Below are 71,811 nucleotides of genomic sequence, written 5' to 3' on the forward strand. Positions count from 1 at the left end.
CTCATTCTTCCCTGTTAAATTTCTACTGCTTTGAAGGATTGTAAATTTAGAAACCAGTCAGACACACACATGGGATGTACTATGCTTTGTATTCACATATCTCATTCACACACAAGGCCAGTAGCCTACTTAATGTCACAGACACACATGTACGATCTATGTTAGAAGCTGCTTCTGTTGTAGCGTGCTCTTGTAGTTGTTGATGTTGTTTAGCTTTCATTTGGATGCTACCTTCTGGGGATGGTAAGCTGAATCAAATATTCATGATGGCAAAGAAACGAAACATCAAACTCCATGCGCCCACTTCCAGCATTGGACTACGTAGGCACACATACATCCATACAATACGCTTACTTGTGGAGAGGTAGCCATTAAAGTCATTATCTTTACACTGAAGTTTTGAAAGGAATCAGATGTATTATTCCATAAGTAAAAACTAATAACAATAAGAATGTTGCTGATCATTGAGCCAACTGGTTCTCCAGATGTTTATTTGACATTCTTTTACATGCAGCAAGGATATTGCACCGTTGGACACAGACTGGTATAACAGACTTTTACAACCTCAGGCGGACAGCAGATGTAGTAAAAATGTAAAATAGATTTTAAGGGACAAATGGAATTTTTAGTAAATGTTGATGTTATGCCTTATTATAGAATGTTGGAATGCCATCTGAAATTATATAATACCAAGCATCCATTTTTTATAACGCTCATCCTCTTCAGGAGGAGAGTTTGAGTTTGAGTCACAGGACTCAAATAGAGACAGACAACCATTCCCATGCATTTAACTTTTACACAAAACTGCAGGCTGTGTGTAACGAAATGATTTTAAAGGCTGCAGAACTCCATCAAGACTCCCAACCCGACCTCGAAGAACTTGAACGGAAAAAGAGGCTTTTAAATGTGGTAGTCGTCTGCTTGAAAGTATTTTTTAAATATATATATTAATGCTACTGGTGAAGAAGGCTGTTATCTGGCATGGAAGGCAGAAAGAGGTAAAAATTAAACACTTTGGAGGTTCACCGTTATTCACAAAATCAAACACAGCAAATGTCAAGTCACATTTTATTTTTTGTGTTTTTATTAAGGCGGCGTGGTGGGCGACTAGTGAGAGCATCTGCCTCACAGTTCTGAGGACCGGGGTTCAATCCGCCTGTGTGGAGTTTTCATGTTCTCCCCGTGCCTGCGTGGGTTTTCTCCAGGCACTCCGGTTTCCTCCCACATCCCAAAAACATGCGTGGTAGGTTAATTGACATCTCTAAATTGCCCGTAGTTGTGAATGTGAGTGCAAATGGTTGTTTGTTTGTATGTGCCCTGCGATTGGCTGGCAACGAGTTTACAATCCCCAATAGATAATCAAGCCATCAATATTATTAATCAGAAAAGAAAATTGGAAATTATTATCCTATTTGTGCATGGAGGATGTAAATGTACAGTTCCTAATAGATTACAATGATGTATCGCTAGCCTGTTGCACGATATGCTAATGAATCATATTAAAATGTTGAATGTTAATGCTGAAGTTTAAAAATAATAAAACTATTATCTTGATTTGCTCACAGCACTTTGTCCTCTATTATTTTTGCAGATTAAATGAACATGATATCTGATGGTACTCATGTAACTCACCATTCACTTTGTTGCTTATTGTTAAAGTCTGCAAATCAAAGCAGATTTAGACAAAGTCAATCCTTTAAAAGCTGAGCTTTCAGGTTTGAGGTTAAACAAAATCATCACGATTGTATTGTTTTCTATAAAAGCAAAATGATTAATTCCTATTTATCTTAATAGTAAATTGTTGCAGTCACCTTCTGTATTAGCAATCACTGAATCATAGTTACAGTATTTCAACATACACACAGAGTTTGGGTTGGTACCTTTGAATCTTAATTATTAATCTTTTGGACAAATTTACTTCCAATTTTGTAGAAAAGGTTTGGGGGAATGTTTTTTTCTGTTGGCACCGCAGCTGGTTTCAGCCTCTACCTCTGTATCCAATGCTTTCTGCTAAGTCCTTCTCAAAACACGCCGGTTCGAAGTGATCAGCACACAGTTTGGAATACTTGCTAGGCACCCATTGCTGACCATGTTTCTTCCCCTGTCGATTGACGCTCCCTATACACTGGTCACGTATTACTTTTTCACTTGGAAAGCCAAAAAAAAACTCTTGCCGCTGCCTGAACCATTTGTACAACCAAATTCCACACAACAAACAATCATGACATCGCTAAATCAACAGCATGGAACAAGAGCACACAACGCCGAATGAACAGGCTGTTTGGCTCTTCCCACGTCACAGTGCCGGAAAGAGACGAAGACCGGAAGGCGCCAGATGTAAAAACCAGAAGGGGCATTCTGAATCATCCATCCATCCATCCATTTTCTGAGCCGCTTCTCCTCACTAGGGTCGCGGGCGTGCTGGAGCCTATCCCAGCTGTCATCGAGCAGGAGGCGGGGTACACCCTGAACTGGTTGCCAGCCAATCGCAGGGCACATATAGACAAACAACCATTCGCACACACAGGCAATTTAGAGTTGTCAATTAACCTACCATGCATGTTTTTGGGATGTGGGAGGAGACCGGAGTGCCTGGGGAAAACCCTAGCAGGCACGGGGAGAACATGCAAACTCCACACAGGCGGGGCCGGGGATTGAACCCCGGTCCTCAGAACTGTGAGGCAGACACTCTAACCAGTCGCCCACCGTGTCCCCCATTCTGAATCATATTTAGCGATTGAACTGCTGTATGTCTGCTATATGATCACTGAAATGGCAGATGTGGTTTGTAAAGGGGTTCTAGAGTTATCCAGAAAATTTTTAACATCTTTGTCCTCTGACCTTTAAAAGGTGCTGCAATCCAACGTCCTACCTCGGCAATATCTTTTGTATTTTACAAGGACTGACTGTGCATGTGAAACATTTAACAAGTCAATGGAAAAACGTAGCTGTGCCCTAAAACAGAAGTTGCGTCATAAAATTAGAGATAAATTAATCAATTTTACTCATCATTAACTGGATAATATTTATCCTACACCTCGTCTAAAAATATATTTATACATATAATCCATCCATCCATTTTCTGAGCCGCTTCTCCTCACTAGGGTCGCGGGTGTGCTGGAGCCTATCCCAGCTGTCATCGGGCAGGAGGCGGGGTATACCTAGGACTGGTTGCCAGCCAATCGCAGGGCACATACAAACAAACAACCATTCGCACTCACATGCACACCTACGGGCAATTTAGAGTCACCAATTAATGCATATTTTTGGGATGTGGGAGGAAACCGGAGTGCCCGGAGAAAACCCACGCAGGCACGGGGAGAACATGCAAACTCCACACAGGCGGGGCAGGGGGTTGAACCCAGGTCCACAGAACTGTGAGGCTGACGCTCTAACCAGTCGGCCACCGTGCGCCTATATACATATAATTTGTAATATTTTCATTATAATATTTTCTTATAATTTTCATTGTTTTCTCCGGGCACTCCGGTTTCCTCCCACATCCCAAAAACATGCATTAATTGTAGACTCTAAATTGCCCATAGGTGTGAATGTGAGTGTGAATGGTTGTTTGTTTGTATGTGCCCTGCGATTGGCTGGCAACCAGTTCAGGGTGTACCCCGCCTCCTGCCCGATGATAGCTGGGATAGGCTCCAGCACGCCTGTGGCCCTAGTGAGGATAAGCGGTACGATGGATGGATGGATGGATGGATGGATGAGGCTCCTTCAGTTCCAGTTCCTTCGATGAGACCTTTGCAGATTACCATGACCTGGATGACAAATCGGAGAACAAGCGTTTTGGAAATAGACTGTTTTTGAGTTTCCACTGTAGTGATTTATCTGTGTTGGTATCACATCAGTCACATGGGGGCATGGCTTCACCCATGGATCCATGGTGCTGGGATAGGCTCCAGCACGCCTGCGACCCTAGTGAGGAGAAGCGGCTCAGAAAATGGATGGATGGATGACTTTTGTCCAGGTGACCCAGCAGCGGTGGGGCACCACCCTAGTGCCCTCTATTGACCACCGACCACTGAATACTATGATGAGGTGATGAAACCTTTATATGGTTTCACAGACAGAAACAGGTCCCTCAGGGAAACCTGACTAACAATGTGGCCCACAACCACTTGGGAAACGGTCGGGTTGACAATAAATGTTAAACCTATTCATTATTTATGATTGCTAATCTTTATGTGCGTAATCAACGACTTCAGCCGAGCCATGAGACACGAGCCACAAACGATAGCCAATTCAGAAGTGACCAGAAGCTTGCACTGTTGCCAGACATAAGCAGAGGATTCATTCACCACAATCAAAAGAGTTTGGAAATGCAACTGAAAAAGCTAACAATTAGCCTAGCTTTGTGTATTTCTTCATTTATGTTCTTCTTTGTATTTCCCAGCAGTCTGTGTCCCCTGTGGCAACATGCTGCCTTTCACAGTCCAATCTTGGTAATAAAACCAACATCTGATTTGGGTGAGGAGACTTGTAATTGGCGGCGGCGATACAGTTGCTACCTTGCTTGCCAGTGGCGCAACTTTTGAGTTTTTTTTTTTTAAAGTTACAAGCTGCCGCTTGATCTATTTTCTTGCTTTGTGTCGTGAATCAAAATTTGCGTTATGAGCTAACCTCAGGTATGCCGCTGGTTGAGTGAAGTGAAAAAAATGAGAGCAACAGTAGCTGATCCACGAATGCACGGATACAAAAGGGAAAACATTCGCAGGAGCATGGAAGAGACACCAACGCAAATGACAACAGTCATTCACCCCTTAAAGGCACAGACATGAATGTACAGTGCGTGTGAGTGTCGGAGGGGGTTCTGTGTGTCTCCGTGTTGTCATCTTGAGGACACCACATAAGAGCAGTAAACACGCACATGCCCATTTTTCCTCGTTTTGTGTTGGGTTTTTCACATTTTAACAATCATTTAAGATGTTAAAAATCTGTGTAGGTGTACCTCGCTTAAAACACAAACACACGTCTCCTCTTCTGTTTTACACTCTACGACCATCAATTGTACGTAGACTCCTGTTTGATTAGACATTGAGAGCAATGATGTAATTGTATTTACTGTGGCATTCAAGTGTGCCTCTGTTCAATTCGCATGCTGGAAAAGTTGGATATGAAAAGAAGAAACAGGATAAAAATGAATATGGAAGCAGAGGGGGCCTGTTTATTTCAGTGAATGTGAAATGTGGCAAAAGTAGTCGCATCAAATTGAACGAGGGCGAGAGAGATAGATGCAACTTAAAAACACAAGCCATGAAAGATTGATGTGTTGCTAATTCGGCTCCCAGAAGCTCCTCTGGTCATCTCTCGAGAAGCATGTCTCCCGTTCTCTCTCGATCACACACACACACCAAGAGTTTAGCCAATACGTTTTAAATTTTTAAAGTGACAACTTAATAAAGTGGAATAAGACTATGTTAGAAACAATCAACCTTAAAAGCTCATATGTCACATCTAGATTTCATAAAGATCTCATCTTTGCCTTCCACCCATCCAAACTTGTGCTTCCCAGTCAACATCTGACGAAAAGTATACAGGCACACTGTGGACCCTCAGCTCATTTTAGTCATGTTCATTGCAGACACAGTGTGACAAGTGAAGACACGTGTATTTTACTGGCTAATAAATGTAACCACTTGATGTTTCCCCGAGGAATGTGTGATGATTGCAAAGTTCACATAAATAGTCATCATATTGTTACACAGGTTTTTCACAGTTGGGCCTCTTTTTACCCAGTACATCTAGTGATAGTGATTAAGCTAACTAACTTTAGCTCAGTTGGTTATTTGGAACTGGAATGTACCCAGAAAGTTAACGTAGTTAAGCACTGGTAATATCAAGGTGTAAACAATAACAGCACTCTCTAGAGTCACGGGCGTGCTGGAGTCTACCCCAGCTATCTTCGGGCGAGAGGGCGGGGTACACCCTGAACTGGTCGCCAGCCAATCGCACGGCACACATAAACAAACAAACATTCGTGCTCAAATTCACACCTACGGGCAATTTAGAGTCTTCAATTAAACTACTATGCATGTTTTTGGGATGTGGGGGGAAACCGTAGTATCCGGAGAAAACTGTTATAAGAAAACTGAACTGTTCAGAACTGTTATAAATTAAACACATGACTAGGGACATCATGCAAAATATATATATATTTTATTTTTTTTACTGTAGACCTTTACGAGGATTACTGTGACAGACTGTACTGATGTTCACATATGCTCCCAAGGGGATTAAGCTCAGTGACTTTGGTGATCCCTGAACCTTCCAAAACTTCTGGACACTTAATACTCCATGACCTTTAAAACATATGGTTAGCAAAAGTGAGTCGAGATGTGGCTATGAATAAATAATTTGCATAACTCAAACAGGAGGTGAGTCATGCGTAAAAGGGTTTAAGCCTGTCTTCTCAAGAGGATGTTTAGCTATGCGTGTGTGTGCGTCCGTTTGTTTCAAGGTGCTTTTCATACACAGCCAGTCATGACAATGACAATGTTATTTATAAAATGGTAACGTTCAAGATATTTTTCGTTGGTTTAATTTCAAGGGGGAATTGAAATTGAGGTTGGGCTGCATAGTTGATTATGCTTTCTGTTGATCAATAGGCAATTATGATGAGAGTATGCTGTGAAATGTTATATACACACAAAAAACGCATATTATTTCATTATTGTCAAGAGTATGGTACCCTGTTAAGCACCGCCATCTAGTGGTAAATGAAAGAGATGCAGGTGACATAACATTGCACTGTGATGCTGTTTGCTAGTTTTGGGAGTTGACGCCAATATTGTATCATAAAATATTACGTGTATAGTACTGTGCGTTGTGCAAAAGTATAAGATCACCACAAACTTTTTAAAATGTTAAATTTAAATTAATATGTAAAATATGTATTATTATTTTTTTTTTTAATTCTTGCAACTGTACTTTGCATTTTGATGATGATTTTGTTTTCCTTTAATTGTCATACATTGTCTTAGGAATAGTTCTGCGATTTATTTCACAGCATGCTATACAAGTACATCTATGTATGTTAGAATGACTGGTGCAGTGCAGCGTTTCCATACTCTTTTTTTTTTTTTTTAGTTAAGGCACATAGAGAATTTTACATTCAAAATCACAGCACACCACAAAACAGACATGTCATAGAAAGTATACATCTAGAAATAATTTTCTCACACATTTGTCAAATCTGGGCCTAGTTGGTTGAAGGGTAACAGTTGGATACACATACCTTCTGCCATCCTATAGAAGCACATTTCATTGTTCTGCCTGTCCTCCCACTACATGTCGCTGGCATTTATAGATGAAGAGCGATACATTAATTGTAGCAAAAATATCAAGTCTTCCTAAAAATTATGGGAATTTTGACATTTCAGTCAACCTAAATAAATACTTCCGTTTTTTTTCCCCGTGTTTTCATGATGAGAAAACTGAGGAATTATGCGTTTGTCCCTGTATGTTTATAACAAATGAAATAATGATGGCTTAAAAACGGTTTTTACAGTGCTGTATATTATAAACTTCAGTAGTGCAGAATAAGGTCTTGTCTCAAGTTAGCATACTGTGTGTGTCTGTGTATATATATATATATATATATATATATATAGAGAGAGAGAGAGAGAGAGAGAGAACCACCTTTAAAAAATTGTTACTACCTTTAAAAAATACTTTTTTTTTTTCTAAACATTACATTTGTTTCACAGTATTATGTCCAACTCAACCCTGAAATCAAACACTACTCCATATAAACTAAAAGGTAAAATAATGTGTTGCGTGTCTGCCCGTGCAGCCTTTCCCAAACAAGTCTGGTAGTGACAAGTAAATGGAGCCTCAGGAGAAACATATGGTGACAAAACAAAGAGCAGAGGGGACAATTCTTGTGTGATGCAGAGCTAACAGCAGGCAGCTTCACCTCAAACAGTATTAATGTGTTCATGGCCCATTTTGAAGTCACTGCTTCCTTCCAACACATGCACATTTGACAGCATCGCAGGTCATTTAATAACAATATAGATTTATGGAAAGTCAATGGACCCAAAGTTAGGGAAAATATGCAACCTATACGCATGCCATCAGTAAGACTTCTCAGTGATCACCTAAGTATCAACAACTCCAAGACTACAACTGTTTTGCTTTTTCTTTGGCTTTTTTTTGGGGGGGGGGGGGGTTTGGTGATGCCACCACAGAAGTGTATCATTGTCAGCAAAGAGGAAAAAGTGAGACGAACAGAACTTGGGAAAGCTTTTGGCTTCTCTGTATGATATGAGCAATACAATGCATTAAACACTAACAATTATACACTAATTAATAAAAAGACTTCTACGTACACTTATTAAGGCGACCAATATGTATAAATGCTCTGCAAACACCTCTCTCTTTCGTCTGTATTACGTCCGTCTTCAATGGTCAAGTCAATTTACTCTATTTTAGTCTTATTTCACAATGTTTAACTTATCTTTATTAGGACTACATTAGGAATTTCAAATGGTAAACTTAAGACATGGAATGCAGCATTAAGGGCGCCTGGAACAAATTATTTTACCTAACATTATTTCCCGTGGGAGAAAAAAAATGTTTTGATCTGATCATCATTTTGTTTGTATGGGGAAATATTGATGTGTGTTAAGTTGAATGTTCTGTGGTCTCAAAGAATGTTGATTGTTCTTAGTGATCAATAAAATTGTTGAAATTCACTGTCACTGTATGAATTCCACCCTGTTAAGAGTCCTTTTACACCCTATTGAACTCCTTTGCAACCTGTCAGTCATAATATTCTTTCATAACTTAAGAAGAATGTACAATAAAATGTTATGCATGTTTTTATATCAATTTGCAGTCTTGGAAAGGGCAGAAAGCATGTGGGGAGTTTTTTCTCCAGCAAATTTCTTTTCTCTGCATAACAGAATTGTTTTAGCTATCACTGTATCTTCGTTGCATGTTATCATTTGTTATACCTCTTTTCCACTCTCTCCTTTGTTATTAAACAGCCATCAATCCATTTTCTATACTGCTTCTCCTTGGCATTGCAGATTTGCTAGAGCCTATTCTAGCTGACTTCAGAATCAGAATCATCTTTATTTGCCAAGTATGTCCCAAAAAAACACACAAGGAATTTGTCTCCGGTAGTTGGAGCCACTCTAGTACGACAACAGACACTTTTGTGACATAAAGACATTGACAAATATTATTATTATTTTTTTTTTTTAAAGTCACTGAGCAATAAAGGGTTGCTAGTTGTCTGGTAATGCCATTAAATATTTTTTTTTTTGACAATTGTGCAAAAGATGCAGACTCCTCTAGCACTTAGAGCAGTTCGACTGACTAATATTGCAATAGTCCGGTGCAATGACCATTGTGCAAAGGGCGCCGAGACTTCAAGGAGTGTATTCAGTTTAAAGTGACGAGTAGTGCGAGAGAGGCAGGGTACATCTTCACTGGTCGCCAGCCAATTGCAGCGTGACTAAACAATGACGTCAAAATTGCCAAAACTCTCCGACCTAAGATGACCACTAGAATATTTGTTGTTGCTAAATGTAGACATCCCTCATTTTGGTCGATCAATGGATTTGTAAAAGTTTTTGAGTACTGTAATTCTACGAGTTTAAGGGTGCAGAGTTCCATGCAGAGGCGCACAAGATTAAGATGACAAGTTTAAACCTCTTAAAGCGCACATTCATGGGCAGTCTAATATTCCATGGACATCATCCATTTTACAGGAGGGAAGGGACTAAAGAGGGAGGCTGCCATTCTGCCAGCGCTTCACTTTAAAACTTTAAAGAGCACATTTGTTCCCTAATCACTCTTGCTGCTCCACCTCTGCTTTTTCTATCTGGCTACTCTGCACTATTTTTCAGCTCCCATCTTCTTCAGCCATAAGCCCTGTCAGCTCTGATAAGACTACAGTGTTTGTGTGTCAGTGTGGTTGACTGTTTTAAGTGGTCTTAGGGGGCCGATCATTCTGCTCTGCTATTACACTGGGCCCCGCTCGTCCAGGGGAGACACACTACTGCTGACGCTAAGGTCAGACAGACATCCACTGTGGGTCTGATTGTCCACTTTACTATCTTTCATACACAGCATAATAATAGCTTCATCTGCACAAGCACAGAGAATGTCCTAATAAACGGGAAGCCTAATTGGTCAGCTAACAATGCATTTAGCAGGCTACTTCCTGGTTTATGAAGGATGACAGAACAGAGGGGTGCCAAAATAATTCAGGGGGTTTGATGGTTCCAAAGGTAAAATATTGACACACTCACATGGTAAAAGTAAAAAAAAAATCTAATAAAATAAAAACACAAACAAAAACAAACCTGCTATGTCCATTAATTGTCTATTATCAGCATACGTATTGTTACATGTTGGCAAAGTAGTACTAGTTGTGCATTTTATTGTTTTTTTACACTTAAATTGGTAATGAACTGTACAGTGGAATTTGCTCCCTGCATTTCAGAAATCCCTGAGGACAAGAGGGCAGCTACTGTGGCAGGCCCAGGGACCAAATACAGATCTTATTGTCAGTAGGTTGTTCAAGGGAACAAAGTGTAAACTGACCATACAAAAATTAGGGGAAGGGTACTTGGGGGGGTGGCAGATCACCCAGAGAAAACCCACAGCAGGCATGGGAAGAACATGCTAACTACACTAAAATGCCTCAAAGTCAAGTGTTAAGAACGGTCGAATCGGTATCGAACTTAAAGCAATCATTGACTGAGTGTTGTTAATTTTAGTATTTGCCGGTGGTTTATTTTGACACTTTTATGATGACATTTAATAATGTTAAAATGTTGCTTAAAACAATCCTTATGCAGATGATAAAAGTTTAATAATGGTAACAGTTTGACCCTGAAACAGAATATTGTGTTCCCATTACACAAGGTTTGAATACAGGCTGCTGGATTCTTCTTGTATGTTGAAGACATTTCAACTTTAATGATCGAAAAGGTGGCACGGTGGACGACTGTTTGTTTATATGTGCCCTGCGATTGGCTGGTGACCAGTTCAGGGTGTACCTCGCCTCTCGCCCGAAGATAGCTGCAATAGGCTCCAGCACGCCCGTGACCCTATTATGGATGGATGGATGGATGGATGCTTCTTCAGTTCCAGTTCCCTCGATGAGACCTTTGCAGATTACCATGACCTGGATGACAAATCGGAGGACAAGCGTTTTGGGAATAGAGTTTTGAGTTTCCACTGTAGTGATTTATCTGTGTTGGTATCACATCAGTCACAGGGGGCATGGCTTCACCCATGGATCCTCATATGTATTTTTAATGTCGCCTTTGCTCTAAATCGACTCCCGCAAATGTTGCATGAGAACGGTTTCTCCCCCGTGTGAGTCCTCATGTGAATTTTAAGTGCCGTGGTGCTACTCAGTCGTTTCTCGCACATGCCGCAAGGGTACGGTTTCTCGCCTGTGTGAGTCCTCAAGTGAACCTTCAGCGCTGTCGTGCTGCTCAGTCTTTTGTCGCAGAAGTCACAGGTGTACGGTTTATCGCCAGTGTGAATCCTCATGTGGCTTTTCAGCGCCGTCTTGGCTCGGAAAGTGCCCCCGCAGGTGTTGCAGCAGAACGGTTTCTCTCCTGTGTGAGTCCTCATGTGAACTTTGAGGGCCGTGGCGCTGCTAAGTCTTTTCTCGCACATGTCGCAAGGGTAAGGCTTCTCACCCGTGTGAGTCCTCATGTGTACCCTCAGTGCCGTTTTGTCACTAAATCTCTTTTCGCAGTGGCCACAGGGGTACGGTTTATCACCTGTGTGGATCTTCATGTGCCGGTTCAACATGGCAATTACAGTAAATCGATTCCCGCAGATGTCGCAAGCATACGGTTTCTCACCTGTGTGGCTCATTATATGTAGTTTCAGTGTTGTTTTATTGTAAAATCGTTTCCCGCACAGGCTGCAAATACACCGTTTCTCCCCTTTGTGGATTCTTGTGTGTGCATATTGACTGCGACTGCTGACAATGTCAAGGCCATGCTTTAGAGTTGGCTCTGTATTTGTCGTCATTGCGTCCAAAATCCCATCCTCTTTATGTGAACTTCCCTGACAAACAGGAAAATACATAGAGGTATCCAGTCTGTGCTTTATATCCATCCCCTCTCCCTCCTGACTGGTGCAAGGTTCTTCTTTTATCTGAGTAGGTTCTGACACCTCTTGGTCCAGGTCGGACCAGAACGACCGATTGAGAACCTCCTGTTGCTTGTGAACATCTTGCTGTTGGAAGTCTAAAAGGACAAAGAAGAAGGGAATGTTATTACTATAATGAATCAAATCTATAGAATGGCCGCCTTGTATATGTTGTTCTATTACATTTATTACATGTGCTGAATACGTACATTAGTTATAGATTAAATAAAAGTCCTAAATACAGATGACCAGAGTAATAAATCATTAATTATTTTGTGTGTGTGGAATTTATTATTGATAAATGTTGTCGTGAAACATTTAAGAGATTGAGTCCACTATTTGCCTGTGACCAAATGCACTGGTGATTCAGTCTACAACTACAGTGCAAGAAGAAGTTTAAGCATACAAACTAAAGTCATCTTTGCACAGTCATCATATGAAGACAGTCAGTTTATCTTTGCATCTGAACATGTGCCTTGTTCAAATGCAAGAGATATGTGCCTATCTTACTGTATGACAAAATAAATGCACCATTAGTTAATGAAGGATAAAAGTTTATATTTTAAACTGCAGACATGACGATAAGATTTATATATATTGTGTAGCATCTCTCTAAAATGAAGTCATTTTTTGTCTGCAGTGGGACTCAAACCGTAACCCTCTGGTTTCAAAGCCCAAGTTCTTACAGAAGAGCTACTGCTGGCCCCACTATTACTGTAAACTCCATTCAGAGATTGATTTAAATTTTATATGGTTTAATTGCATTCCATTAAGCCTTGGCCTTTTAGTCCAGTTGTTATAGCGTAAAATATTATCCCCAAATCCTTTGATACATAAGTATAGGCCACCAACCCACACTTAACTTCACATACATTTAGCATGTGACTTTGCCCATGAGACTTCCACACATATCTGATATTGTAAACTTTTGCAGTTATGACAGCATGTCATTAAACATATACAGTATACAAAACACAGTAGCTATGTGATTTACCGTGACTGTTGGTTTTGTCAAATCTTTGCTTTATTTCTGCCTCTGCAAATGTCTTCGATCCCAAATCACCATGCTCAGCTGTTTTGACATGTTGACGCTTATCTACATCAGTGCTGTGCAAAACGGCGTTGTTGTCACAGTCCCATTCTTCGAAGTGATTCTGACATTCACTTGAGTCCAGAGCATGATTGTCTCTGTTGTAACTTTCCTGACAAACCGAAATTAGTCTGATGTTATCCCGCTCCTGTTTCATTTCCAAATCCTCTCCATCCCGACTGGTGCAGGGCTCCTCTTTAATTTCACGAGGTTCTGTGTTTTCTTGGTCCTCACTGCACCAGGAGGATCCAGCAAAAACTTCCTGTTGCTTGTTGACATCTTGCTCTTGGTGCTCTGAAAGGACAACGAAAACAATATCTTTATTACTGTGACGAATCAAGTCAGAGTTCAAAGCATGGCCTTATGGGATATGTAGTTTTTCCTGCATTTTGCTGAAGAAGTGTTTGTTGCTTATGGTTGCACTCCAATGAAGATCTGGGAGCAGCAGAAAGTTGTTGTCTGGCAGTGGTGGGACGTAACGTAGTACAAATACTTTGTATTTATATTTCTCAGGTATCTACGTAAGTATTTATTTTTCGGAGGCCTTTTTACCATTACTCCCTATTTTTTATCACAGATTTCTGTACTTTCTACTCCTTACTTTGTCAGGCTTGTTACTTTTTTCAATGGACACGGTTAACATCACAACTTAAAAAAATACGTAAATAGGGAGAAGTTAAGTCAAATGTGGTTGAGATCTTAGCAGATTACTTCATTGAGACCTTGGGGACTTTTAAAGTGGAAAAAAACAGCAGTAAAATGGTGAACCATTAATGACGCAACAAATTTGGAAAAGCAAGACCCATGACATTATTTATGAGAATTGCTTTATGTTGTCAACTCCAAGAGTGTTTTGTGGCGCAAAGTGTTGTGTCTTGTGCCAGCCAATAATAATATGGAAAAAAAACATAGAGGTAAGATGTATTTTTTTCAGTTGCTATCATTAGCAAATGGACATTTTTTTGTTAATCAGTTCACAAAGTTAGCAAAGCTATGGGTCACATTGTTTTGATAGCAAAAAAAAAGCCTACGTCAACGCTAGCTAGCACGCGGTTTAAAATAAAAAGAAAAAAAAAGAAAGGTTTTTTTTACATTTGTACTTTTTTTAATCTTCAGTTTGTACTTTTTATTTACAGGAGTCAAATCAGTACTTCTACTATTACCATTTGTTCTTCTTTGTTTTCCCCCTTCTACTCAAATACAGAGTGTGAGTACCCGGTTGGTAATTTTTCCTCTCCTTTGTCTGGGGAGCATATGATGCATGTGTTAATTGACTGCTACTCTACACCAAACCTGACCTCTCACTTTGTTTCCAGCAACGAGTCAATTTAAACCGTTAAGGGAATGCAACATTCGATATCCTCAGTAGACTTCTGTACACATACAGTCCCCTCCAAAAGTATTGGAACGGCAAGGGCCATTCCTTTGTTTTTGTTGTATACTGAAGACCATTGGGTTTAACATCAAAAGATTAATATGAGACAATACAATACAATTTGGGTTGCAGATCAAACGATAAACATGAGAATTCCAGCTTTTATTTTATGGTATTTACATTTAGATATGTTAAACAACTCAGGACAGAGCACCTTTTGTTTGAACCAAACCCACTTCAAGTGACCAAAATAATTGGAACATGGAACATTTCCAGTTGCTCAGGTGTTGCCTTTTAGATTGATTGCTTAAACAGATAGCGCTTGTATGTGGCTATGGGTTTCACCTGTGAAAACTGCATTTGCTGTTAAGCAAACATGAAGACCACAGATCTGTCCCAAGGAGAAAATCAAACCATTTTGAAGCTGAGAGAAGAGGGAAAATCGATCAGAGCTATTGAACTAACATTGGGCATAGCCAATACAACAAATTGGAATGTCCTGAAAAAGATTTAAACTAATCTTGGTGTACTGAGCAACAGACATCGAACAGGTCAGCCAAGGGTATCAATAGCAGTTGATGACAGAAACATTGTGAGAGCTGTGAAGAAACACCCAAGGACGACAGTCAGTAACATCACTGCCAACCTCCACAGGGCAGGGGTGAAGGTATCACAAGCCACTGTTAGAAGAAGACCGAGAGAGGAAATATACAGGCCATACCACAAGATGCAAACCACTCATCTGCAAAAATAATCGGAAGGGCAGATTGGATTTTGCAAAGAAGTATCGAGATGAGCCACAAAAGTTTTGGAACAAGGTTTTATGGATTGATGAGAACAAGACTAACCTCCACCAAAGTTATGGAAAGCCCAAAGTATGGAGAAAGAAAGGATTTGCTAATGATCCAAAACATGCAAGCTCATCTGTGAAGCATGGTGGAGGTAATGTCATGGCTTGGGCTTGCATGGCTGCTTCTGGAACAGGCTCACGAGTCTTTATTGATGACGTAACTCGTGATGGTAGCAGCAGAATAAATTATGAAGTGTACAAAACAATTTTGTCTGGCCATTTAAAGAAAAATGCATCCAAACTAATCGGGAGAAATTTCATCATGCAATAAGACAATGACCCAAAACACACTGCCAACACAACAAAGGACTTCATCAGGGGGGGAAAAGTGGAAGGTCTTAGATAGGCCAAGTCAATCACTGGACCTTAACCCAATACAGCATGCATTTTACCTACTGAAGATGAGACTGAAGGGAGAAACCCCCAGAAAAAAACAAGAACTGAAAGAGGCTGCAATAAAGGCCTGGATAAAAGCATTTTAAATGAAGAATACAACAGTCGGGTGAAGTCAATGGGTCGGAGGCTTGATGCAGTTATTGCAAGTAAGGGTTATGCCACCAAATATTAAATGTTATTCACTTTAAGGTAATTTAGTAATGCCTGTTCCAATACTTTGAAGCTACTTTGAAGCCACCCACTTGTAAAGTGGGTAGCTTCAAACAAAAGGTGCATGGTCCTGAGTTGTTTAACACCATGTAAATACCATGAAATAAAAGCTGGAATTCTGAACATTTGTCTCTTATTCATCTTTTGATCTGAAACCCAAATCTCTTCAGTACACAACAAAAATAAAGGAATTGACCTTGCCGTTCCAATACTTTTGGAGGGGACTGGACTTCCTGAATGCTGAGATGAACATTTACACTAAAGGTATTAGGAGTGAAAATATGTAGTATTTGAATCCCAATAGAAAAGCCTTAATTCACACCAATAGTCTTCAATCCATGCCATCCATTTTTGGAGCCTATCCAAGATGAGTTTGGGCTAGAGAGGCGGGGTACACCCCAGACTGGTCACCTTCAATTACAGGGCACATATAGGTAAACAACCATTCACACTTAGGGACTATTTACATTCTTGCAATTAACCTAACATGTAGGCTGGGGCAATATGGCCTAAAAAATTATGGTATTAATCAAATCTAGGGCTCACATCATAATATGCCAATTATTTTTTTTAACTAATAAATCAGATTTTTTTTTTAAAACCGTTTTTAAATTTCCATTCCTTTATCCAATAGCAGGACATAATTTCCATTTGACAGTGCTGAAAACACACAAACAAATTAATTATGATTCAGTTACTTGTTTGGTCCGTAGCATCCGTCCGATATTCAGCAAAAATGTTGATCATAGTGTTCCGAAGTAAATGAGGATGTTTGCAAATGTCTTATTTTAATCAAACACAAAGATTGTCTGTCTGCTTTATTATTTTAGTAAATATATATTTACCCATACTATATTTACCCGTACTGATTTGGTATTATTATAAAAAATATATGTCTTAATAATTACTATTAAGAGACTGAAATTAAGAGGATTTGGACAATATTAAGTTAAACAAAGTCTCTAAATGATTAAGCGATTATCAAGTCGTTATCAATTACAGTGGAACTTCGATCTAACGGGCTAATTAATAGGGGCGGAGGGGAGGGGTCTGATATAGCCGATTTTCCGTCACATTGAAGCACTTTTTTTTTAGGTTAATGCATCCATATTACAGTACAAAAGTTATTGTAACTAAAAAGCTTGAAAATGTTTGAAAGTTTCACATTTTATCCAAACTTACAAAGCCGGTGTGCTTGGTCATGGTGACAATTGTCGACGTACAGTACTAATCATTGGCGAGGCGCAAGGAATGAGTGTGCTTTCTAGTTCCAAATTCATTGCCAAAGGTGAACGGCACAAAAAAAAAATACTATTACTGTACCAAAAATAGCATGTCCCAGACTCCAGAGACTTGTTTTTTGTATTCCTCAGATTTAATCAATGTCTATCAGGTGAGTTAAGGCCTCTTTATATTCCCATGGCCGACAACGCCCGCATTGCATCACCGACACATTGCCCACACGGCCCCTATGAGTCACTTGATGCGCATACGGCAAAAATTGTTGCTGCGCGTAGAATGCCACGGAGATTATCTCTCATGATTGGTCCGTTTTAGTCACATGGGGTGATGACGTACTCAGCATTCCCCTTTGTTCCACATGCCATCTACGCCGCCGCTTTCTTGCTAAATTTTGCAGCATAATTAAACGCATCATCTGGTCATCTAGGTCCATTTGTTCTCGCAGACACTGTTCCACGGTCGACATTGTTGTTGTGTTGTTCCGAAAGGAAAGGAAAAAAACGGCTACCGGAAATGCCATAAAATGCAGAGGAAACTCCACTCTGTGGTGTCCTAGCCAATACCAGCCGTAGTGACACCTCGGACCTGGAGGAGAACTGCTGTACATTTTCAAAACTGCGCGCTTTAAGGTCTGGCGACGGATCTGCGCTGATGTCATCCCCTATGGCGCTCATGTGAAAGTGTGTGCACTGTGCAGGAATCTAGAGAAAGGTTATGTAAATTATTAAGTGTTGCTGTGTTGAAGTTTAAAGACTGACAAATAATGATTTGTAATTAAGGTGACTGTAATGTCAGCCTAATATTTTGCACACTGCAAAATACTATGACTAAGCCTAATGCCAATTGAGGACAATCATGAGAATACTGTAATGTTTTTTTATTATTATTAATACACCACTGACGAACCATGCTGTTGGTTGCCTTGACGTCGCAGCATCAGGAGATGGGACGTCATTGTCTATTTTTAATAAGAGGAAATTTTACCCACTCCTGACCATGCCCCGAATAAACGGCATGTTGTAATGTTCAATGATTCAACTGACCTCTAATGTGCAGCTTTATTCGAGGTTTCCGAACGTCAGCCAGAAGCCTACGCTGACGTCCGATCTCCTCTTCATACTCGACGATAGTATTTATAAAGACTCCAGCAATCTCTTCCGCAGCCGCAGCTAGTCGCTCGTTGACAAAATGTCGAATGTACTGATACGAAGACATTGCTTTGCAACAGTAGTTTTACTATTCTGTCCTCACATTCAGTTTAGCTTACGAGTTTTGGGAAACAACTTCCTCCTTTCTTCTTCTGGTAAAAACGGTGGATGGCTAACAGCTTTTAAGTAAAATACTGCCACCTTCTGCCAAGAAATGTAAACTACAGTTGGTTTCTCACATCTCATCTCATCTGGCTCACAAAGATTATTTGTTTCCGTTTATGTTGACAGTTTTAAACGCATAAGCGTAGATGTCATGTTTACTAATCATTCACTGTGTGATTTGTGCCTTTTTACTTGGGTAACGCGAAGTACAAATACTTTGATACAGTTCATTTGTCAGGTATTTGCACTTTACTTGAGTATTATTTTTCTGACTTCCTTTTACTTGTACTCCCCACAGTTGACAACAGATAACTGTACTCCCAACACCTTTCTTTGCCAAAATAGGCACAACACAATTTTTAACCTTCGCGGATAACGACACGATGTAAAAAGATGTAATGGAGAGATATAGTCAATCGCTGATTAAATCTTGTTTGATTGAGATATTGGAGACTTTTGTGTGTGGCGGGGGGGACAGGTAGAGCAGTGAAATGCATAAAGCGTGAACAAGGGAGCATTAACGATGATGACGGAAAAAATTTGGAGAAGCAAGATATTCCTCATCCATGGCCTCATTTTAGAAAATTGTTCTCAGCTCCAAGAATGATTAGTAGCGAATATGTTGGCTCATGCCCGCATAAAAATGGAGCTTCTTGCTTCCACAAATGCTTTATCATACACACACACACACACACACTGCGCTTACTCATCATGAGATGTGTCTTGACTCACACCTTGGCAATGAGACTTTTTTTTTTGTAGGCCATCAGTTAGGACTGAACCAACTGATATTTATTTGCACTGACAAGGGGCTGGATTGCTGTTTGATTATTGATTGATTTTAGGTGTTGTCTTGGCTTTCCATGCCTTTTTCCACTTCCCGTTCGTCATGTGTTGGATACTTTTTTCCTGTGTCATTTCACATTTTTACACACAACTTCATTTCTGAGCTTATATGTTCTACTTTCTTTGTATGTATGGATTGCTTGAGTTGTTCCCAATATCTGCTGAAATTTTCATGTCAATAGCACCTTTGGAAATATATTTGAGAAAAACGGTGACGTGAAATACTTATTTCAATTGTGTGTGTGTATGTGTGTATTTATTTCTTAACTTTTAATATTTTTATACAGATTTAGAATAAGTCTGTAACAGCAAAATGTGGAAAAGGTGGTGTGAATACTTTCTGGTGGCACTGTATATTATATATATATATATATATATACACACACACATACATACACACACACACACACACACATATCAAAAGGTCTGCACGGTGGACAACTGGTTAGCACATCTGCCTCACAGTTCTGAGGACCCGGGTTCAAATCCGGCCTCGCCTGTGTGGCGTTTGGATGTTCTCCCCGTGCCTGGGTGGGTTTTCTCCGGGTACTCCGGTTTCCTCCCACATCCCAAAAACATGCATGGCAGGTTGATTGAAGACTCTAAATTGCCCGTAGGTGTGAATGTGAGTGCGAATGGTTGTTTGTTTATATGTGCCCTGCGATTGGCTGGCGACCAGTTCAGGGTGTACCCTGCCCTCTTGACTGAAAAAAAGCTGGGATAGGCTCCAGCACGCAATAAAAAGGGAAAATAATTCAAATTGCGTTCATTCAAAGTAGAGTTCCCTTTATTATAACAGTTTAAAACAAATAAAAAACCGAAAACAAAAATAACATTCACAACAAATGCATGGCGCTGCATGGCTCACCAGTGGTAAATACTGTATAAAATAAATACTTCAATAAAAAAACAGAAACAGGTACTGCAAGATCTCCTCTGGTTCCGGATCTGAGTCTATTCGGGTAGATGTGCACTTACAACTTCACTGTAGGGTCCGTACCGGCCATAAATGTCTTTGCCCACCACAGCGACACACAGCTTGTACCCTGCTTTGTACTTCTTGATGGAAACATACATAGGCAGAGATTTGGCAACCACATTCCCCAGAAGTCTCCATTCCGGGAAAAGTCCGCTTCCCTTGACCTTTTCCGTGGTTAGGAAGATGCTACAATGTGTAGAGAGAGAGAGAATTGGTCTGTGCAGAAGTAAGCAATTCCAAACGATACACAGTACTTATATTGAAAAGCCAAATACGTCAATCCTAACAACCATTGAAATAGCTAGGTTTTGTTCTCTAGGCATGCAGGAAACATATCTCTCTAATTAACTAGTTTAACTGTAAATAGATTTTATTTTCATCTTAATTTAGCCATTTATGTGAACTACAACGTGATAACAAGGTTGTGTCTGAGTACAGCAAGGGGACGTCGATGGTGATTTAGGACTATTTCAAACAAAACAAAAGAAATGGCAAAGTTGGCGGTACAGTTGGTTTTGGCTTTTGAATTTGAATGTGACTGTTTAATAACTTTTTGTTACCCTTCCGTTTAAACAAGTCGAAAATCAGTTAAACATGATGCAAGAAATGTCATCAACTGCCTATCCCTAAGTACAACTTAAACTTTCAATTATTTTGTGTCTGATCCAGAAATTTAATTAACAACCTCCAACTTCACTGAAACTCAAAATCTTGCCAACACTCACATGGCCCCATCCATCCATCCATTTTCTGAGCCGCTTCTCCTCACTAGGGTCGCGGGCGTGCTGGAGCCTAACCCAGCTGTCATCAGGCAGGAGGCGGGGTACACCCTGAACTGGTTGCCAGCCAATCGCAGGGCACATACAAACAGACAACCATTCGCACTCACAGTCACACCTACGCGCAATTTAGAGTCTCCAATTTATGCATGTTTTTTGGGATGTGGGAGGAAACCGGAGTGCCCAGAGAAAACCCACGCAGGCACGGGGAGAACATGCAAACTCCACACAGTCGAGGCCGGGGATTGAACCCGGGTCCTCAGAACTGTGAGGCTGACGCTCTAACCAGTCGTCCACTGTGCCGCCCTCACATGGCCCCTAAGCCCCAAAATGTTCTCCTTAAATTTTGTTAAGTTTGAAATCTCATTCCCAAGTCCAGTTCTGGAGGTGACAGAATTAAATAAGTGTAGCCATTTAACCCCTGCCACAGAGCACTTTTGTTTTACCTGTAGCTCTCCATTGGTGGTTGAGAGACTGCTTTTTCTTCTCCATTCCACATCACCGAGAGGCTAACAGGCTCCTTGATGAGAGCCAGGTGGATGACTAGTTTTTGGGGGACGTTGTATGACAAAGCCTCCATGGCCAAGTTGGACGGGAAAGGGTTCATGGGTAGGGGAGGATACGGAAGCTCTTTCTATGGGGTCAGGAAAGCAGAGGAAGGTGATCGACAAATGCGGCTCGGCTGATTATTTCGGCTATATTTACACTGTGGCTGGCATGGCTCTAATGACACAATTCCAATTTTCAGATATGCATCATGGCTGCATAAAAAAAAATATATATATATATATATATATATATATATATATAAATAAAAGAATCGACTCAGATAGAAGACTCGGAATCAGGCCACTTCCAAATGTGTAGAAAAATATGGTATCAGATATAGCCCATCCATGTGAGCTTGACGTACAAAAAATATAAAATACGGAATCGCTAACGTATACACATCGGGGTTTTCTCAAACAACACAAATATACACATTAAAAAACACCAACTGTATATCTAAACTACAACCCCAATTCCAATGAAGTTGGGATGTTGTGTCAAACATAAATAAAAACAGAATACAATGATTTGCAAATCATGTTCAACCTATATTTAATGGAATACACTATGAAGACAAGATATTTAATGTTCAAACTGATAAGCTTTATTGTTTTTAGCAAATAATCATTAACTTAGAATTTTATGGCTACAACACGTTCAAAAAAAAGCTGGCAAAAAAGACTGAGAAAGTTGAGGAATGCTCATCAAACATGTTTGGAACATCCCACAGGTGAACAAGCTAATTGGGAACAGGTGGGGGCCATGATTGTGTATAAAAGGAGCTTCCCTGAATTGCTCAGTCATTCACAAGCAAAGATGGGGCGATGTTTACCTCTTTGTGAACAAGTGCGTGAGAAAATAGTCGAACAGTTTAAGGACAATGTTCCTCAACGTACAATTGCAAGGAATTTTGGGATTTCATCATCTATGGTCCGTTATAGCATCAAAAGTAGTGTATTCAATTAATTTAGCCCGCTCGCTCTAAAGCTTGTTAGCTCCCTAGCTCGTGTGCTAGATAGCCACTGACTGAATCACTTTGTACTTTATAAGGTAGACTTGTGCCAGAAAGTGTACACCGCAGCCTACATGTGTCATGGGACTAATTTTTAGCCTCGCCCAAAGGAATCCGGAAAACTGAGAGAGTGAAAAACTGTTTACCACTATATGTCAACTAACTGTGTCTTTGCACATTTTCAGCACTTATCTTCAAACATATTTAGTGTATCTAGAAACAAAATGATGACAAAATGTATTTACAGTCCCCTTAAAAAAAATCTGATGTAGGAATTAAAAATTGGGTACTTGGACCTGCAGTGTAAATCCAGTGCATGAATGCATTACCTGCTGTGGGTTTGTGTTCTGGGGCTTGTTGCTCTGACCGGGAGAGACGGATTCCTCTTTCCTCTGCGTAGTCAAAGGCTTCACACAGAAAAAGTGAATATGCAAGCAAGAACATGTCGATATTTGGCTTGAGCCTCATGTCATTAGCCACAATGCGCATGCCATGTTTTGATATGAGCATGTAAATCATCTCACCTTGCTCTCAGGAGTAGGAGGAGGCAGAGTCCTACATAGGTCGGCTAAGGCGTTCATTATAGCTAGATTAGCCATAACAAAGAATCAGAAAAAAAGGGGAAGAGGAAAAAAGGAGAAACAAAACAGTCACATGCATACTTTCACTCAGACATACGTGGACAGAAATAACCATACCTTGTTTTTGTATATTGAAATCCTTGTCCTGAAAAGGAGGATGTGTTTTTATTACACTTTTCGCAGAGATCTCAAAAGACAACATATCAATTTCCGCTCCAAATTAAGTACACAGTCGAGATACAGACTACAGTTAACTCCTGCCTTTTCACAGTTGGGCATTCGCAAATGCACCGATTCGCAGATAATCTCCATTCTTTTCTGAAAAACACACCCATTTTGTGTTTTCCTGCTAAGGCCAAAGCAATAAAAGTGTTACTGGTGGTTTGGCACCCGCAGATTCACCTATTCACAGATTTTATTTTTCCCATTTTTAAAAAACAAAATAATTTTTTTTGAATTTCTTATTTTTTTTTCTTTTAGTTGTTCCTTTTTGTGTTGAACCAATCTTATTTGCGGTTTATCCCTGCTTATTCAAGAGTTTTAGGGGTTAAAAATGTTTCTAATGCAAAAAGAAAAACTGAAATATCACACAGTCATAAGTATTCAGACCCTTTGCTGTGACACTCATATATTTAACCGGGTGCTGTCCATTGCTTTTGATCATCCTTAAAATGGTTCTACACCTTCATTGGAGTCCAGCTGTGTTTGATTATACTGATTGGACTTGATTAGGGAACCCACACCCCTTCCTATATAAGACCTTACAGTTCACATTACATATCAGAGCAAATGAGAATCATGAGGTCAAAGGAACTGCCTGAAGAGCTCAGAGACTGGTTAAAAAATAATTTATGCTGCACTTAAGGTTCCTAAGAGCACAGTGGCCTCCATAATCCTGAAATGGAAGACGTTTGGGACGATCAGAACCCTTCCTAGAGCTGGCCGTCCGGCCAAACTGAGCAGTTGGGGGAGAAGAGGCTTGGTGAGAGAGGTAAAGAAGAACCCAAAGATCACTGTGGCTGAGCTCCTCTCCCATCTCCAGTCGGGAGATGGGAGAAAGTTCTAGAAAGTCAACCATCACTGTAGCCCTCCACCAGTCGGGGCTTTATGGCAGAGTGGCTTGACGGAAGCCTCTCCTCAGTGCAAGACAAATGAAAGCCCGCATGGATTGTGCTAAAAAACACCTGAAGGACTCCAAGATGGTGAGAAATGAGATTATCTGGTCTGGTGAGACCAAGATAGAAATTGTTGGCCTTAATTCTAAGTGGCATGTGTGAAGAAAACCAGGCACTGCTCATCACCTGTCCAATACAGTCCCAACAGTGAAGCATGCTAGTAGCAGCATCATGTGTAGGTGTGTTTTTCATCTCCAGGGACAGAGAGACTGGTTGCAATCGAAGAAAAGATGAATGTGGCCAGGTACAGGGATATCCTGGACGAAAACCTTCTCCAGAGTGCTCAGAACCTTAGATTGGGCCGAAGGTTCACCTTAAAAAAAAAGACTGACCCTAAGCACACATCTAAAATACCGAAGGAGTGGCTTCAGAACAATTCTGTGACTGTTTTTGAATGGCCCAGCCAGAGCCCTGACTTAAACCCAATTGAGCATCTCTAGAAAGACCTGAAAATGGCTGTCCACCAACATTCACCATCAAGCCTGACAGAACTGGAGAGGATCTGCAAGGAGGAATAGCAGATGATCCTCAAATCCAGGTGTGAAAAACGCTGCATCATTCCCAAAAAGACCCTTGGCTGTATTAGCTCAAAAGGGTGCTTCCACTAAATACTGAGCAAAGGCTCTGAATACATATGGCTCTGTGAGATTTCAGTTTTTGTTTTTTATTAAATCTGCAAAAATGTCAACAATTCCGTTTTTTTCCGTCAATATGGGGTGCTGTGTGTACATTAATGAGGAAAAAAATGAACCTAAATGATTTTAGCAAATGGCTGCAATATAAAAAAAGAGTGAAATATTTACTTTTCGTACCCACTGTATTTCTTATGAAGATGCCAATAGGCTATAAGTAGCATAAATTGACATGTTCATCAAAATCCCTACCACTGTACAATTATTAAAAATGTGATGTTTCTATTCCTCAGTGTCTCCTCATGGAGAAAAAAGAGCAAAAAAACAATCACATAGGAGAGAAAAATAGGACTCACCAAGACATTTTTCTTATTTTCTTGTCTTTTTTTATTTCTTCTGCTCGTGTTTATTTCTGTGGATAAATACTAATGGAATAAATATCAACAAAAATACAACAAATAGTTGTAATAGTACTGGATTCTTACTCTGTGGCACGGTTTCATCGTCACAATCTATGCTGCAGAGGAGGACATGACATTGTTTCACAATTCACATTTCACCATAAACGCCAACTGTTCCTGAATTATAAGATTGTCTACTTACGTGATGACTTCATCATTTAGAAAAGATGGCAGCAAACTCTGAAACTGTTGAAATTCATAGATTTGTCATGTAGAAAAATTATATTTAAATGTGCAAACGTGCATGCAAATGTCATTCAAACCTTTTTGTTAGACTTCATGGCAGTGAGGGCTTTTTCTGCTTTCTTTGAGATTTTCTCAATACGTGCCTGAAAAAACAAAATAAAAACCTGTATATAAAATAGTACAATACATTAGCTTTGGGACTATCATTTCCCCAGCTCAATGTCAATCATTCATTTTCTCGGGCCCCCTTCCCAACTTGACAAATGTGTTTAGACACAAATCACCATGCCATATGTGGTTGTCAAAAATGTGTCACGTGAACGATGTGGCCTTTTTAGACAATTGATGATAGTGTCCACCTTTCTTTCCAATTCCAATGAAGTTGGGACGTTGTGTAAAATGTAGATTAAAACAGTAATACAATTATTTGCAAATCCTTTTCAACCTATACTCAATTGAATATACTAGGACTGCACAATATTGGAAAAAAATGACATTCCGATTTTTAAAAAACTTTTTTTGTACAACACTAAGTAGCCATCCATTTTCTGAGCCGCTTCTCCTCACGAGGGTCGCGGACACAATAACTATTTAAAAGAATAATTCAGTATACAATCTGTCAGAAATTGATTGCATAAACAAACTATATTCCAAAATAGAGTAGTCAGTGTTGGAGTTTACTAACCTCAAGTTTTTCGATGGAGCCTTCATAATCAACGTCCCGTTGAAGCTGCTGAATAGTTTTGGATAAAACTTGCAGCTTGTCATTATTCTTTTTCACTTCTTTTTGGACTTCTTCTTTGATCAGCATCTGAAGCTGTTACATAAATGCAAGTACAATACATTGTTTTAAAAAAATGTACGCAGCGCATAATGAATAGTCTAGAAAAATCAATTTTACCAGAATTGTGTCACTTACTTCAGATTGGGAGAATTTTATCTTTTTTTCACAACTTCCAGAAGAATCTGAGTTGGGACAGAACCGCTTCATTCTTTAAAAAATAAAATAAAATACAAAGGGAAAGGGAAAGGCAGCTTTGAACATGATTAATGTAAAAAAGCTTAATGTCCAAAAACTGTGCTCCATCAAAAACAAAATTTATGTGAACATCTCTACTCAAGCCCACTTCCACCTCTGAAAATAACAAAACAATAACCCCAGTATTACGAATGATGTACACATTGAGCCTAAGCTTTTTTACATTCAACATTTTAAAGACCATCTCCTTTGAGGTCACCAAAAAAAATGACGTACTTCAAGAGAACTCCTACATTGGCGCATCATCTACTACTAAGTTAGTTAGTTGTCACCATGCTTTGTTTCACACAAGGAATGAATTGAAGCCAATATTCTACAAAATATTCAGATAAGACAACTTACTTTGTCGGCCGGTATTTGTGTATCCAGAGCTGAATGGCTCTCGAAAGTGGTCACTCAATGAGCCACATTCTCGAGCACACATTGTTTTCAGTGTTTCACTGCGTTGACGTTTTTTTACCTTAGCACTACACACTATTACTGATGACGTAGAACATGTCCTAGTTTTAATCACAACGTAAAAACTTCTCGAAAGAGCAAGTACACGCATTATAAGACTTGGATAACATTTCTGAAATTTAGAGTCAACAGACCCACCAGTGATCTGGTGAATACTTACGCCAGTGCAAAGATAAATAAGGAGAATGGTGTGCTCGGTGGCAAATTTTGCTTGAAAAGTCACCCCGACGGGACTTTAGCTAAAACAAAAGGAATTTGCATATAGTGGAGCGCTGAACTCATCTTTTCATTGAAGCACAACAAGTTTAAAATACTATCTCAAAACAAAATGTGGTATTATATGTAGAGTTTACACCGTTTTATCGACCTGATCGGTATCGACCGATAATTAGCATTTTATGCTTATTGGCTTTCATGTCATAATTTGCCGATCCGATCAATGGCTCCGCAAAAGACATTTATTGCACGTCGCCATCGTGCACAGTATATTTGAATACAAAAGCTAGTTTATTTATAGCTTTGTCGCATGTCTTTTGACGTAGTACTGTAAATATCTGACGGCCAATAAAGTTATTAAAAAAAAAAACATGTCGGCAGTGTGGGACAGACAACACGTCTGAGACAGACAACAAGTAATGCCCGGATCAGACGACAAGACAAATTTGCCCTTTCACGATTGCACTATGTGAGACTACTGCACTAAAATCTTGTATTGCGATACCACTGCATCCTGTTTTTTTACGATCATTGGGCTTTATCTTGTCAACTCAAATGCGACCGTATACATTCGTTACCGTGGCGACGACAACAAGAGTGGATCGCGCCGACTGTATTATAGGGACAAAATGGGGGAAACGTATGTTGGTGGTCACCGGTGCTCTGGACAGGAGAGGACGCTCGTTAAAGGCTTGCTTGAGGTATGTTCACGTACTAGACTAGAGCAGTGATTTCCAACCTTTATGGAGCCAAGGAACATATTTTACAATTGAAAAATCTCACGACACACCAACAAACAAAAAGGTCACACATAGTGGATACGTTAATTACTGCATGTACTTCCTGCCATCTAATAGAAGACCATTCATTTGGTCTGTCTGTCACTATGCCTCACTGGCATAAATAGAGGAATGAAGATACATTATTTATTGTAAATATTTTTGGGGGAGGAATTAAGTACACAAGTATGTACAGTAAATGAACAGGTAATTTATTTAAATTACCTGACATATTCCTCCATCTTGTGATCGGATCGGTGATCGTTTTTTTTTTTTAAACTCGCTGATCGGCCCCAAAAATCCTGATCATGTAAAGCCTAACTATATGTGGTATATTTGGTGCATGTGAGTAATCGGAATTATTCAAAATTCAAAAGTGTGATTAATCACTTTTTTTTTTAAATAATCAATTGACAGCCCTATTATAATAACAGTCATTATATAGCCTTCATATTACTTTTCATTTGTACGTTTTATTACTTGAGTAGAAGGGGGACGTCAGATTATTTTGTGTTGAAAATTTCAACCCAAATATTCATTGTAGTCTTGTCCTGAGATTCACCCATTAGTTTCACGCAGTGCAATGAATGAATTGGTTTGTTTGAAATAATTACATGATTATTATTTTCCTATTTCTGTGTTCAGCAAGCTTTCCAATGATACCGACCTTTTGAATATACGTTTCAAACTCGGATTCAACAAAAAATGTCACGCCTAAAATCCCGACTCCCATTGACTTTGTATAAGGTTTTGGCCGGATGCATTTTGCAGATGGAGATGATGTTAATATTTGTCACAGGATAATGATACGTATACGATTGGAATCGTCTTTCAAATATCTGACAGATAATCTCGTTTAAATCAATTAAACTTTACAATTGTACACATACCTACGCGATGTGATTTCTAAGCAGAATATTCGATAGACAGTCCTAAACGTTACCGAATGTCCCAGGACAGCCTACAAGCTTTGCTCGTAAAGACCAAATAATTCGACATATATACACTGGATACTGTGATGTATCCAGTGTATATATGTCCATATTTTTTCCCCATAAAAACCACGAGAAAGCCTTTGTGTTACCTGGAAAACCTTTGGTGAACTCGCCTTTATTTTTGCTCTACTGGTGTTACTTTCTATTTGAGCTGGGTGTCAAGACTTCCGGTTCATAGCACCTTTCTTGTTCTCTTTCATGAATCCCGTTTACCAGTCAACGTTGCTCCCTACTACCACCCTGTGGACTGGATCAGTTTCGTCGACTCGGTAGTAAATGACCCATGAGCTACCGTATCTATCTACACTCAAATCAAATCAAAAATTAAACTTTTTTTTGTCCGAAGTAAACTTTATTTAAAAGGGAAATTAAAGTTTTATTTCATAAGATAATTCAATGGTATGTCTATCTATCTATCTATCTATCTATCTATATCTATCTATCTATCTATCTATCTATCTATCTATCTATCTATCTATCTATCTATCTATCTATCTATCTATCTATCTATCTATCTATCTATCTATCTATCTATCTATCTATCTATCTATCTATCTATCTACCAGGGACGATTCTAGGATCAGAGGTTTTATGGGATGCTGAGTTACCGGCAAGGCATGATTAAGATCACCCTTTTGTACATTTTAACGCAATACTTTCCCCACATTTCTGGGCGGGGGGGGGGGGGGGGGGGCGTTGGGGCACATGACTTTTGGGGAAATTCCCATCTGATAAAGGTTATGTAATATCTCTTGCAAGACTGTGCGCGTGTAGAGTGGGTCGTTAATGGTGGGCCGGTTGAGTGGCTATCGCGACGCCATCAAAGATAAAAGAGCATAGTTACAAGGGAACATTTCGGCTCAAGTGTGAGTGCGGAGTGCCTGGCCGTGAGTTGCAGCGTGCATTCTGTTACCGCTCATGCGATCTGTACAACAGTGATACAGTATCATTGTCATTGTCATGTCTCTTTGCAATATCATTGATACTGCAAAGAGATATTTGTCACAAACGAAGCAATTCATTGTTTTGTTTAATGCATTTGAATGTTTAATACAATTACGGAGGTTCACACGAGATGATTGTGTGCAACTCCTGAACGCATCATTTGGGGAGTTCGTTCAGTGTGAAGTTGACATTTTCCACTTTCACATTCCCAAAGTGTAGTTCACTGCTGGTCCACTTGAAGTCGCTACAAAACAAAGTCTTGTGACTAGTCGAAGCAGGGGGTTACAAGAAAAAACAACAAATAAATTGACGTACAAACAATTAAGTACTGTACTTTTGTGTCATTTGACAGAAATATATGGCATAACTAACGGCCATAGTTCATAATGTCCTTTTTGAACACATGGAAGCCCTTTTCAAGAAGCTAAACACATTTTAGAATAATTTTATTCCACAATAGTAAATTCTTAAAAAAAAAAAAAAAAAAAAAAAGTTGCCCATTCTGTCTTTGTTATTTAACAAATGAAACTAAAGGAAGAAATGAATAGTTTAACTTCAACTGAATATCCTTATAGTTCTTTCTGACTTGAGTTTTTATAGGATTTTTTTTTTGGGGGGGGGGGGTGATGTAATCAGTAACATAGTCGTAGTATATTTTTGCTTCGAGGCTATTTATTCAAAGACTGCAACAGTTACGTGTTGTACTCAACCACTATTAGAAATGTTTCAACTCCTTAGTTATTACTGTAATTTCTTTTGAATATCTCCAAACATAATCTCCAAATGTGTTTCTGATCAAAATTTAGAAAGACTCAAATTACATGAACTGTTATGAACTCATTGATTTCACTCCTTCTCATCTCAATATAAATTAAAGGGTTTGATTGAAAGACAGGAACAGCCATGAAAAATGAAGGCGTATTAATTAATATGGAATTAAAATCATAACAAGCAACCACTCAAAATGTTGTTTTGATAATTTTTTCAAGTAGTGAGTTAGAAGAGCAATCCTCACATCCATTTCCCTGAAAAACGCTTGAAAAAGCCGCAGGTTTAAACTAAAGTTTGCCCAAAGGTAATATAATCTTTACAAAAGAACCCAGTGCACCACCAATTGCTCATGCAGATGAATTGGGCACATTCCTGCGTGCAATTTCCTCAATAGAAAAAAAAACAACAAAAAAAACAGTTCAGCTTCTACATTAAAAACCACACCAACATCAAAAAAGAGTGATTAAAAAAGTTAGTGGTATTTTATGAGCAAATATTATTAGTCAGAAATAATTTCCGATGTGTAGAACATGGCATTGACAATTATGGCAGAATGGCAACAGAATAAAATGACCCACTTCATCCTCACCTGTTATGTTAAAATGCGTTACAGTTGGTTTAATAAATACCCTTTGCCTCGATTTTCATTGAAGGGAACAAAATAGCATAATACCATGACAAAAATAACAAAACATTCCTATTTCAAGTTTATATTGTCATTTAAATCCCAAACATCGCAGCACATCATTGGTTTCAGTGTTTCACCATTTCACCAACAGATGCAAAAGCATAACACAGACAAAATGTTCAAATACTACAACTACTATCACTACATATCTTGTATGCTATGGTTAACATCATTTCTAATTTTATTTTGCGTTACTGAAGACATTAGTATTTCAGTCTGAAATAGTCTGAACAATACATACACAGCAAATATGTACGAAATTTTTTATTTGTTAATAGCGTCTCAAAAACGGGTGTGGACCCTGCATGACAAATCTCCCAAGTTTTTTTTTTAAATCTTTTATTTTATTTTATTTTTTTACTTAACTCAAATGGTCATGTTGCTGAAAAACATGACAGTGAGCCATAAAAGAAGGAAAAGTGGTAACATGAATGTGGGGGAGTCAACAGTCAATAAAAAGGTGAACGAAGGCAAGCATTTCCTTGTTTTAAAAAAGCTGGAACGTCTTCAACAAAAAAGAAGACTTCCAGTCAAATGTTTTGTGGATTTTAATAACTTGGATGACCAGTTTAGACAAATTACAAGATACCTTCTCACTAATTGCACAAAGAAGCATCAGTAACTGTAGATGTTCTTCTTTGACTATAGTTGTGTAGGACAACTCATGAGCATTTACATGGAGATGTTCGCCTAGATTTTGATGCAAATTAAACTCTGTCAGGGCTATAGGGAAATCTGGTGGTACTTGTCCAACTTGAAATGCAAATTGAACAAACATGGCTCAGACTCCCTGTCATTAGTTCAGGCTTTTAAATGTACCCAGAATATTGTTTAGTTGCTGCAATTCATCAGACAATCCAGTGTGATTTTCTCAAATGACAAATATTTATCAGTGTCTATTGGGGAGAGGGCTTTTAATGCAACCTTGGCTGCATTCAGTGAGAACACAACACCATTATTCACAATCCACAGTAACATAAGTGAAATGCAATGCTTGATCTGTGTGTGCGTGAGTGTTATTTGTTGTTTTGTTAGGGGGCAAATTGAGGCATGTAAATTACCTCCATACTGCTATTTGAGCAGACTGCACAATTGTCTTCTTGAGTATTCACTGTACATCCCAGGATTTCCATTCATACTGTATACCGTACGCCCATAAATTGACATCTACTTGCGCTTTCTAAGCACCAGATACATGAGACCACTGATTAGAGTCATTGGGAAGCTGACCCAGGCTAAAATATAGGAGGATCCGTACGAGCCGTCATGGAGACTGCTGTGGTGGAAAGACTTGTTCTGAGCCGTGTAAATGGAGGCCGCCATCATCACGCACACAGCTGAAGGGAAGAGACATTAAAAAGGGAAGTGGAAATTAGGTACGATTTGTTATGTCAATATCAGCATCACCATAAAGCAGTTTTAGCCATAATGTATACTTAAGATTTAGTTTTTGAAGTACAATGAACTTCTGCATAGTCACGGTTCAGTATTTGCAAATTCAATTTAAATATTCTCTAATATTTTGAGAACCAACTCTCTGTTAATTTGGTGTTTTTGCACTCGAGCCAAAGCAATAAAAGTATTATTTTGACGCCATCTTGTGGCTTCCTAGTGCCAAAGAACTATGTTGAAGTGAGTTGTGGATATTCTTTTAGACAAAAGTAGTGCTTTCCCACCATTTTGTGGCAACATGGCACCAAGTAACTATGCTGAAGTGAGTAAAGGAGGTTCATTTAGACATAAGTGGTGCTTTGTCACCATGTTGTGGCATCTGTAGGCAATTTGTAGGAGGGGGAGTTCGGAGTGGAGTCATATACTAGCGTATTTTCGTTATTCACGACAGGGTTTAGTCCCTATTTTACATAAAAAATTGTATTAGGAATGCCATACATTAATTACAACATAAGTCCAGAGGACCTGCGCTATTCGCGGGAGTTCGCGAAAATCTGCGAATAATTAATGCTCCTTATAATTACCATGAAATAAACATTGCAAAAAGAGAAAAATAGGCGAGGGATCAGGTAAAAAAAATAAGTGGGGGTTTCCGTGAATAACGAGGGGTAGGTAAAATTTGAAAAAATGTGAATAGGGAATTCGCAAATAGAAACCGCAAATATGGTAAATGAAATGGTAAATGGACAGCACTTATATAGCGATGGTATAGCGAGGGAATATGCAAGGGTCCACTGTATTAGGTTATTGTAATAGTGTTACTCTTAGCATTGTCTCCTCCCAAGTCTCTCACAACTTCTTAAATCTCACAGTAAAGAAAAACTTTATTGTTCAAACTCATGGGACAGTTCTGCCTGGCCTCTTGTTTCTAGGTAGAACTCATAATATTCATTTGTGTCCCAAAGCCAAGAACTCAAACAGAAACACACTAAAAAAAATTACTCCACAAACAACACTTTCAGAATTATGAGACAAGCTAATTTATTCGATAATTTCGCAACTGAGCCTCCTCTGAATATAAAATACACGCCACTGCTAATGCATACCGTGAATCCAGTAAACCTAGTGCATGTTTGTGTCACTCACAGGCTAACAGCTGAATAATTGCGGTGAAGACGAATCGCTCTCCTTGCTTGAGCCTGAAGAGCTGAAGAATGAAGACAAAGAAGCTGATACAGCATAAAATGATGGCCAGGATTATGGTGGCCTGGACCGTCTGCAGGTAGGCTGAAGAGAGAGGCAAACGACTGTTAGAAAATGATACATCACACACATACGCATTACAATACCTGCAGACAGTACACTTTCCTACCTGCATCACGAGTGTGGCTCTTCACAATAGGAAAGCAAGTGTTGTTGCAAGAGTACCACAGGTCCGAGTAGAGTACATCCCGTCCAGGTGCTGACACCAACCACCATGCCTATAACACAGTGGTGAGTGACTCACTGAAAAGATCTTTTCCTGCAATGCTATTTTTATTTGCGTTTTTGAAACGTTTTGCAAATCACTGATATAGTGTATCGTGGCACATTTGCACAATTTGGTGCAGGCAACGCGGGTACTTTGACTGTGAGAGTGAATGGATGTCTGTTTGTATATTTGCCCTCTGCCTGACCATTGCTTTGCAAAAAGCCAGATGGTGCCAAAGTGCTGGCTAACAGGAAAGTAGTAACTGGTATCAAGAAAGTATGTTGAAATTATACTATATATCTCAACTGAGAGACTGTGGGTCAGGGAGGAGCTAAGTTTAGCCTGGGTTGTTATGTAGGTTATGGAAAGTCTTCACCACTTGTTCATGTACATGTGCACTTCTGATGCATTTTTTTCTAAATCAAATGATCTGTAAGACATTTGTGCTGAAGGGTAATGTAAGATTAGTCTGGTACTCACATTGTGTATGGTTGCAACAAAGAGGAGGATGGCCGCAGCCACATGGAAAAGGATGATGAGGACTAAGATGATCAACATGGCTGCCCCCTCTGTTCGGCTAACTCGTCAGCCAGTTGATAGATGCAGATAGTTGGCAAAATGCTTCCGTGTCACCGGGTCTGACTAGTTAATTATCCTTCTGTTTCTGCTGGAAGTCAAGTTCGCAGGTTGGTAATCAGGCTGGATCAGGGCCTCTCACATTAAAGAAATGGGTCTGGAGCAACAAACACATGGAACACAAACAAAACAAGGTTAATCTTGATTGCCTAGCAGGTTACATATTTGATGTACATATGGTTTTTGATACAGGCAAATAATAATATGGTCAAATTATTTAAAAATTGGTGGCATGGTGGGCGACTGGTTAGAGCGCCTGCCTCACAGTTCTGAGGACTGACCCGCGTTCAATCCCCGGCCCCAGCCTGTGTGGAGTTTGCATGTTCTCCCCGTGCCTGCGTGGGTTTTCTCCAGGCCCTCCGGTTTCCTCCCACATCCCAAAAACATGCGTGGTAGGTTGAGTGAAGACTCTAAATTGCCCGTAGGTGTGAATGTGAGTGCGAATGGTTGTTTGTTTATGTGCCCTGCAATTGGCTGGCAACCAGCCAGTCCCTAGTGAGGATAAGCGGCTCAGAAAATTGATGGATGGATATTTAAATATTCAATTAAGGGTTGGGCTAGACTCCTTAATTCTACCTGATGCTTGATTCTTGGTTCCAGCTTTGTGGGAACAGTTTAGCGAAAGCCCCTTTCTGTCTTTTCTGAGTGCCACTGTATAAAGCATGGTACATCAAGGCATGATTGAATAAGTTTGGTGTGGAAGAACTTAACTGTCCTGCACAAAAGAGTGGAACCTGTTACGAAACCCCATATTTTCATATTTGCTCACCCTCTCCAGGTGTGATGGCTGCATGTTCAATACGTGTGTCCATGAAGCTCATCTTATCACGAGCACATGTCTTTTAATAACATCTTCATGAAAATATTTGTTGCTAATTACCCCATAGTACAGTTTTCACCTTTTGCATTAGTGTTGTTTAGATACATCATTGCATACATATCGCAACGGTCCTGTTATTATATCCACGATGAATGAGCTGAGCAAGTAATTTGCTAAATTTCGTATTTAGTGTGGCAATTGAAGATCTTTTAGACTGAACAAATGTCCAGTGGAAGTGTTGAAACTCCTTCATCTGTGAGCAATTATCCAAATGTAGCTTTGTGTAGAATCACACGGTTGATGAGACGCTCAGTGAAACATGTGGAGCCTCAAAGTCTCCCCTCAAATTATAGAAAATGTAATTTGTGTGTGTTGTATCTATGTGGGTGACTTCAATTGCAGGCATTGGGATTTCTAGTTTAGCATCCATCCATCCATCCATTTTTTTTCCATCCGTGCTGGAGCCTATCTCCAGTTATCATCGGGGAGGCGGGGTACACCCTGAACTGGTTGCCAGCCAATCGCAGGGCACAAACAAACAAACAACCATTCACACTCACAGTCACACCTACGGGCAATTTAGAGTCCTCAATTAACGCATGTTTTTGGGATGTGGGAGGAAACCGGAGTGCCCGGAGAAAACCCACGCAGGCACGGGGAGAACATGCAAACTCCACACAGGCGGGGCCGAAGATTGAACCCGGGTCCTCAGAACTGTGAGGCTGACGCTCTAAACAGTCGGCCACCGTCCCGCCTAGTTTAGTATCTTAATGTTTAAAAAAACTGTAGCTTACCGTTCGATCAGACCAATAATGTACAGTATTAGGATAATAACTAAGTTTTGATTGATCGATTGATTGATTGATTGATTGATTGATTGATTGATACTGCTTTAGTTGAGATTGCAGGTTAAGATGTTCTCTTTCCTCCCACATCCCAAAAACATGCATTAATTGGAGACTCTAAATTGCCCATAGGCATGACTGTGAGTGCGAATGGTTGTTTGTTTCTATGTGCCCTGCGATTGGCTGGCAACCAGTTCAGGGTGTACCGCGCCTCCTGCCCGATGACAGCTGGGATAGGTTCCAGCACACCCTAGTGAGGAGAAGCGGCTCAGAAAACACCCTAGTGAGGAGAAGCGGCTCAGAAAATGGATGGATGGACAGACTAGTCTATTAACTGGACAAAATCAACAATACTCCCAATAACAGCAAGCTCATGGACTCCTGCAGATCAAATCCCAGAGTACCCTATGCCTATAGGAAACATTAAGTATTTAGGTATCAATATTTCGTCAAAACTCACAGAGCTAACCAATCTAAATTACACACCACTTCTGGAAAAAATCTCATCTTATTTAAAACGCTGGAATAACTTGCCTATATCATTACTGGGAAGAATAGCTACAATAAAAATTAAAACCTTACCTCAAATAAATTATTTATTTTCAATGATTCCATTTAAGATGACATTTAAATGGTTTCAAACCTTAGATTCTTCTGATATAAATTTTTATTCAAAAAATAAGAAAAATAGAATCAGTCTATCCACTCTTCAGAAAAGTAAACTGGAGGGAGGCCTAAATGCTCCCAACTTTAAACACTATTATTTAGCTAACCAATTACAATACCTCATCAAATGGTTGCACCACAGTGAGAAATGTGATTCTTGGCTAGAATTGGAACAAACAGACTGGAACAACATCAAACTACCAAAACTGCCATTTATTTCTACTCGTCTTAAACGCCATAACTGTTTCAAGAATCCAATAATCGCATCCACCTTAACGGCTTGGTGGCAAAGTTTAGAATCGACAGGATCTCAATTAACTCCCAGTATGCTGTCCCCAATCTGGCATAATCCAGATTTCGAAAATAATAATATACCCCTTCATTTTAGGACATGGGAACAATGTCCTAAAATACTTGACATACTTGGCAAATAAAGATGATTCTGATTCTGATTCTGATTCTGATTTGGAATTAACCACCTACAACAACTATTTAATAATAAGATTTTTAGGACACGTGATGAACTGTTCCAAGAATTCCAAATAACAGCCGGAAACTTTCTTCAACACAATAAATTAAAACTAGCAATAAAAAAAAGAATACTAACACTCCAAAGCACCCTCGAACTGCTGGAGTTTGTCAAGCAAAAAATGAAGCTTCTCCCGCAAAGTAAAAGAAATCTCTCAAAAGTTTATAAATTAATTTCATGTTCTAAATCAAGGATTTACAAAGCAGCAAATGGGAAGATGACCTCTCCATGTCTGCTGACCATAGCTACTGGATACAGATTTGTAATAATACGTATAGAATGACAAAAAATACAAATCTACAGCTTATACAATATAAAGTGCTTCAGAGACCACACTTTATTCAGTACACTATGCATAAAATTAGCTTTTCTCCATCTAATAAATGCTAATAAATCTAATAAATCTTCTCCTCTTGTCCCTGTGTTTGCTGTTCCGGAGTGTGCGGGGGCGGGACTATTTTTCACTTCTTCCTGATCTCGGGGTTGGGGGGAACCACAGGTGACCTCCTGGGGAGTAATGGTGGCGTGATGGTGACTCGCCCATGTTCCGTGGGTGCTGGGGCGATGCCGGCTGGCACCGGCCAGGGTCCCCCGCTCTGGCTACTGGTGGTCCAGTGGGGCCCCACTGTCGCTCCTCAGGCCTGCTTCCTCCTCTTTTCTCCGTTCCTTGCGTCCCGCTGCGGTCGCTTCTTCCTCCTCCTGTGGGGGAGCCGTCCCCTGCAAGCTGTGGGGCGTGATGTGGGGCTCTTTTCCCTGCCTGGTTTGGGGGGGGGGTCCACCTCCCACGCTCAAGGGCGGGTAGTGGGTGCTGGCGGGGGTGTTGGGGTGGGGGGAGCCGGGGTTGGTGCTGCCGGTCTGGGTGGGATGGGCACAACCTGTGGGAGCCATGCCTCTTAATCACTCACTTAGCACACACTCACATCATTCACTGTATATATTTCATCACATCACAATCACATCTGGGCACATACAAATATGAAAGGGTTCCTGGGGGACAGGTATGGGATCGGGAGGGTGTGGGTGTCGGATTGGGTTTCAGTACGTCTGTGCTGTTTCCTGGTCCGTGTGCCCTGCCTGCCGCTCTGGATTTTAAATGCATCACACACACTCCCCATGTTTTAATGCACCACATACAGCAATCTCTTGGGGGTGGTGGATCGTGGGAGAGTGGGTTTGGCTAGTGCCTGGCAGCCCTGCCCGCACACCCTCAACTCACTGACCTATCCAGATTTTAATGCACCACACCACTCGGGGGGGTGGGGGGGAATGCACTGATACACGGTGTAGGGCTAATGACTGCTAGTCGGGGACCTTGCAGTCATAGTAACAGGGGGAGAGGTGGGTCTCACTTACTTGCATGGCGGTGCTCCCGAGGTCGGCGCCCCCCGGGCTGGATGACTGCTTGGTGTTGGGGCTGACCTCTCATGGCCCGGTGCTGCTCCTTGGGTTCTCCCCCCCTTATCGTTCTCTTGTCGGGTCACCCTATCCGCGCTCCTTTCCAACAACCAAGGGACACTCTCCCACCCTTGGGCTGGGCTGGGACTGGCTGCATCGAGGGCCCTGCGGGTTGGGAGGGGGGGCGTCTGGTTCTCCTGGGGGGGGGGGCTTGGCTGGGGGTGTGGCATTGGGTCCCTGCGGCCCCCGGTGGGTGGCCGGTTGTCGGGGCGCCTCGGTGGTGCCGGCGGACCGCCCTGGGTCCCTTGGTGTGGGACGTGTCCCGTCCACCGGGCTGCTCTCGGGTGGACCCCTGGGCCTGATCCCGCCCCTCGATCGAGTGGGTGGGGTCCTCAGCTCCCGCGGTGCGGCCACAGCAATTACAGGACACTTCTGTCAGTCTTTGTGCATGTAAAACGGTATCAATTTATTTGCATGTATCCGCAGGCACACACCCCTTACTGCAATATTTAAATAATATAAGGAATATGCAAATCGCTTGTGTATCCCCTCACTTATACTCTTGTCCTGTACACTATAATTTACATAATTAATGCCACCACACTTCAGTTGTACAGCCGGGTTCACGACCCTGGTCCTGCATGCTTCTTCTACTGTCCTTGTCCTTCCCTCACAGGGTGTAGCACTAAAGCCCCATGCAACACTCCCATGCAACACTCATATTTAACGTTTCATTGTTGTAGATAATGTAATGATTTACTTCACTCCTTCTGTTTACAATTAGTGCTTTGTCTTTTGTCTTTGTTTCTTTCTCCCTTCTAGAAACTATATTCTGTTCGACTGATCAAGTCTGATTCTCAATAAACCTCAATTATAATACCACAGCGGAAGCTTAAAAACTCCACTGTGACACTGTAAAACTGTTTCGGCGTAAAAGGGATACAGATTTTCCATTCTGCTTGACCTAATAGCCGAACAGAACAAAAAAAAAAAAAGATCACCGTTGGTTTGTTCAGTGTAGTATAGATTATAATTTTGTGTGTCAAGTGCTGTAACTACACAATTGCAGTAAATGACAAATGAAACATACTGTAGGTCTCTGAAAGTAATTGATATATTATTATTTTGCTACTGTTTCCATCTGCTCTGTTACTGTGTATTCCATCAAGGTATTTCAACCCAATTTTTCCTGGAGAAGATAGCATTCTCAGCTAATGTATGTTATAAATGAACACAGCATTCTGGAGGTTTTCCAATCCGGTTTTAAAACTACGCAGCACTGAATCATCTCTTTTAAAGGTTTTAAAATACATATTTTTAGCCACAGACTATGGTGACTGTGTAATCCTTGTGCTTTTAGATTTCAACTGCTGTATTCAACAGCGTGGACCATGACATCGTGAACTCCCGGCTGTATCAGTGGTTGGGCTTCAAGGCCAAATTGTTGAAGTTTTGCAGGTCGTATTAGGCAGACAGACCTTCTGTGTCAGACTGTGTGACTTTGTTTCCTCCTCAGCTACCCTCCCATGTGGGGTCCCACAGGGTTCATTTCTGAGTCCCCTTTTCTTTTCCCTTTACTTGCTTCCTCTCGGCTCCTCAATCAGGAAACACTGAATTTTCTTCCACTTTTATCCGGGAGACCCCCAGATTTATGTGCCTCTAAAAAAAGAGTCATGGAGATTCTCTCACTCAGTTGCTGAATTGTCTTGATATACGCTGAACAACAAGTCAGTTTTTGGTGGAACCTCAAGGAACGCCATGATAGATCTGGGTTCCTTGGCCAATGTGACCAAGCCAACAATCGCAAATTAGCTGTCAAATTGATCAGGGGAGTTGTTAAGTCTAGCTTTTATCACTTGAGACAGCTGGCCTAAGTCCAGCCAATTATTTCAAGGCCATGCCTTTGTCATCACCCAGCTGGACGACTGAAATGGACTCTATGTAGTGGTTAGCGCGTCTACCATTAGACATCTGCATTCGATACCAAATTCAGGCACGTCTTTTAAATGGCACATGTAAATTTTAGCATATTTGCCATACTTTGGCCTCACTGCACTGGTGCCAGTGCACTTCAGGATGTTCACTCTTTTGCGCACACTCGCTATCCCAGGTCTACTGGTCAGGTGCTACTGACTGTGCCTAAAATCAGGCTGAAGCTCAGAGGGGAGTAAGCCTTTGCTGTTGCTGCTTCAAAATTTTGGAATTACCTTTTTCTATTTTAAATCTCTTCTTAAAATGCGTCTCTTCTCCTCCGTTTTTGAAACCCAGTGAAATGTTGACTTATATATATTTTTTTATTTTTCATTATTATTTTTATTCCTAGGCTGCGGTATTCCGGCGGCCGCGGCCTGCTTTGAACATTCTAATTTTTTCAAAGTAAACGCTTCGGGCCCCGGGCGGGGCACTCAGTTAAGAGCATCCCGGGGGCGCCGAGAGGCAGGGGCTGGGACATCCCTAAAACATGCATGGTAGGTTAATTGAAGACTCTCAATTGCGTAGGTGTGAATGTCGGTGAGAATGTTTGTTTGTTTTTTATGTGCCCTGCGATTTGCTGGTGACCAGTTCAGGGTGTACCTCACCTCTTGCCCAAATATAGCTGGGATAGGCTCCAGCACGCCCACGACACGGTGGCACGGAGCGGTACGGAATTTATTTTCCGGTACGAAAAATAAATTAATGAATTTTACTCCTATTGATTTTATTGCTCCTTTTATGACAAGCGTTTGTGTCTTTTATTTGTATTTACTTACCTACCTTTGTGTTTTATGTGAACCTTTTTTTCTTTGGCGTTATTTATTTGTTGCTTTGTAGAGCACTTTGGTGGACTCTACTTTCTTTTAAAGTGCTTAACAAATAAAGTTGGATTAGATTTGAGTGGAATCACCACAACACGAGACTGATATGCACACATATGATTTAGATTTTGGTAACTGCCACCCAAAGCGAACATTAAAAGCAGCTGAACATTAAAAGCAGCTGAGTTGGCAGACACATACACATAGCCATACACGCACACACACACACACGCACGTACACACACACACGCACACACACAAGCCAGACAGCAAAGGAATTAGCTCTCTTCACCAAAATGGAATCATAGTAAAAACAGACTTCTCCTGCCAACAGGAAGCAGGCCACAATTTGTGTGAGCACATGTGGCTGTGGGAGTGCTGACAGGAGATGGACTGACCCTGTTTGAGGTGGCCAGGACAGGAAAATAGAGGGTAAATCATGAAATGGTGGAGTGCAGTGACTTTGAATCATGTGACACCAGGTTGAGGGTTTAGATAGGAATGTAAACACCAACTGCTTTTGCTAAACGCTCATCATCACTGAACTTTGAAAAGTAAACAGGATAGCACAATGAACTCAGAAACGTGCATTATTATTATTATTATTATTATTATTAAACCACTGGACTTATTGCATCGCCTTTTAATTCCATAGTGCTGAAGTACTCTTCAGAGCAGCAGGAACATTCCCAGATGTGCACCCATGTACAGTTGCTCGAATCTAATCATGTCTGCTGATAACGCTGTTGGGTTAGTGAAAAGAAGGACGTAAACAAAATTGGGTAACATCGGAATGAAAATCGTGTATACAGCACACAAAAACACGTACAAACTTGAATTATATCAAAGAACAATTTTTTAAAATAACTTGCAGACACTGTTTGAATAATCAAATTCTACGGCTGACAACTGACATGAAAACCGTGTAAACTGTGCATGTAAATTCTAATATGAGTACACACCCTCTTTGTGTGACAGTATTCTTTGAAACCACTTGCAGCAAAGTACCTGCTTTTGTGACTTCCCACTGGGATACATATAATTTAGTCCCGCCATTGATCAGTTCACGTTATGACAATTTTGAACTGCAGTTCATACACACCATACATACAAAGCATTAATACAGAGGAGTTCAAAACCATAGAAATCATGATTTAAACATTGCACCTAGTAACAATCCACTTTATGTACAAAGATTAAATAAAATCTCCAGTGGGTTACATTATGATCATCTACACTAGTAGTTGTCAAACTTTCCATCCATCCATTCTCTGAATCGCTTATCCTTACTAAGGTCGCGGATGTACCGGAGCCTATCCCACCACCTTGAAAAATACTTGGCTCTCATAGTACCGCCTTAATAACCAAAATTAATATACAGTAACGTATAGGCCTTAATCTTCATCAAAAATGATCACAGATTTTATTCCTGTATTTATTAATGTAATCCCACTCTAAACAGTATGCACAGTTTGAACTTTCACACTGCACTTAAATATTGGAAATATATTATATTGGACTACTTCATGATTAAATAAAACAAATATTGCCCATGAAACTTAAATAAAAATCATACTGAAATTTGTTTTAAAAATAAACAGTTCTTAAATTATAAACACAAATTTACTGTACTATACTGTACTTAAAAGTTAAATACAACTGAACTGTGCTTAGAAAGTGAAAAATAAAAAATGTACTGTACTAGATTTGAAAAAATAATTAAACAGGCTGTATGCATAGCCAAAAGATTCATTGTAATATGTTTGAATGTATTTCATGTTTTTTATGTTGTAAATTTTATTTGTATTTTATTCACTGAGGGTATATGTGTGAGAACCACCCGCAATAAGTGTAGTTACATTTTATAGGCTCTTTTTCCGGCATTCATTAATTACATGTAGAAAAGTACATCAGCAACAGTGGCTCTCCTTTTCCATTTGCGGGGCCATTAAAGTAAATTTCATTAAGTATAGTGTAAAAAAAGAAAAAAGAAAAAAAAACTGTAAACTACTATCGCTATAAACCGCAGATTTCTGCAGATTTCTGCAACAGACAAATGTTCCGAACAAAAATCTGCGAACGATGAACAACGATAGGAGGGGAACACTGTACACATACCTCCCTTCCTAAAGTATATCACTCGGCAGTGATTTTAAAGTGTGAATGCACTAATACTCACCTCAGACAACAGCCAGCAGCTGCATACACACAGACACACACACACACTCACACAGTAATGATGGCCACATGCCACATACATTAGCCTCACTAGTCTGGCATGCATTGCATTGTTTTCACAAATCTCATGGCGTACCTGTCATAGTAGATGTGCGCTTACAAAGCAGCAGCTGTTCTGTGTCAATCAACAGGCAAATAACAGTCTTCATTAACTAATTTAGTCGTAATGCTACAACTGCCAGTTGTCACTTTGGTCACTTTTATTTTTTTGTGTATATATTTAAAAAAGCCAAACTTTATTTCTCCCTGGGAATAACTTATCCGGTTATTATGTATACAAAACACAATCAGCCGCACATTCAAGTGAGGAACCGTAGCACCTTCTTCTATTGTGTGTTTTTCGCAGCCACCTCGACTGACACACACAGACAAAGAGACACAAAATACAACCATTCCTCTTTTCCACTCACCCTTATAATAGGAAGCTAGGGGACTGTGTGTGTGTGTGTTTGTGTGTGTGTGTGTGTGTGTGTGTGTGTGTGTGTGCGTGTGTGTGCGTGTTTGTGTGTGTGTGAGACTGGTGGAAAATGCTGACATTTAATGTCCTTTTCTTTCATAAAACACAAAGCCACAGACTTAACTGGGCCTCTGGATCTCACTCCCCCGTCTCTCTCACTGTTCTGCTCTCCCAACTCCTCTTGCTGGCTTTGGGGGAAAATGGCTGAAATCTGATGATCAGAGAAGAGGAAGTGGACATGAAATCTTTCAGTGGGGCCCTCTGGCTCCAAATTAAGTTGTACTGCTGAAAAATGTGACATTCTCTGCAATAAACCCTCCCTCGGAACCATTTACTAGAACAACATTCATTGTAGAATGCTTTGTTTCTTTAATGCATTTTCTTTCATCTGTTTAAATTACATTCATAATAGTTCTAGGAAAGGATTTTTTCCTCAAGTAATCATTGCAATACGAATCAAGTTTTACGCAATGAAATTTTGTGTCCATTGGCTCGAGCTCAAGTTGCTTGTGTTCTTCACACAGCCAACCTTTCCAAGCATGGATGTGAACCTTGCTTTGCACACTGTGCCGCAGTCATGGTGCACCAAAAAACAGCCTTCCCCAAATTGTTTCCACACAAAAAATCGTATTAATTAGCTTGTCTTTTGTTCACGTCTATTTATTCGTGTACTGTTAGGCAGGTCAGTGAAGGCAAGTTTGTGTTTTTACACAGCAACCACAGTGCAAGGTATATTTTAGTGAAAACACAAAAGGCACATCTTTCCTGTCATTAAGTCAATACAAAACTTTGTTTAGGGAAGAGCAAACAAATACGCACACTTCATATACAGACCATTGCACTACTTTTTTATTGTACAGTTGCAAACATACTGGATTTTCATAGGCCAAAAGTCAGACGCTAAGCAAGCTCGCAACTCACACTATTGAGGCAGGAAACAAAGATGTTTAAGACTAACTAATCCTATTCGTCACTGCTCATGTGTCAGCAATAGTCAAAAAGTCTGTATTTTTTGGGAGGTTCAAGTGATGATGAAAACTTTGAATCTTTGCAGCTGGTGAGAGTTGTTTGTCTGGTGTTAAAGAAAATGTCTTCTAAAGGTTTTGTGACAAATTAAGGCCACAGCTTTTGCTATTACGACAAGATCAGGACTGCTGTTTCTTAAATGATTTCAGTCATGCGACAATGTTGGTTTTCAGTATTTTCCAGCATTTGAGAAATTTTGGTGTACAGTAGAATTGTGGACAACTCTATTCAAGTAATTGTATAGCTGACAGATGATGATGGTTTGAATTCCAGGTTTGTTTGTTGTTGTTGTTGTTTTTCTACTTTTGAGGCATATATTTCAGGAAAAATTTGGTTTAACTTCCAATTTTGTGACTTTTAGGACATGGCTTTGGTGATTCCATTGTATTATACTATATATATTTTGATTGCCAAGACCCAAACACTAATCAAAACAAAAACAGGAATAATGGCATAAATTAAAACGGGAGTTGTTATGTGAGGATGTGTTTAATTTTTCCTAATTTTCCATTAATTCTCCAAATTTTACATTAATTTTCCAAATTTTCCAACGAATTTTCCAAATCCAACTTCTTGTTGGAAAAACAAAATACTGCAAATATGTGTATTTAAATATCCAAGACTGAGTTCCATGGTAAAATTTTGTTACAAGGCTGTATGCCAATGTGCAGGTTGAATGTAATTTCAGGCATGTTGCCTCCATCAGGGTAACAGGAAATTTGATTAATCCCTATCTTGCCAATAAAGCAACCCATTCAGTCTAGCTAAAATGAAATTATATCTAAATTGTGGGGAAGAAAATACAACTCTGTTATTACTCAAAGTGGATCTCCATATAAAAGGCCATCTCTGGCTCAATGTATTCAAGGTTCACAGGCTCAACAAATACAAGCTTTGCTGAATTTATGTTAGCAGTAGGCGTATTGGTGTTATGCACGTCAATGTGTGTGTAGTTCACACTAATCAGAGCCTAGTAAACTGGACAAATGCATAAACACACACATATGCACGCCACTGTTTTTTCTGCAGCGTTGAAAGACTTCCCCCTGACATTGGAATTCTTGTTGGACATTGACATGTTTTTAGTATGTGTTTGAGTCAACAGTGTTGTTCATAGACATTCCTAAAGTGACAGCCATGAGTAATGACCCCCACATGGCAGAGAGAAGTCTGGAGACCGCCAAAAAATTATCTTCATCTCTGTTTAGGATCCACGTGCTGCGCACTTCACTGTATTTTCTTGATCAATTCCATCAATCAGCACCTTTCAGAAATCTCACCCAAACCAAGTATCAAATATCACACACCTCTCCGCTCAAGTTGAGTTCATGATGACAAAAAATATTGGAAAAACCAACACTTGGCGTGCCGTCAAACAGGAGGCAGTCTGTCAATCCCGCAGGGGCCGTGAACACAATTATTCCCTTGACTAAAAATGTAAAGAATAAATACATTTATAAATTCAGTTATTATAATCAGTCTTTTGATAATGAATTATGCATTTTTGAAATACTTTTATTTATTATGTTTTTGTTTGTAAAATAAAAATACTGTAGCCTAATACTATTTTATGAGTTTCATTTCAAAATATTGGTCCATAGGGCTTCTCCAAACTTAAAAGAAAAATGAACTTCCACTCATAAGGCTACATTAAGTTTTTATTTGCACCGTTAGAGGGCACAGTCCCGTCCAAACTAAATAGGTGCAAGGGAAATTCAAACCTCGTCATAATCTAGCATTTTAGCCAGTAAGCATGCAGCAAAACTCACAACAAAATATGATTGTGATTAATTTTAACAGAAAGGCAAAGAAAACTGAAAACAGCAAAATGTCACGTACATTATTTGAATGAAGAGTTGCCATATGGAAGATGAAAAAAGCAGGCTGGAGTGTTAACAAAAGGGGGGGGAATGGTTTTCATAAAAATAGTGGAGACTTTAAACGTCACAAGAAAACACAGTGTATGTGATGTCGTTTTATAATGAAGAACTTGCATCTTGCCATAAATTCCTACATTCATTCGGTTGCCTTCAGCAAAAATACAGTTGACCAAGAACACGAACACGCACGAGCGGCCACTATACGCCCCTTTTGTCAGCAACTTGGAAGTTAAAGCTGAGATAGTTTGTGCGTAAAAATACGCAACAGAGGGGGGGAGAAAAAAACAACAACAAATGTACAGTATGACACACACGGTTAAACACAATTAACTACAGCGGTGCAACTCTTTAGATATGAGAGAAGAATAAAGTGACGGTGACATATACAGTAAATCGTTTGCAACATTCAAACTACATGCAAACACGCATTTTACTCACCGAGTTTGAAGAACGCGGAATACAATATGTGCGCAGCTCCGGAAGGGACAGCGTTTGGAACTGGGGGGGGGGGGGAAATTAAAGTACGCAAATATTACGAGAACAAGTCTCCAGGTGCGACTCAGCTACAGCAACACAACATACTCAATTGACTCCCCAAAAAAGTTGGGAGATGCACACTTGCTCTGAGGCCCCGCTGTTGTGGTGGGAAGGCTCTGGGTGTGGCTTCGGGGCTGTGCGCGCGCGCGCGCGTGCGTGTGTGTGTGCGTGTGTGTGTGTGTTGGAGTGTGGATTGACACATGAAGTGTGGTGACAAGCAGAGGGTGGTGGAAAAAGAACTGAAGAGGCGTTTAACAGTCAGTTTCATGTGGTAAACACAGAGAGAGTTTAAAACACAACAGACTGCAGCGAGAGGCCGGGAGGAGGAAATTAAAAAAGACACAACAAGGAATTTGGTTGCCAATAAATAAGGATGCATGAAAGGCGGAAAGTGGGGGGGAAATGAGCCATGGTCATAATTATGGCCTCACCGAATTCCTCCCATGCCCGAGTTTTTGCTTCAGCGACCACCGAAGCTGCATTCTGCTTGGCCAGCCGGTACCCATCAGTTGCCTCAGGAGTCCCACAGACCAAAAAGGCCCGATAGGACTCCTTCTTCAGCTTGACGGCATCCCTCACCGTTGGTGTCCACCAACCACCATACGGCCACAGCTCCGGTCCACTCGGACTCGATGTCCCCCGCCTCCTCCGGAACATGAGCAAAGTTCTGTCGGAGGTGGGATTTGAAACTACTTCTGACAGGGGATTCAAAAACGGACGGGGATTCAGACGTTCCCAGCAGACCCTCACAATACGTTTGGGCCTGCCACGTCGGACCGGCATCTTCCCCCACCATCGGAGCCAACTCACCACCTGGTGGTGATCAGTTGACCGCTCCGCCCCTCTCTTCACCCGAGTGTCCAAGACATGCGGCCGCAAGTCCGTTGACACGACCACAAAGTCGATCATCGAACTGCGACCCAGGGTGCCCTGGTGCCAATTGCACGTGTGGACACCCTTATGCTTGAACATGGTGTTCGTTATGGACAATCCGTGATGAGCACAGAAGTCCAATAACAGAACACCTCTCGGGGGGGCCGTTCCTCCCAATCACACCCTTCCAGGTCTCACTGTCATTGCCCACGTGAGCATTGTCCCCCAGCAGAATGATGGAGTCCCCAGCGGGAGCGCTCTCCAGCACCCCCTCCAAGGACTCCAAAAAGGTTGGGTACTCTGAACTGCTGTTTGGTGCATAGGCACAAACAACCGTCAAGACCCGTCCCCCAACCCAAAGGCGGAGGGAGGCTACCCTCTCGTCCACGGGGGTGAACCCCAACGTACAGGCGCCAAGCCGGGGAGCAATAAGTATACCCACGTCTGCTTGGCGCCTCTCACCGTGGGCAACTCCAGAGTGGAAGATAGTCCAACCCCTCTCACGAGGACCGGTACCAGAGCCCAAGCTGTGCGTGGAGGCGAGTCCGACTATATCTAGTCGGAACTTCTCGACCTCACACACCAGCTCGAGCTCCTTCCCTGCCAGAGAGGTGACATTCCACATCCCTAGAGCCAGCTTCTGTAGCCGGGGATCGGATTGCCAAGGTCCCCGCCTTCGGCCACCGCCTTCTGCCACCGCCCAGCTCGCACTGCACCCGACCCCTATGGCCCCTCCCACAGGTGGTGAGCCCATAGGAAGGGGGACCCACGTTACCCTTTCGGGCTGTGTCCTGCCGGGCCCCATGGGTGCAGGCCAGGCCACCAGGCGCTTGCCTTCAAGCCTCACCTCCAGGCCTGGCTTCAGAGGGGGGCCCCGGTCACCCGCGTCCGGGCAAGGGAAAACTTGGGTCCATTTTTTTGTCGTCATCATAACGGGACTTTGAACCGTGCTTTGTCTGGTCCCTCACCTAGGACCTGTTTGCCATGGGTGACCCTGCCAAGGGCATAAAGCCCCAGACAACTTAGCTCCTAGGATCATTGGCACACACAAACCCCTCCACCACGATAAGGTGACGGCTCAAGGAGGGGAGGAGACCCCGGGGACGACCCAGGACACGCTGGAGAGACTACATCCTTCGGCTGGCCTGGGAACGCCTCGGGATCCCCCTGGAAAAGCTGGATGTAGTGGCTGGGGAGAGGGAAGTCTGGGCGTCCCTGCTAAAGCTACTGCCCCCGCGACCCGACCTCGGATAAGCGGCAGAAAATGGATGGATGGATGGGTCATAATTATGAGCATTTGTCATAGAATTAGGAACTGGAATAGTGCTGAAGAATCCCGGAGCAGCGCAGAGGGATACAATGGATGGATGTAATTGTTTGAAACCACTACATGTGTACTGAAATACTTGACAAAATCCTGAAGGAGAATGGTGATTTATGGAAAGCCGTTTGAGCATTTATTCGATATCCTACAAGTGCGCTGAACTGCTCAGATACTAGTACACTCTTTTTTTCGAAAACGACAATTCAGCGCATACGACTAGGGTGCACTAGTAGAATCAGTGTCTTCCATTTTCTCCACTACTACTTTTCATATGACATTTCTGTGCACTTGTAGAACGACGTAGATGTTACCTAGTAGAAATTTATCATGTAACTCGTAGTACTAGTAGCACAATGTTATCAACTACTGCGCTGTTTTGCCTCACGATTAACATAGTTGTTCTAGTAGTGTAGGAATGTCATACAGAAGTGGAAGGCAGTATTGGAAAATATATATCACCAGTAAAACACTAGTTCTACTAGTGAACCCTAGTTGTTTTACTAGTGCACAGAAATGTCATTCAGTTGTTCAAAGCTGCCACTCACGTTGTCCAGCTGCCTTGTGTCAACCGTCAAGAGCTTGAAGTTCCTGGGAATTATAGTCTCTCAGGACCTGAAGTGGGCGACCAACATCAACTCCGTCCTCAAAATGGCCCAGCAGAGGATGTACTTCCTGCGGCTTCTGAGAAAGCACGGCCTGCCATCGGAGCTGGTGAGGCAGTTCTACACAGCGGTCATCGAATCAGTACTGTGTTCTTCCATCACAGTCTGGTTTGGTGCTGCTACAAAAAAGGATAAACTCCGACTGCAACGGAAAATCAAAACTGCTGAAAGGATTGTCGGTACCCCCCTACCCACCCTTGAGGACTTGCACGCTGCCAGAACTAAGACAAGAGCGTGCAAAATCCTCTCGGACCCTCCACATCCCGGTCACCAGCTCTTCCAGCTCCTTCCCTCAGGTAGGCGCTACCGATCAATGTAAACTAGAACTAGCAGAAATTCCAACAGCTTCTTCCCTCTTGCGATCAACTTCTTAAACACCTAACCTACCATTCCATTACAACATGCTGGCAATTTTTTGACTTGAGTTCGTTGTCACATTTCTGTGGGGCCAATTATACATTACTCATGCACTCACTGTAGTTGTCTCGCCACGCTGCACTATTTGCACATCTGTTGTTGACCAATACTGGCCACTCATGCCAGAGTAGCATCTGCTCCATTTGCACACTGATTGAGGAGTATCTGCAACATTTGCACAACCAACATTGTCCCAGATTATCGCACTACTCGTCACTTTAAACCGCATACACTCCTTGAAGTCTTGGCGCCCTTTGCACAATGGTCATTGCACCGGACTATTGCAATATCAGTCATTCGAACTGCTCTAAGTTCTAGAGGACTCTGCATTTTTTTGCACAATTGTCAAAAAATTTTTTTTTTAAAAACATTTACCGGCATTACCAGATAACTAGCAACCCTTTACTGCTCAGTGACTGTTTTTTCTTTTTTGTCAATGTCTTTATGTCTCAAAAGTGTTCTCTGTCTGTCAAAAAAAGTCTGTTGTCGTACTAGAGCGGCTCCAACTACCGGAGACAAATTTTTTGGACATATTTGGCAAATAAAGATGATTCTGATTCTGATTCTGAAAGCAATAGTGTAAATACATCATTAGAAAAACAATTGTTCTACGAGTGTGCCCTAAATATTCTACAAGTACACCTTAGTCTTTCTACTAGTGTGCCATAGTTCTTTTACGAATGCACGGAATTGTCCATGTACTAGTATGCTCTTTGTCCACACTAGTACGACAATTTAGTGCAATAGAATAATGACTAGGGCCCATTAGTAAAATGTCTATGTCTCACTGGTGACAGTTTTTTGCACCACTGCCTTCCAATTCTGTTTCACATTTCTGCACATTAGTAGAATGACTACATGTTACTCATGAGGCAAACCTGTACTGGTTGACATCTGTGTTCTACTAGTACTACTAGTGAAGTCCTCGATGTTAAGTAGTAGAATTATATAAAGTCACGAGTATGCTGTCCTACTAGTGTGCCCTAGTTTTTCTACTAGTGCAAAGAAAATGCCATTCAGTAGTGGAAGGCAGTAGAGGTAAATCATCACTACTACAATATAGTCGTTCTACTAATGCGCCGTAGTTGTTCTACTGGCATGCTAAATTGTCTTACTAGGGAGGGCAAAGAGCATACTAGTACATGGAAAATTCAAGGCACTAGTAGGATATCGAAAAAAAGACTCAAACAGCTTGCAATAGGGGATTACATTGTGAATGTCTACAACCCCTGGCTTATGGATAGATGGATAGAAATGTGTATTCATCTACGAGTGAATTGAAATGCATGATATAATTTTGAACCACTCCAAGGGGATATGTTTCTGTTGTTTGTTTAACCCTTTCCGTCTATTTTTGCATGTCATTGTTGTTCACCTGCACATTGTATTTCATGGCTCTGGATTTTTTTGCTGCATCACACCTCCCCCGCACTGCACAGGGTCAGGCACACTTACAGGCATGGGTCATCATAACTAAAAAGGCAGGGTCTTTCTCTAAAACATGTCATAAGACATGAAACGACATTGAAGTCTTTTATGGCATTACTATTCAACCACTTACCTGCAGGCGTGTGAAAAGCTAGTGTTTATTCACCGACACACCCATCTCTAAAGGCATATCAACTCTGGGATGGAACAAGCCTGACATTAAGAGCTACTATATGCAAATAATTGATGACGGAAAAATCAACATTGAAATAAAACCTCAACAATAATGCAAAACGTCTAACCACCAGTTTAATACTTGACAAAAAGTATGCATTGTGATGGAACTGGTTTCATGCGTGGAGTCATAAGGACATCGTTAGCCAGGGCAGACATGGGCCAAAGAAGAGGGTATTGTCAAGGCTTATTATGCTGTAAATAACTTTTTGCATTTCTGTGCAACCTCAACGCATACTGCCATGCAGCAATGAATGCGACTCATTCTGCCTGTTGTAGACTATTACAAAAACACTTTTGAGCTAAATGTCATATTTAACATTTAGATTTTCAGCATAAACTAATGGGAGAAGATGTTCCAGTGAATTACATTCCAAGTTAGTTTTTCACAGAATTCTAATGTGAAATGTACAGTCATCTATGTTATTACTCTACTTTCAAAAATTGGAACTGCATTTTGGAGAAGGTCATTTTTAACCCTAACCTCAAGCCTGTGAAACACCTGGGAATAACAAGAACAGAGATTGTGAGCCAGCCCCTCTGTTTATTTTTTTCTGCATGAACACAATTTTCAAAAATGCATTGCAAAATGTTGTACAAAGTCTCCCGTGAGTGAAAGGCAGCTTTTATAATTGTGCCAATTTGACCAGATAGTGTATTTGTCTCCTCAAACACACAATAGAGACAGGCAAACAACGAATAGAGCAGATGGTCTTTGGACAGGCAGAACTTTCAAATGCATGTTGCTGTGTAATAGTAGCAAGTAACCATGGACAAAAATTCTCAATGGACCACAGTTTACTCTCAGAATGTCTGCATCTGTTTGCTGTAGCTACAGTGTGAACAGAACTACATTACCAGTTAACAATCACACAGAAATGGATGAGATGGAATCTGTGTGTTTGTCAGTGTTTGCAACATAAGACAATGTGTTTACTGTGTCGCTTACTGAGAGGCGAACATACAGATGCGCACGTTAACAAGATTAGGTCAGACCCACTCACTTAGACTGTTCTGTCCAAGCACCCATGCTCATGACTTTCAGTCTAGATTTTTTTCATTTTCACGTTGCCGTAGTGTCCGCACTGAGTCCAAAGTTATGCAAGTGTAATGGAGACTGAATTGATTGTGAGTGTGAAGTGTTGTCTCTTTCTATGTGTCAGCCCTGTGACTGACAGATGATCAATATCGGGGATAGCTTTTGTGTCACCCGTTGTCAACCGGGATTTTCAATAACAGTAATATTCAACATAGACTATCCTGAATGCATCGATGAAGGAGTAGTTTGTATGACTGACACCTTTGTGTGTGTGTGTGTGTGTGTGCGTGCATGTGTGTGTGTTTGTGTATGTATGAGTGTGGGTGCACGAGCATTATTGTGTGTGTGAAAGTGTACAAGTGTGTGAATGTGTTTTTAGCTGTGTTTGACCTTTTTTTTTGCCAACTTCGAAATCAAGTTCTCCTTTGTTCATCCTCCTGTGGGGTTTCTTAGGCAAATGGGTGAAAATGTTGGAATGCAAATGCAATAGTAAGAATCTTTGTCTTTATGTGGTTGTGAATGACTGTTGTACTGTAGTTTGCACCTGGATCGAGCTTCTATCTATATATTTGCTCATTGTGTCAAAAATTTGCTTGTAACTATTGCGCTCGGATTGCAATTGTCTCTGATTTTTATTTTGTGTCTCTGTGCTTGGTTTAAGTTATGTCAGATGTTAGTTTCTGTGAGAAGGGTGTCAACAATTCAATTTATTTGATTGATCGATTAATGTGTGGCATTTCTGATAAGTCACAGATATTGCAATAATATGTCCGGTCCTTTTCAGTGTGGTAAGTCATCTTTTTACATCACAAATGTTTTTCAGAACAATGGACAGTGCTATTTTATGTTTTTGTGAGTAACACATCATTTTATAGGGGTACAGACTTTTAGATCAATGTTAGTAAATTAAGAGTATTTCAGCCTAGCAATGCTATTTGACCGTTGACTGTAAACCTGAAGCTATGTCAGCCTAGCAATGCTATTTGACCGTTGACTGTAAACCTGAAGCTATGTTCAAGGGCAGTTGTTTTTGTCCAAACATAGTCAGTTTGCCGTGTTATTGCCATTTACACTCTTGACTCATTGCAAATAAGAACTCTGTGTACACAAGTGGATCACTTGTGTTTTGAAGCAATGTGTTCAAAGTCCAGTCCCACTGCAACACACTCGAACATGGTGAACATGCTCCATGTATCTGCCTATCTATCAGAACTCAGAGGTGAACTTACCGTTAGGCAAACACAGGCAGTTGCAAGGGGTTCCAAGATTTCCAGGTGCCCCCGAATATCTAATAAAAACTGATGAACTAACTTTTCAATTTGAAGCAATTATTATCATTTTCCATCTAACTCCATCCATCCATCCATCCATTTTCTGAGCCGCTTCTCCTCACTAGGGTCGCGGGCGTGCTGGAGCCTATCCCAGCTATCATCGGGCAGGAGGCGGGGTACACCCTGAACTGGTTGCCAGCCAATCGCAGGGCACATACAAACAAACAAACAACCATTCCCACTCACAGTCACACCTACGGGCAATTTAGAGTCTCCAATTAATGCATGTTTTTGGGATGTGGGAGGAAACCGGACTGTCCGGAGAAAACCCACGCAGGCACGGGGAGAACATGCAAACTCCACACAGGTGGGGCCGGGTGGATTGAACCCGGGTCCTCGGAACTGTGAGGCTGACGCTCTAACCAGTCGGCCACCGTGCCGCCTCATCTAACTCCACCATGTTTAAAAATGTTGGATAAATTAAGCATGGTTGTTTTGACTGCCCCTATCCCTTCTCATGTAATAGACTATTCCATCTTCTTACTGCCAATGTGATGACTTGATTAAGGATAAGAACATTTTTAGTGTGTAGTGAGAAAAAAGCAGTTTATCCCAGTGTAGTGGAAGCAAGAATAAAATTGTTTTTTTATCAAAACTACAAAAGGTTTCAACCTTTTTCACGGTGACACCAAATGTGCATAAGAGCCAGATGCTCAAGTGATTTTCTTCAACACAAAGATATGAGTATTAAAGTGGTCAAAATGGTAAATTATATTACTTAATGAAATAAGCACGGATTTCCCTAAAAAAGACGTTGCTTGGATGGCAGCATACAGTGCGTACGGAAAGTATTCAGACCCACTTAAAATTATCACTCTTTATTATATTGCAGCCATTTGCTAAAATCCATCCATCCATCCATTTTCAACACCGCTTATCATAGATAGGGTCGCGGGACGCTGGAGCCTATCCCAGCTAACTTCGGGCGAAAGGCGGACTAGACCCTAAACTGGTCTCCACAGGGCACATTCACACTCACATTCACACCATCACTGAGTGGGAACTGAACCCACGCTGCCCACAACAAAGTGAGGCGAGTGTACCACTACACTATCAGTGACTCTTTTGCTAAAATCATTTATTCATTTTTTTCCTCGTTAATGTACACATAGCACCCCATATTGACATTAAAAAAACTGAATTTCTGAAATGTTTGCAGATTTGTTAAAAAAGAAAACTGAAATCTCACACAGCCATAAGTATTCAGACCCTTTGCTGTGACACTCATATATTTAACTGGGTGCTGTCCATTTCTTCTAATAATCCTTGAGATGGTTCTACACCTTCATTGCAGTCCAGCCTTGTTTGATTATACTGATTGGACTTGATTAGGAAAGCCACACACTTGTCTGTATAAGACCTTACAGCTCACAGTGCATGTCAGAGCAAATGAGACTCACAAGGTCAAAGGAACTGCCTGAAGAGCTCAGAGACAGAATTGTGGCAAGGCACAGATCTGGCCAAGGTTAAAAAAAATGTCTGCTGCACTTAAGGTTCCTAAGAGCACAGTGGCCTCCATAATCCTTAAATGGAAGATGTTTGGGATGACCAGAATCCTTCCTAGAGCTGGCCATGCGACCAAACTGAGCAATTGGGGGAGAAGAGCCATGGCAAAAGAGGTAAAGAACAACCCAAAGATGAATGTGGCTGAGCTCCACAGATGCAGTCGGGAGATGGGAGAAAGTTCTAGAAAGTCAACTATCACTGCAGCCCTCCATCAGTCCGGGCTTTATGGCAGTGGCCCGACGGAAGCCTCTCCTGCAAGACAGATGAAAGCCTGCATAGAGTTTCCTAAAAAAAAAAAAAAAAAAAAAAACACCTGAAGGACTCCAAGATGGTGAGAAATAAGATTCTCTGGTTTGATGAGACCGAGATAGAACTTTTTGGCCTTAATTCTAACCCGTATGTGTGGAGAAAACCAGGCACTGCTCATCACCTGTCCAATACAGTCCCAACAGTGAAGCATTGTGGTGGCAGCATCATACTGTGGGTGTGTTTTTCAGCTGCAGGGACAGGACGACTGGTTGGAATCTAAGGAAAGATTAATGCGGCTGAGTACAGTGATATCCTGGATGAAAACCTTCTCCAGTGTGCTCAGGACCTCAGACAAGGCTGAGGTTTCACCTTCCAACAAGACAATGACCCTAAGGCACACAGCTAAAATAACGAAGGGATGGCTTCAGAACAACTCCGTGACTGTTCTTGAATGGCCCAGCCAGAGCTCTGACTTAAACCCAATTGAGCATCTCTGGAGAGACCTGAAAATGGCTGTCCACCAACATTCACCATCCAGCCTGACAGAACTGGAGAGGATCTGCAAGGATGAATGGCAGAGGATCCCCAAATCCAGGTGTGAAAAACGTTGCATCATTCCCAAAAATACTCATGGCTGAATTAGCTCAAAAAGGTGCTTCTACTAAATACTGAGCAAAGGCTCTGAATACTTATGGCTGTGTGAGATTTCAGTTTTTGTTTTTTATTAAATCTGCAAAAATGTCAACAATTCCGTTTTTTTCCGTCAATATGGGGTGCTGTGTGTACATTAATGAGAGGGGGGGGGGGGGGGGGAGAGAACTTAAATGATTTTAGCAAAGGGCTGCAATATAACAAAGAGAGAAAAATTTAAGGGGTTCTGAATACCATACCCACTGTATGTTGTTGTATGTTGTTGTATGTACCTTTCAGCATTAATGGTGCCTTCACAGATGTACAAGTTACCCATCCCATGGGCACTAGCACATCCCCATACCATCATAGATGCTTTTGAATTTTGTGCTGATAACAATTTGGATGGTCCTTTTCCTCTTTGGATCGGAGGACACGACATCCATGACTTCTGAAAACAATTTGAAATGTGAACATGTGAGAAGACCACAGCACACTTTTCCGCTTTACTTCAGTCCATCTCAGATGAGCTCGGGCCCAAAGAGTATTAAACAGCTGCAGCTCATTCAGGATGCTGCTAGCTCGGGTTCTGACCAAAACAAAGAGGTCAGCGCATATTACTCCAATTCTAAAGTATTTACACTGGCTTACAGTCAGCTTTAGAATAGATTTCAAAATTCTGCTACTGGTCTATAACGGTTTAGGTCCTGAATACATGAATGAAATGCTAATGGAATATAAACCCAGTAGGTCTTTGAGATTGACAGACTCAAGTCAAATAGTGGAGCACAGAGTCCAAAGCAAACATGGTGAAGTAGCATTTAGCTATTATGCTGCACACAAATGGAATAAGTTGCCAACATAAGTGACGTCAGCCCCAAGTGTGCATGTCCAGGTTAAAAACTATTTTTTCCCATGCTTTCTAGAGGATTTCCTATTTTAAATTATATTTCTTGCACTGTACGCTGTTTTAATTTTTTTTTCTTCCTTTCTCTTTGTTTTAAATGCTTTTAATCATGTAAAGCACATTGAGTTACCTTGTGTATGAATTGCGCTATATATAAATAAATTTGCTTTGCTTGTTTGGCTTTGTATTAAAACACGTCCGTGTTCAAGTAACCTTCAAGCTTTGTATTGCAGCTTTGTATTGTATGTATGATTTAAACATCAAGTCCTTCTTGGACACCTGTACAACATGTGGCAAACAATCCGCAATAAATTCAATGGCTTGAAAAAAATCTGCCCCACTCCATAAACAAAAAGAAATATAGCAATAACTGTGCAGCTATTCTAAGCTCTCTGCATTCATTGTCGTCTTATAAATATAGACGATATTTTTTAATTTATCTCTGTGTCCCCCTCTACAAGAGTCACAGGAAGGGGGAGAGGAAGAGTTCTAGGAAGTAGTTTCACTGCTGGCATTGTTCTATAATCACATATCTTTCACTTGTTGACTCTCTCTTTGTCATAATTACCTACATTTTTTTCATCACCAACATTATTGGGCCGTTTTTCTTCCCTCTAGTCTAGCATTTCTTGGATTGTTATGTTTCTGCCATGCTGTTCAGTGTGCCTCCTGCTGACTGCCTATAGTCGTAGGGCTCGGCACACACGCATGCGTGCAAAAACACATAAATACACGCTCTGTGAGCAACAGGAACAGGGGAGGTGGGGGCTGCTTCCTGTCTGCCTGTAGATAAGTATGCTTCAGAGTGTGCCTGTCTGGCACGGTTCCAGATGTTTGTTCCAGATGCTGGAGAAATAGAGAATGGTCATGCAGGATGCCCAATGTACAGTATGTACAGTACATGAAAAGAACTGAAACATAACACAAGGCACCACTTACCATTGACATACATTTTCATAAGGATATAGATTTTCTAAGGAGGTTTAATAGATTAAGAAAACCATTTTTTGCCACTCAAGAACTATTGAAATGTGCCTGAGGTAACATAGAGTATAATGCCCCAGTGAGATCCAAAAAAGTTCTAAAACACCTCAAGATTGGGTGTAGGCCGTGTACACTTTAATGTGTTCACCTGTTCATCTATAACAATAACAGGTAAATGATATGCAGCAATAGTGATGTACAGTGTGTGAACAGGTTGAACCTGTTAGTGAGAGTGCTAGTCAGGGGTTCTGTTGCCTGAGGGACAAAGGATGATGGGACTGCTTTGTTGTTTAAACAAGCCTTGACTTCAGACCCGTGTTTGTGTGTGTGACAACGTGCGTGTGTGTGTGTGTGTGTGTGCATGTGTGCGTGCGTGCGGATGTTTGCGCAGTGTGAGTGTGCTTGTGTGTGTTTGCAAATGCACTTCTAACTGCCACTGAGTGACCAGAAACAGTCTGCAAGCCCAGCTAATCTTCCTTCCTTCACACAAACAGTCACATACGAGAGGACATGCAGACAAAAGGCTTGCCTTCCTTACAACCAAGATCATTTTTTATCATCATCTGACTGCCACTACATACACTCACACACACGCACACGCACACGTACACACACACACACACGCGCACACACACTGAAATTGAGGGTATTGCCTCCCATCAGCCAATACATAACAGTTGACACATACAGTACATGCTGGCTCTTCAGCATTGTGATGGTGGTTTCTTGAAGTGTAAAGTTTTCAGGAGGTTAGAGGTCGCTTTAGGGTGTGTCTCCATTCAAGCTTATACTGGCCTCACGTTTACACTCATATACATTCGCTGGAGCTCATAGATATAAATAAATTCCAGTCAATTGTTGAAACAATGGTGTTGAACAAGGAGCGTCTGGCAAAGGTTATACAGTAAATGCACATACAAAGTCATTGAATACAACATGAAGTACATTTGTACAAGCTAATGACATTGTATCCATCCATCCATCCATTTTCTGAGCTGCTTCTCCTCACTAGGGTCACGGGCATGCTGGAGCCTATCCCAGCTATCATCGGGCAGGAGGCGGGGTACACCCTGAACTGGTTACGGCCAATCGCAGGGCACATACAAACAACCATTCGCACTCACATTCACACCTACAGGCAATTTAGAGTCTCCAATTCATGCATGTTTTTGGGATGTGGGAGGAAACCGGAGTGCCCGGAGAAAACCCACGCAGGCACGGGGAGAACATGCAAACTCCACACAGGCGGGACCGGGAATTGAACCCCGCTCCTCAGAACTGTGAGGCTGACGCTCTAACCAGTCGTCCACCGTGCCGCCTAATGGCATTGTATTTCTATATCTCACCCGTCTTATAAGGTCACTGAAATCTTTGCGACACATCAGTATGATACAGTACACATTTTTAAATTAATAAGTAAATAACTCTTGTATTGGATTGCGTTAGATTGTGCCAGTGTGCCTAATTTAATGTCTCATTAATATATGTGGCACATTTAAACATCTTGACTGAAACAGCGTTGTGAGTTTTGACATGGCTTAGAAAAAAGATCGGCATGCATCACATGTGGAAAAGACTGTTGGAAGGAGCCGTTAAAGACAGCAACAATGATGATTCCTGACCAAAATAACTGGAGAAGCATTTAATAACGCTTTCATGCTGAGCTGGTGCCAGACTTGGTTTGGTTCTAGTGTTAATACCAGTGCTCAGTTTGGTTCAACTTGAGCACCTTCCCAATACCAGTTTGTTTTCACTGTGGCAGAGAGCCAAAGCTACGTCATTACGTCACCAATATAATTTCCATTGGTCAGCATGTGTTTACAAAGGAGCGCACAACTAGAGTTCATTGCCTTCTTGTCATAAAACAGCAGTTGAATGTTCTCAACAGGAACCTGTGGTCAACGCCCTTGGCCGCTGAAAAAATAAGAACATTCCCGCTCTACCAGCAAAGAGTTGGTGCCAGTCTAGCACCAGTTGTGAGTGCAAAGTGGGTGCTTTTGCATTTGAAGAGCTGGTGGTTATTTTTCCACATGCATGTTCGCTCTGTCTGTTGAATACACTGAAGAGATGTTGTGCTTCACCGAGCGCTAAGTGATTAATGGACTTTACCAATTGATTTGAGATTATTTTGAAGGACTTTTTTTTTTTTTACTTTCTTTTTTAGCAGCTTCCGTAGTTCAATATGTGTCCTCATGTTTACATACATTATTTGAATAAAGGTTTTTTTTCTTAGAGGGAGCACTTATTTCAGATCATCTGTAAAGTAAAAGAGTATAGTACTTTACAGTATTTATGTGGAATTTGATGCCAGTAATTCTGGGAAAATAAGACAAAAAGCAAAATTTGTTTAAAATTTCATTTGCTTTTTTGTGTTAAAAAAGGGGTAAAAAAAATTATTAAAATTGGAAATCGTATTTTTGTGAAAATCCATCCATCCATCCATTTTCTGAGCCGCTTCTCCTCACTAGGGTTGGGGGCATGCTGGAGCCTATCCCAGCTATCATTGGGCAGGAGGCGGGGTACACCCTGAACTGGTTGCCAGCCAATCGCAGGGCACATACAAACAAACAAGCATTCACACCTACGGGCAGTTTAGAGTCATCAATTAACCTACCATGCATGTTTTTGGGATGTGGGAGGAAACCAGAGTACCCGGAGAAAACCCATGCAGGCACGGGGAGAACATGCTAGCTCCACACAGGCGGGGCCGGGGATTGAACCCCGATCCTCAGAACTGTGAGGTAGACGCTCTAAGCAGTTGTCCACCGTGCCGCTTTTTGTGAAAATCTGATATTTTATTTTAAGGCCATTTCAGCCAGCCGCCTTCATTGCCTCACTAGCACTGCTTTAGCACCCCCTCCCGCTCATCCCCAGCACGCCACACAACGTTTAGTGTGAACCGGAATCCCCAAGGGTTGTAGGTCGCAATCATAACCACTTGTTCACAGTTGCTGTTCTACATGAGAGAAGGCATCACTCAGAGTTGTCCTCGTTCATTCCAAAAGTCTTTAATGGGGATTGAGGTCGAAGCTTTCAAGTTCTATACATCAAACCCATCCAAAAATGCTTTTTGAACCATTTTCCCCGACTGGGGGAAAAGCATAAAAAAAATCTGTCATACTGGAACCGAAAAAGAACTTTCGAATGCCTAGTTTTGCTTGATGCTATGATTGGTATATTGTATTGGACATTTAGTTTTAAGTGAATTATAACAACCAATCTTTGTCTGAGGTTGAATATGTGAAGGGGAAAAAAGTCTCTCTTACAACTAAGAAAAATAAGTCCAAATATTTCTGTCACTCCTGTAGACACAGACACAAATAGTGTGTTAAGACACTGGAATGTGTGGCGACAAGGTGTAGTTAAAAACTGTTAAAATTATCTCAAAGGGCATGACCTCACAGCTGAGAATTTCATGAGTTAAAGAGGAATGGATGGAGAAGGATGGATGTACCAAGTGAATATGAAATGTATGATGCTTTGCCTTCACAGTTAAACGACATTGAATTTATTATTACACCGTCAAGACATTTAAATCCAAGTGCAGAAAATTATTTTAATGTCTCTATAAATTGCAGCAATATACTGTATATCTTAAGGGCTCTGTAATTCAGATACTGTGACACGAATCTCAGTCAGGCCAAGCATCAGTTATGATTGAGCCATATAAATCTTTTGAAGCTAGAAGTGGTGTCACAAAGCTGTAAATGCCACGGCCATGAAATGTGTAACATTCACACTGGAAGAGAAATTGGAATTACATTATTTTTTATTTTTTATTTATTTATTTTATTTTATTTTTTATTTTATTTTTTTTATTTTTTTTACTTTGTAATGTAACATAAGGCGGCACGGTGGCCGACTGGTTAGAGCGTCAGCCTCACAGTTCTGAGGACCCGGGTTCAGTCCCCGGCCCCGACTGTGTGGAGTTTGCATGTTCTCCCCGTGCCTGCGTGGGTTTTCTCCGGGCACTCCGGTTTCCTCCCACATCCCAAAAACATGCATAAATTGGAGACTCTAAATTGCGCGTAGGTGTGCATGTGACTGCGAATGGTTGTCTGTTTGTAAGTGCCCTGCGATTGGCTGGCAACCAGTTCAGGGTGTACCCCGCCTCCTGCCCGATGACAGCTGGGATAGGCTCCAGCACGCCTGCGACCCTAGTGAGGATAAGTGGCTCAGAAAATGGATGGATGGATGTAACATAATTTTTGTCCCACCGCATAAAAATTGGCACAAGTCTCACTCTCAATATTGTTAAACTAGCCTATACAGTGGTGTATTGTTTTTGCCAGATTGAACATTTTAAAAGCTGTTTTAAGTGTTATATATTCAATGCTGACATAATTCAAATACAGCCCTTCCTTTACGCAAATGAACATTATCAATGTAACAGACCCTGAAAGTGCCCATGTTCCATTTTCTCTTCCGCTTATTTTCCTTAGCAGCAGCGTGACATGTCTACGCAGTCACTCTTTCCCCAAAACGCCCATAAAGTCTCTCTGTTTAGGCTTACAGATAGAAAATGGACAATGTCTGTGCATGCATGCATGTGTGTGTGGCATTGTTCCTAGTGTGATGACTGCTCGTGCAGCCAAGGCTTAACTTTTTTGCTGAGTAACCTTCTGACCAAAGTCTGTCCTGAGTCCAATAGGATGTGTGAGTGTGGCCCACTTGCTGAATTGACAGAATGTGTCTTCATTGACTTCATGAGAGGTTATCTGCTCAATTGAAACTTGGGACACTAAATATTGAGAGTATCTATCCATGATAGCAGTGTGGCTCTTTGAATAACTATGCCAGTCACACTTTAGTCACTATGTACCCAATGGATAGCAGCAGACCTTTGCAATGGTGTCGAATTGCATTCTCTCCAACATCACTACCCCCATGTAACTTGACAGCTAAAGATAGTGATTAAAATATGAGAAACACCTCTACATATCTGCCATTAAAACCACAAATGCATGGTAGCAGACAACCACAACAACATTAAAGACTCGATTGACCATAGTTCTGAATGTGAGTGTGAATGGTAGTTTGTGTTTATGTGTTATGTGATTGACTGACGACCAGTCCAGGGTGTACTTCCCCACTCGCTCAAAGTCAGCTCGGATAGGCTCTCTAATGAGAACAAGCGGGATTGGAAATGGATGTATGGATATTATATTGAGAATTCAGATACAGTTATCAACATATTAAATATGAACATATTCACTATAAAAATGTGGCCTATGCTCCACACACAAAACAATTTGCAGTGGACAAACAACTTCAAATACAATTTATGACAAACAATGATGAAGTAAAGGTTTTCTGATAGTCAATCAAAACCAAAGGTTATAGTATTATGTTTGCGAAGGCAGAATTTGGATGCAGATGTAACGGCTTTCTTTAGAATGTGTAGGTGTATTCTAATATACACGCTCAGGCACTCATCGTAGTAACCCATGTCTAAAAGGATAACTATGCACCACATAGTCTATCGGGACTGGAGCATATACCCTAAAATGTCTTACAGGTGTGTGCATTCTAGTGTCAAAACTGCAATGCTCCCCTTAGGAATTTAACTTCAACTTTGTACCTGATCAGGTTTGTCCCCTTTTATAGAACTGACATTAAGTGGAACTTAAATTAGTTTTGATTTACGAAAACAAGGTTTCTATTTGCTTTATTAGGAAGGAATATATACTTATAGTGTGGCCTATGTAGTGTATACTGTATATTAATAGTTTATGTAGGGATATACTAGATATGCCCTTGGGTTTGAATTTGTATGGGACGTCATGTACCACAAAGGCATCTAAAATACCACTATCAGTATGGATACAATTAAGATAAATTTGGGTCGTTCGGAGTCTTTCCTCCATGTATGGACAAAGCTAAAAAAAGAAAAAAACAATCTCACTTTTTCATGCATAATCTCTTGAAATAAAAACAATAAGAGGGAAGAAAAGGGGAGAGCACACTGAAGCTATATAGCCCCAAAAATAAATAAATAAATAAAATAAATAAATAAACAACAGCCCCAAGGCTCTTTGTTTCTGCTTGTAAACTGGAAGGATGAGTTACACACCTAGTGACACCTCTGTCTGTACGCCTTCCCTCCACTCTACAACTCTCTGTTGACACTGTTGTATGTCTGTATCGCGTCTCGTGTCCATTTTTTATCTCTCACAATCCTTGTCTCGTGTTGGTGTTGGACTACAAAGCAAGAATCCCAGGAAAACAGTCCGAAAGGTACATAGGTGTATAAAAATTTCATCCGCGTGGAGATTCTCAAAAAAAATAAACTCAATGAAGCATTATGCAGGATCCTTATTGCACCAAAAACAAATAAACGCAGGCCAACGAAAAAATTTATTATGGTGGCGGAAGTTATAAAATCACCAGAAAAAAACAACCACAGCAGGATAAAACACTGGCAAAAGCGCAATAAACAGTTTGGGAGCAGACAATAACAAGCTGACTGGCATATGTAGTCCTGAGTAATTGACTCAGGGGTAAACTGATGGCAAAGTTCTAGAGGGTAAAACTGGCACACAGTTGATAAGAGGCGGAAGAGAGTGGATTTGTACATGCGGTTAGTATAGTAATAGACATTTTTCTCTCGTGTCTGCATTATTTCAAGAACAGTACAGTATGTGTTTATGGAAGCATAGAGTACAATGAATGAACCGACTTGACGTGATGTGTGAATAAAGGTTTGCGTATTTGAAGCATAAGGCCACAACACAAAGAACATATCCCATTTCACATTGGATAGGACAAACTGATGAATGATGAATGAATGAATACATACATACATACAAACATACTAAGACACGCACGCACACACACACACAGAGGCAGACATGCTCGTACATGCTCATACACATACAATGGCACTTGATCACACATTACAGGGATCAGGTTAGATGATATATGGCACATGATGCCTCACACATCTGGTGTTACATCACCTGTTACGTCATCATCATATCGCTGACACAATCATCATTATCATCAACATGGCTACTGTCTTTTTAGTGACGATCTAAAGGCTCCCTGTCAGTTAGCATCGCCATTATTGTTTTTCAGGAGTATTCATAACGTCTTAAGATGTCAGCAAGTAAATGTAAATTGTTCGCAGTGGCAAAATTGCACTTAGTTACTGTGAAAGAAATACGTGAGCTGTGCACGTTGGGGATCGCTGGCTCAGATGTACCATCTAGTGGACATACACTGGAAATCTTTATTTCTCTTCAGGTTCACTATTGTGTGCAGTGCCATATCGACGTTTTACCGATTAAATGATAATCATCATCATTATAATTACAACACAACGAAAAACTGGTTCTATTTTCTTTCAAAAATTTAATCATTCCAGTCACAGTGAATTGTGTACAGTTTTCCTGGCATATTTTAAAGTGGGAGGACAGACGTCACATCCGGAACCTTCGATAAGGGGAAATTTATATGGTCGGACACAAAGATGGACGACGTACCAGCAAATGCAAACGAGCGTGAGTTTTTAAACGTATAAATTGACATTTAATTTAATTTCAAAAAAGCAAAAGTGAACAGTGACACTTTAATTTAATGCCGAATTTCCATTGAGTGGTGTCGAAATATTTATTTGCGTTACTGCGTCACCGTTGGACGCAACCTTTTTTCCTCTTTAAATTGCAAGGGACTGCCACTTGATGGTACACCGACGCAATTAATGATCTATTTTTCAGGCAACTATTCGTTTAGTGTTAACTTTGACTGTGAGTAGTGGTTTCATGAGTTACAGCAACGTATAGAAAAGTTGCTGAATCACAGTGACACAGCTCCCAGGCACTATTGTTTGGTAACGAGCCTAGAAATGTGAACATTAAAATAATTCCCTCCACCCCCGTCCTATCATAAACACTCGTTACGGTTGTCAAGTTGTTGTTGCTGTTGTCCTGTTCGGCTGTCAAGTAGAATGGAAGATCTGTATTCCTTTTATGCCGGAACAGTTTTAAGCTTCCGCTGTGGTTTCTTGGTATAATAATTGATGTTTATTGAGAATTAGAATCAATCAGTCGAACAGAACAAAGTTTCCAGAGGGGAGAGAGAAACGAAGACAAAAGACAAACCACAAATTGTAAACAGGATGAGAAAAGTAACAGTTGTCAAGTTATACATTCATTCCAAATACAATTCAATCATGTTGTGGCTCGTGTTTAGATGACTATGTTGCTGGAAGTGATTTTTAAATGATTAACAATGGGTCATGAATTTATTTGAGACTAGCCTGAGTTTTTGCAGCTCATCCGAGACAATGTGTCAGGTCTGTGTTAGTTAAAAAAAACAAAACAAAAAATGCATTAACATAACTCAAATGACTGTTATTTAATCTTTCAGACTGTCCAGGTACACGGAGTGAGCAGGCAGGGAACTCTTCATCATGTCAGGGCTGTCCTAACCAAAAACTGTGTGCTTCTGGAGCTACTAAGGCCCCCGACCCTGGTAGCGTATTTGTCCTTTCAAACTGAGTGTGTGTGCGCGTCTTAGTATGTATGTATGTATTCATTCATTCATCATTCATTCAACTAAAACCAGTAAGAACCAGGATTTCATCAGCTCAATAGAAAGTGGTATAAGAGTAGGCATAAATTATATTTGAGCTTGATACAAAATATAACTAAATTAACCAATTTCATCTTCTTTTCATACATACTTTGACTTCTGCAGCCATTAAAGAAATAGGATCAAAGCTGGCGACGGTTAAACACAAGATCCTCGTGCTATCTGGGAAAGGAGGCGTGGGGAAGAGTACGTTCAGTGCTCACCTGGCCCACGCCTTGGCAAGTGACGACACCAAGGAGGTAATCTTTTAGTTTTTTGACCATTCAAAGCTGTTTTTTGGGGGGCACAGTAACCGTTTGACTATGTTTGAATCTTGTTCTATGTTGTTTTTACCACCTTCTCTCACTCCAGTATTACATAAAACTAAGGAAAAGACCACAGTATGTTCTGCCATCTTCAATTTTAGGTTGCCCTCCTTGATGTAGACATCTGTGGTCCGTCGATTCCTAGAATCATGGGGTTGGAGGGTGAACAAGTAAGTTATGACTAGTTTTTTAAAAAGGAACGTGGCTATATTATTAAGTAATTTGTTGCTTTGAATGTACAGAATGTTTTGTATTGTTGACAGATCATTACTTCAGAAACACAGGGAACAGTTTGTTGGTGCTATTTGCCATTAGGGCCAGTAAGTTATTTATTTCCCTGTCCTCAGGTACATCAGAGCGGGTCAGGCTGGTCCCCTGTGGTGAGTCACTTCAGACAATGCTTGAGTTTCTCAGCAGAAAATTACAATAATATTCTACAGTACATTCACTGGCTATCTCATTAGGTATATCTCCATCCAATTTAATGTGTCTGCCTTGTGCTTGTGTTTTTCAGTATGTGGAAGACAACCTCGCTGTCATGTCTATTGGCTTCCTGCTCGGTAGTCCTGATGATGCTGTAATCTGGAGAGGCCCAAAAAAAAACGGTACATCACAGCATCACATTTGCTAGCAATATTTGTGGATACAATGTGTGTGCGTGTGCATGTGCGCGTGTGTGTGTGTATGTTTTCCCCGTGCCTGCGTGGGTTTTCTCCGGGCACTCCGGTTTCCTCCCACTTCACAAAAACATGCATGGTAGGTTAATTGACAACTCTAAATTGCCTGTAGTGCGAATGGCTGTTTGTTTGTATGTGCCCTGCGATTGGCTGGCAACCAGTTCAGGGTGTACCCCGCCTCTTGCCCGATGATAGCTGGGATAGGCTCCAGCCAATCACTCCGCGACCCTAGTGAGGAGAAGCGGCTCAGTAAATGGATGGATTGATGGATGGATAGATAGATAGATGGATAGATAGATATGTATTAATTGGATACAAGAATATTTGTTTGTAATCTAAAAAAAAAATAAGAACAAGATAAATTGTTAGAAAACCTTTTCCACTGATAATTTGACCTACGTATAACCTGTTCTACTCAATTAGACATGAGGCTAATTTTAGGATAATATTATGAGACATAAGATTGTCTGGCGTTTGATGTGCTTGGTCGGGAAGGGGCAAAAACAGCCCGATTGTTATTGTGTGTATCCGGCCTTGCTGTAATAATAGCCAAAGGTTCTGCAACAAAATATTAATTTGAGGGCGTACATATTTATGAAACCAGGTTATCGTATGTTTCCCCCTCCCCTCCCCCGCACTCTTAGAGAAAAATATATATTTTTTCCAATTGAGGTACACAGGTTATAGATCACATTAAAGGTCGAAACAGTTTAGAATAAAAAAAAAATGTTTTTTTTAAAATGGGCTTTTGAATAGGGAGGTGTAGACTTTTTCCATTCACTGTAAATGAGGAATGATGAAAGGAATACTTTATTAGTATTTGAGACTGATTTGCTGTTTCAGGAATGATCAAGCAGTTTCTGCGGGATGTGGATTGGGGGGAGCTAGATTACCTCATTATTGACACGCCCCCTGGCACGTCGGACGAGCACCTGTCAATTGTGCAGTACCTAAGCGCCACCCATGTGGATGGAGCAGTCATAATCACCACACCACAGGTACAAAAAGGGAAATAGTCACTTGCACCACTCATGAAAGCTGTAACAAAAAGTAAACATGTCTCAGCATAATGCTGTGCTATTCTGCACAAATGCAAACTACAGCAATATGATTAACATAGTGTTAAAGGTCCCATATTTTGGCAATCTAGACCTCCAGAGAGTCACTCTCTATCATGGACTTATATATTGTATGTACTATAAATGTGTCAATTTCATTTAAAAAAAAAAAACACCTTGGTTTTGTCATGAGTGTCCAGAAAAGGCCCTTCTCACAGCTACTTCTGTTTGACCCACTTTTTTATCCACTTTGTCCACATTATGCTAAGACCGCCCCCTATGCGCTGATTGTTTTCCTCCATGTAGAAGAGCCACTTCTGAGAGCGTATGTGTTTATGTTGACAGCGCTGGCTTGGGAGCGAAGAGGTAGGCAGAGATGTTCCCTCGTAATGGAGATAAGCTCAAGAAATTTGAAAGACCTGATTTCAGGCCTCTCGGCAGAAAAACATCTGGAACTCATGAATGACGATTTGAATTCATATATCACATGTTTATTGAGGCACCATAGGTACAATTTTACATTTTACATCCCAGAATACTAAAAAAAGATGGTTTGGCAAAATACGGGATCTTTAACTTGACTGTCAATCACAAATGAGCATGAAAAGGATTTCTCTCTGTATGGAATTCATTAGACATTGAATGCAGTATTTTACAAATGAATGAATATGTATGTATTTAGAGGAAAGACATTCATAGCAGAAAGCTGTTAGTTTCTTTACATTTCCCCCCAGATAAATAAGCAAGATAATTTAGATAAATAATGTAGGCAGGGCACGCAGTGATAAATTGCCATTCTTATACCTGCCATCCAACCATTTTCTTTCCCACCTATCCTCGTTTGGGTCTCGGTGAGTTGGAGCCTTTCCCAGCTGGCAGCAGTCAATCGGATGGTACTTATAGACAAATAACCCATGGAAAAAAATTTTCTTTAATTTACTGTTTGTCATGAATGAAATGCTTTGAGTAGACTTAGTGTGGCTGAGAGCAGACAGCCATAGAAATAACGACACGAGGTGGGCGTTACCCAAATATAGCCTGTTGGTGCACATATGTTTGAAGTAATATTCATAATTCACATTGTTGCTTACTGTAGGAGGTCGCTTTGCAAGATGTTAGAAAGGAGATCCGCTTCTGCCAGAAGGTCAAACTGCCAATCATCGGAGTGGTGGAAAACATGAGTGGCTTTGTGTGTC

General features: G+C 40.8%; 4 protein-coding genes across 7 annotated transcripts in view; 1 reads left to right on the plus strand and 3 right to left on the minus strand.

Annotated features, from left to right (window-relative positions):
* Nucleotides 1-10,458: 10,458 nt before the first annotated feature.
* On the minus strand, nucleotides 10,459-18,589 carry LOC133414901 (gastrula zinc finger protein XlCGF57.1-like). Its single transcript, XM_061700610.1, has 3 exons — nucleotides 18,348-18,589; nucleotides 13,136-13,525; nucleotides 10,459-12,239 (listed from the first exon to the last, which is right to left on the minus strand). Exons 1-3 carry the CDS (start codon nucleotides 18,517-18,519, stop codon nucleotides 11,260-11,262), a joined length of 1,542 nt encoding a protein of 513 aa, XP_061556594.1. The 5' UTR covers nucleotides 18,520-18,589; the 3' UTR covers nucleotides 10,459-11,259.
* Nucleotides 18,590-20,223: 1,634 nt separating this feature from the next.
* atf7ip2 (activating transcription factor 7 interacting protein 2) lies at nucleotides 20,224-29,527 on the minus strand. 3 transcript variants are annotated; one of them, XM_061701569.1, is made up of 12 exons: nucleotides 29,395-29,527; nucleotides 26,737-26,783; nucleotides 26,503-26,634; nucleotides 25,895-25,981; nucleotides 25,774-25,817; nucleotides 25,656-25,687; nucleotides 25,527-25,582; nucleotides 23,481-23,508; nucleotides 23,307-23,368; nucleotides 23,112-23,189; nucleotides 21,668-21,855; nucleotides 20,224-20,628 (listed from the first exon to the last, which is right to left on the minus strand). In XM_061701569.1, exons 3-12 carry the CDS (start codon nucleotides 26,626-26,628, stop codon nucleotides 20,418-20,420), a joined length of 912 nt encoding a protein of 303 aa, XP_061557553.1. In that variant the 5' UTR covers nucleotides 26,629-26,634; nucleotides 26,737-26,783; nucleotides 29,395-29,527; the 3' UTR covers nucleotides 20,224-20,417. The 3 variants fall into 3 exon arrangements, with proteins under 3 accessions (XP_061557553.1, XP_061557552.1, XP_061557551.1); XM_061701568.1 differs by having other exon boundaries at nucleotides 25,895-25,960; nucleotides 26,737-26,809; XM_061701567.1 differs by having other exon boundaries at nucleotides 26,737-26,809.
* Nucleotides 29,528-32,606: 3,079 nt separating this feature from the next.
* Nucleotides 32,607-48,512, minus strand: emp2 (epithelial membrane protein 2). Of its 2 annotated transcripts, XM_061701331.1 has the most exons (6): nucleotides 48,298-48,512; nucleotides 45,078-45,164; nucleotides 35,053-35,305; nucleotides 34,474-34,582; nucleotides 34,248-34,388; nucleotides 32,607-33,046 (listed from the first exon to the last, which is right to left on the minus strand). In XM_061701331.1, exons 3-6 carry the CDS (start codon nucleotides 35,128-35,130, stop codon nucleotides 32,877-32,879), a joined length of 498 nt encoding a protein of 165 aa, XP_061557315.1. In that variant the 5' UTR covers nucleotides 35,131-35,305; nucleotides 45,078-45,164; nucleotides 48,298-48,512; the 3' UTR covers nucleotides 32,607-32,876. The 2 variants fall into 2 exon arrangements, with proteins under 2 accessions (XP_061557315.1, XP_061557314.1); XM_061701330.1 differs by lacking the exon at nucleotides 45,078-45,164.
* Nucleotides 48,513-67,398: 18,886 nt separating this feature from the next.
* nubp1 (nucleotide binding protein 1 (MinD homolog, E. coli)) overlaps nucleotides 67,399-71,811 on the plus strand; it is a 6,670-nt gene continuing 2,257 nt past the window's right edge. Inside the window, exons 1-8 of the mRNA XM_061700340.1 lie at nucleotides 67,399-67,482; nucleotides 68,351-68,455; nucleotides 68,681-68,814; nucleotides 68,982-69,050; nucleotides 69,228-69,260; nucleotides 69,395-69,485; nucleotides 70,401-70,555; nucleotides 71,712-71,811. The exon at nucleotides 71,712-71,811 is cut by the window's right edge and continues 11 nt beyond it. Of these exons, the coding sequence (XP_061556324.1) occupies nucleotides 67,452-67,482; nucleotides 68,351-68,455; nucleotides 68,681-68,814; nucleotides 68,982-69,050; nucleotides 69,228-69,260; nucleotides 69,395-69,485; nucleotides 70,401-70,555; nucleotides 71,712-71,811 (718 nt within the window). The 5' untranslated portion in view covers nucleotides 67,399-67,451. The remainder of the gene's footprint in view (nucleotides 67,483-68,350; nucleotides 68,456-68,680; nucleotides 68,815-68,981; nucleotides 69,051-69,227; nucleotides 69,261-69,394; nucleotides 69,486-70,400; nucleotides 70,556-71,711) is intronic.

Source organism: Phycodurus eques, chromosome 16 (assembly GCF_024500275.1).
Source record: "Phycodurus eques isolate BA_2022a chromosome 16, UOR_Pequ_1.1, whole genome shotgun sequence".
NCBI lineage: Eukaryota > Metazoa > Chordata > Actinopteri > Syngnathiformes > Syngnathidae > Phycodurus > Phycodurus eques.

Excerpts from the sequence above, each read along its gene's own strand:
- LOC133414901 (XM_061700610.1), bottom strand. The coding sequence starts at position 18,519 with ATGTCTTCGTATCAGTACATTCGACATTTTGTCAACGAGCGACTAGCT. Across the intron at positions 13,526-18,347 it reads AATAAAGCTGCACATTAGAG|AGCACCAAGAGCAAGATGTC; the intron begins GTCAGTTGAATC and ends TTGTCCTTTCAG. Across the intron at positions 12,240-13,135 it reads TGACAAAACCAACAGTCACG|ACTTCCAACAGCAAGATGTT; the intron begins GTAAATCACATA and ends TTGTCCTTTTAG.
- atf7ip2 (XM_061701567.1), bottom strand. The coding sequence starts at position 26,808 with ATGAAGCGGTTCTGTCCCAACTCAGATTCTTCTGGAAGTTGTGAAAAA. Across the intron at positions 23,190-23,306 it reads CTCCTACTCCTGAGAGCAAG|CCTTTGACTACGCAGAGGAA; the intron begins GTGAGATGATTT and ends TTCTGTGTGAAG. Across the intron at positions 21,856-23,111 it reads AGAACACAAACCCACAGCAG|AAAGAGCTTCCGTATCCTCC; the intron begins GTAATGCATTCA and ends CTGACCCCATAG.
- emp2 (XM_061701330.1), bottom strand. The coding sequence starts at position 35,130 with ATGTTGATCATCTTAGTCCTCATCATCCTTTTCCATGTGGCTGCGGCC. Across the intron at positions 34,583-35,052 it reads TTGTTGCAACCATACACAAT|GCATGGTGGTTGGTGTCAGC; the intron begins GTGAGTACCAGA and ends ACTGTGTTATAG. Across the intron at positions 34,389-34,473 it reads GAGCCACACTCGTGATGCAG|CCTACCTGCAGACGGTCCAG; the intron begins GTAGGAAAGTGT and ends CTCTCTCTTCAG.